This window comes from Phoenix dactylifera, chromosome 5 (assembly GCF_051530095.1).
Source record: "Phoenix dactylifera cultivar Ajwa chromosome 5, Ajwa_hap1_PhDact_Kaust_v1.1, whole genome shotgun sequence".
NCBI lineage: Eukaryota > Viridiplantae > Streptophyta > Magnoliopsida > Arecales > Arecaceae > Phoenix > Phoenix dactylifera.
In genome coordinates this window covers 21,334,413-21,405,410 of record NC_143194.1, presented here as the reverse complement: position 1 = coordinate 21,405,410, position 70,998 = coordinate 21,334,413, and the positions used below count along the sequence as shown (strand labels likewise).

Sequence of the window (70,998 nt, the reverse complement as noted above, 5' to 3'; positions counted from 1 at the left end):
ACAAAAAGCCTTGTCAGCATCCCCGACGTAAAAAAAAAAGTAGGAAAAGTCAAATTGCTCTTACCCTCGGGCCGGGCCGGACTCAGGCCAAGATTCACCAAAGCCTCCTTGTTGAGCAAGTCGGTAAGCCAAGGAGTCTCTTTCAATCCAAGTAAACTATCTAGGATTTTCTGCTCCGACTGCGACAACTGCGGGAGCCTATTATTCACCGAGGCTAACTGAAGGCTCCAGGCCGGATTAAATCCCCACGACCGCTCGGAGGAGATATAGAAAAAGTTATCCTTCCATCCATGGATGGAAGTGGGCAGGCCTCCAAATAGCTTACGACCTCCTCGAGGGAAGAAGTACCGCCACTCTTTATCTATAAGGTTGCTTTTTAATATAAAGCAGCTCCTGAAGACGTTCACTAAAGGGAGGAGGCCGTGCACCAGGCAAAGGGCAAGGAAGCCGATGATGCGAGCTGCGCGGGCACCAGGCCATACGCCGTTAGAAGCTTGCCCAACGAACCAATGAAGAGAAAACCTCAGCCCTGCTTGGAGTGTATCTACATACACTCCGACCCAACCGTTTGGGGGATTAGTAACTCGGGCCCCGAGGTCCAAGAGTTCAAGAACGAACTCCAGAAGAATGAAAAATCGGGCTCGAACCGAGCCCAGATCCTCATCGATCATGAGTGAGCCGGTTCCATACGGGCTCAGGCCCACCTCAATTCCGACCTCTTCCCCCTTAGAAGAGGCCGGAATTTGCGATGGACCTGCATCGAACATCGATGCCCTCGTCAGTGACTCCATTGCCCAGGCTCTGAAACTAAAAATGAGGAAATCGAAAAACTCTCCGAGCGACCGAAAGAAAGGACAAAATGCCTACCCAAAAACTCGCCGGAAAAGATGGATGAGCAAAGATGAGGAATGACCCTTGGAAGGGAAAAACGACGGATGACACAAAGGCTAGCCGAGAACTCCCAAGAACACTCGGAAGAGAATTCCAACACTCCGGCAACCACGGCTTGACTAGGCCACAAAGAAGGTCAAGTAACGATCCTACGACCCCTTCTTCAGGCCTTATATAGGCCACCACGGTGGCTTCGATCGAGCAACCTAAATTGATCATACGATCCAAAATCCGCCATGTGGCGAGCCCTAAGACAACCTCAACAAATCTCTCCGAATCGCCTCACTAAATAAGGATCATTATGAAGAGCGCTTCGGAGATCAAAATATTGATGATTGACCTCCCGCCTCCCGCCGGATGAGACGCATCGGAGAAGGGAGCATTAATAGCCGACTCTTCATGCTCCGCCAAAAGGGATGCTTCGGGGGATGGGAAATTAATGGTCGAAATCCTCCTCGTCCCAATTTAACCACTTCCCAGAAAGTGACACCTACGTAAAACCCCGGAAAATTTCCGCGGTGAATTCTATTCCCACAGACGGCGCCAAAGAGCTCGGACATGGCACCGAGATCTCAACCAAGAAGTGTGCCGAAGCCTATCCAGTCCAATACGCGCCTTTTCTTATGAAATTTAAGTACTGGACGATCGGAAGTCCGACTACTTCCATCGTTCGAGCGGCAAGGCAGCTCGACCTCGGAAGTGGAGGGCAAATGATAGAGGGAAAAACAGAACGTCTAGCCCACAACTAAAAGGCCACCCAGTTTTGGCTCATTAAATACCAACTCCGAACATTTGCCGACTCCCCCGACCGAGCTCGGGATACCTTCAACCTGTCTCGACCAAGTTCAAGATGCCGACCCCAGCAATGCACAGCATATGCTCCGACCCTCGAGCTTGGAGCACTCCCTCGAGTACACCTCGGAATCCGGAAAATCGAGCCCTCTAGCCTACACCAAGTCGGCCTCACTAACCGCCTGACGTGACTGCTTAACGAGCTCGGCCTCGCCAACAACTACATCCACGTGCAGACCCACGCCCGCCTACGCTGTCGTACTCCACTACACTGCCGCGTCATGCCTCCATAACCGGCCAACAACAATCAGACGACACCTTGATTACTTCGGCCGTGCCCTTCTATGACTGTCAACGCCCTACCGTTCTTAAGAACATACTGTACCCCATGTCACCTACCTACCTGGGCTGCACGCCATCCGGCTCAAAGTAGGGGTGGCAATCGGGTCGGGTCGGATCATAAACGGGTCGGATCACATGCAGGTCGGGTTAGAAAATCATAAACCTGAATCCGACCTATTTATTAAACAGGTCAGAAATTACAACCTGAACCTGACCTGTTTATTAAACAGGTAATCCGACCCGACCCGTTTAACCTGTTTAATAAATAGGTAACATGTTTATCCAACTTGACCCAACCTGTTTAACCTGTTTGTCCAACCTGACCCGTTTAACCTGTTTAACCTGCCCAACCCAACCTGTTTAACCTGCCCAACTCGACCTGTTTAGACTTGTTTAGATCCATTTAACCTGTTTAGACCTGTTTAACCTATTTAACCCGTTTAACCTGTTTAGACCTGTTTAACCTGCCAATAGTTAAACGGGTTAAACGGTTTAAACGGGTCAGATATCTAAAACCCGTATCCGACCCAATTAATAAACAGGTTAAACGGGTCGACTTGTTTACGACCCGAATCTGTTTAGGCCAAACCCAAACCTGTTTATGGCGGGTCGAATACGGGTCGGGTCATATTTTGCCACCCCTAGCTCAAAGCCATACCCCCTCATGATGGGGACTAACAGTACCTCCGTTACTCGGGCCACTCCACCGAGGCTATAAATAGCTCAGTCAGGTAATTCCTAAGGGACCTCTCTTGGCTAGTCCAAAATTTGCCTACTTTAACTTGATCGTCGGAGGGCCCTCACCGGAAAAATCGGTGAAGCTTTGTGCAAGTCCGCAGCCATCGCGTAGGAGGTGGTTCCTGTCTTCCCCTCTCCACACCGATGCCTCCCTCGGCTCAACCGGTGTGGTCACCCTCGAGCCAGATTTGAACCACATACACACACACACACATATATATATATATACATACATATATATACACACATATACATACACATACATATATACATACATACATACATATACATACATACATACATACATACATACATACATATATATATATATGGATAGATATACACACACACATACACATATACATACATATATATATGCACACACACACACACATATACATACACATACATACATATACATACGTATATATGTATACATATACATATATGTATACATACATATATGTATAATATCATAGGCCGGGTTGGACTATTTTTTTAAATTTCTCAGGCCCGGCTTGATTCTTTTTTGATCGGGCCTGTTTTTTTCTAGAACAGTCCCACGAGTCTATTCTTAATGCCCAAGCCCATTAAATTTGAGACCAGGCCGGGCGATTGCAAAGGGGCCAATTTTGGGTCACCAATTTACATGTTAGCCATCTGGGCTGCTTATCTTGTCTGTCGTTAAAAGGTAGGCCCCATGCCGCCTACTACGATTTGTCTCCATTTTGAACCAACTCGAAAATAACTAGGTCTACTTTTGAAGTAAAATACTCCGATCATGCTAGTATTGGAGAAGTATGGCCCATTTCATACATGGATTAGATGCTATATAAGAGATCCGATCCAAAATAAAATAAGCAAAAATTAATACAATATGCAGTTTAGAGCCGAGGGATATAATACAAGTAATAATTTATAAATTTATCGGTCAAAATAATAAAGAAATAAAATAGTTAACCGGGAACTATAACAAAATTGAGAATAAAAAGTACTTATCAATTTATGTAAAAGAGCTCTATATTTAAAGAGTAGAACACTTTGTATAATATTCTACTTGCACAGCAATATGTTGAAGGCTTTAAGGGACAAAAGGAGAAAATTGTTAATTTATCATAGCCTCCTCTTCCTCTTCTTATAAGATCATCAAAAATATTTTCTCTTCTTTTGAAAGAAAGATTGGGATAATTTTCTGGAATATGATGTCGAAAATATGTTTCTCTCCAACTAAAATGAAAAGAAAGAGGAATTGAGGAAAAATATAGGATATGTTTATGCAAAACCAAACCGAGCCCTTAGTTATCCATGTAGCAAAGACAAAATGAGCAAGTTGAACTTGGAGTAGCAACATATAACGCGTTGCAATGACAAAATCTTTAGGATGAATCGGTGCATAAAAACAATAAATTCTTTCTAATGAAAATCTTTAATAGGATTTTTTTGGTTGTAGTCATTGATAGGAGTTCAGTCCTTGAGAGTGGTTCATTTTTGTATTTTTTTTAAAAAATAATTTGCTCTATATACTTATACGAAGTCACACACAGCCCTTCCGACTCTAAAAAGTCTCGAATCACCTACACAGTTACATTTCTCTACTGAAGCGACCCTTTTGTCTATTATCCACAAGCAGCATTGACAACTACAATTCACATCTTTGCAAACATGTCTATTTCACCGAGCCTCTATCCAAGACAGTGCCTAGATTGTTACGCCTTTCGTGTGGATTGGAACTTACTCGACAAGGAATTTCGCTGCCTTAGGACCGTTATACTTTATGGCCACCGTTCACCGGGGCTTCAATCGCTGGCTTTTTTATTATCAAGTCACCAACTTTCTTAACTTTCCAGCATTGGGCAGGCGTCAACCCCCATACATAGTCTTACGACTTTACGAAGACCTATATTTTTGGTAAGCAGTCATCCGGGCCTAGTCACTGCGACCTCCTATGTGAGGGGGCACCCCTTCTCCCGAAGTTATGGGGCTATTTTGCTAAGTTCTTTAGGGAGAGTTGTCTTGTGTGCCTAGGTATTTTCTACCTACCCACCTATATCGATATCGGGTATAAGTATCCGTTTGTTGAAGGTCGTTCAAGCTTTTTCTGAGAGTATGACATGGGTTACTTCAACGACGTAGCGCCTGGTACTCGGGCATTGACTCGAGGCATTTCCTCTATCCCTTCTTATCCTAAAAAGGTAGGGTCTCTTTGTGTCCTTGAATCAATAACTATCTTTCGGCTAACTTAGCCTCTTCCATCCCTTGGGACCAACAAGGTGTAGTACAAGAATATGCACTTGTCATCTATCGACTATGCCTTTTGGCCTGATCTTAAGCTCTGACTCAACCTCCGTGGACCAACCTTACGGAGGAACCCTTAGGCTTTCAGGGCATTAGATTTTCACCAATGTTTGCATTACTCAAGTCAACATTCTCGCTTCCCCATCATCCACACCTGCTTGCGCGAGTGATTCCCTCTAAGGCGGAATGCTCCTTTACCGATGCATTTTTACATCCCATAACTTCGGCAAATCGCTTAGCCCTATTCATCTTCAGCACAAGGCGCTCATTAGTGAGCTTTTATACAGCCTTTTAAGGATGACTGCTTCTAGGTATATCTCCTAGCTATCTCTACACCCCTACCTCTTTTATCACTAAGTGGTCATTTAGGGGCTTTAGCTGATGATCCAGGTTGTTTCTCTCTCAATGATGAAGCTTATCCCCCATCGTCTCGCCAGCCGACTTTGGGGTCATATCTAGTGTTGTGGTTCAAATTTGGCCCGAGGGTGACTGCGCCGGAGAAGTCGAGGGAGCCGCCGGTCGTTGGAGGAAAAAGACGGGGGTCACCTCCTGCGCAGCGGCAGCAGTGGACCTGCACAAAGTTTCACCGATGTTTCTGGTGAGGACCCTCCGACAATCAAGTTAGAGTGGGATAAATTTGGTCCACCCAAAAGTTCCTTAGAAGTTACTTGACCGGGCTATTTGTAGTCCCGTGGAGAAGCCCCCGTGGCAGAGGCATTGTCCGCCCTCATCATGAGAGGGGGGCGGCTCTGAGTCGAATGGTGCACAGCTAAGGCGTGTGGTGTTATCCGTTCTCAAGAACGGTAAGGTATTGACAGTCATAGCAGGGTACGGCCGGAGTAGTCATGGTGTTGTCCTTTGACTATCGAAGGCCAGCTATCGAAGCGTAGCACTGTGGCGTTGCAATGTACGGCCACGTAGGAGGGCATGGGGCACGCATGGGTGTGGCTGCTGGCGAGGCTGAATCCATTGAGAGGTTGCATCATGCATTCGGTGAGGTCGGCTCAGCAGGTGCTGAGGATAGCTCAGTTTTTCGGATCCCGAGGTGTGCTCGGTGGAGTGCCCTGAGCTTAAAGGTTGGGGCGTACTACTGAAGTGGGCGCCCCAAGCTTGGTCGGAGAGAGTCAGCGAATGTTAGAGATGCTTCGAACTTGGTCATGCGAGTCGGCGAATATCCGAGGTTGATGGTCAAACTGAGGCCGGGCAGATTCTAGGCCAAACTAACGATTCAGCTGGTCGACGTTGGCATTTATCGAGCCAAAATTGGGCGGCCTTTTTGTTGTGGGCTGGATAATCCATTTCGCCCCCATCATCTAGTATTCAGAGTTTGCCTTGATTTGGTACCGCTCCGTGACTTGCACCGAAACAGTGCTTTACCCCTAGATGTCCAATCAATTGCTGTGCCTCAACGCATCTCGAGGAGAACCAGCTAGCTCTAGGCTTGAGTGGCATTTCACTCCTAATCACAACTCGCCTGCTGCTTCAAATGATCAAAATACCCCTACTATTCTTAAGAAAGACTTGAACTCTACATTTTATTCTCTCTTCTGTTCTCTTTCCAAATTTTTGAAGAGGTTTAACCTAAAATTCTCCACCTTCTCTTCTCCATCTGCTACCCTCCATATCCATCACCGACCATTCACCACCGCCAACCTCTCTTCATCTTCTCGGCCAAAGAGATTGCTTGTAAGTGCAGATGTTTGCCTCCTCATCCAGCCTTTGTTTCATACTCTCCGATACAAATTCTCGATAGAACCCACATCATAACAATCACTACCATTGCTGCAACCACCATAACCACTATCATCACTCCCAACATCACGACCACCATTCACGATCACCGCCATCACCATCTACCATTACTATAGAAACTAGCACCACAATCCCGCCACCGCCACCACCACCACAAATATCAACTCAGTCACCATCGCCGCATCAACTACCACCATATATTCAAAAATCACCAAAGTTAACAAAAAAAAAGTGTAGAAAAAGTAAGAGCATCAGCAAAAGCATAAGAAATAAGAAACAAGAAAAGGAAAAACAGACTTCAACTTTAGAGAAGTAGAGAGGATTGCAGAAAAAGGTTTTAAAAGGCCAATAATCTTGGGAGGGAGCAGCTGTGGAGAAAGGCACTACCACCGGTGGCCTTGATCTTCTTTTCGGTGATCCTGGACACATGCTTGGTTGTCACAGTTGATGGGGGTAGAAACATCGCTTTGTCGGGCATCTTGAAGTACTTGGAACTTAGTGATGTTGATCATGGGGGTAGAGCTTATTATGCCTGCAGGCAAGGTGTCTTCCTCGACATTATCGGGGATACAGGATCATAGGCAGTCAATGTTGGCAATCGATGGGGCCATAGAACTTATTATGGAGGCAGTAGAAGTAGCACATTATGACCTTGTCAAAGAACCTAGACGATACTTGCCGAGGAGGATACAATTGTGACAGCCAAGGTGCTTCCGTTGCTTATTAATCTGTTGTATACTCATCTCAGACTACCATTGATCACTAACAACAAGTGCTCAATCCCCCGGACCATCGCTAGGAGGAGGATTAGCATCCCAAAAAAGGCCTTGTTAGGGATGCGGTTGAGGAGGAGAGGGTGGGGTAGCGATGGCAATGACGAGGAGGGCGATAGTAGTGGAGGCTTTTTCTTAGGATTTGGGCGAGAGGAGTTGCCCTTTGAGCTCCACAATGGAGTTGGACTAAATCCTAGTGGTGGAGCTGCCTGATATCCGAGATCTTAACCATAAGTTCACAGATCCTCTTCCTCATTTCAGGTTGCTTATATATATCGGAAGGTGAACAGGGCTGCAGACTAAGTTGCCTCCTTCGCTGCTCAACACTTGGAAGAAGTCCTTTGGATATGTTTTGTAGCCGCCTCTCCACCCTTATGCCATCTCATTTCTTTTGACTCTATTGAGCTGTGTAAGCAGCTGTAGTACCAAAAAAAAAAAAAAAACTAAGGACTTTGGGAGAGTCCCCTTTTTAGACCTTGCCAAAACCACCAAAAGTGGTAGGAGCCCGTGATTCAGAAACCGCTTGGTGGCTAGTTTTAGTTCCTCGTAAGAGAAGTGGTAGGGCCAACTTCTAGCTCTAAAGACTTGATCACACTAACGTTCTTGAATCTTATAGAAGACAATGATAAAGTTGGTGTTTTGTCCACATCAGATAGGAAAATAGGACACAAGGATTGGACCAAGAAAAAATTTGGGAATTCTAGAGATGTTTAGGATTTTAAAGGAGAATTTTGTGGAATTCTGGAGATTTTAGACACTATGTGATGGTCGCTCGAGTTTTTCTACTGAAGCCTGGTTGATGCCCGATTCATAGGGATGGTCAGAAGGCTAGTTCACGACACAACTTTAATTGGATGGGCTCCTCCTCTTAACATGAGTCGGGTTGGGAATGGGTTGGTTCAGATTGGGCCACGCAAAGTCTAGAAAGCCATGGGCCAGCTCCCTGCGACGCAACAAATTATAAGTCGATATTGTGTCAGATTGGGGACGGTTGCCATGCCATACTCCCAACTACATTGACAGCTTAATATCATTTTAAAAAAATAACAATTGATTAAGATTTTGGATGGTTTTATCCCAATAACCTTATTCACTAATCATCAGCATAGTTTTCTTTCCTATTTTGTAAGCTCCAACTCCAAATTTGAAACCTTATTCTAACAATGTTTTATTACAACCTTATTTACCAATAATGCTGAAGTAACAAGGTTACTCGCAAAAATAAAAAGGAAAAGGAAAAAGGATTATAACAGGATTAAACACAACCTGAATTCTGAAAACTCACCCTGATGGGACCAGCTTGGCTTCTTGGGAAAAAACCACAGCAAGGCTTATTTATCGTGCATTGCTCATAACACATAAATTAGTAGATCAAGTACCAAAAAAAAATAACATTTCTAGATGTTTCCATGTCATTTTTAAGTTGGTGTATCACTTTCATAAAAAAAAAAAAGAAAGATTTTTTAGCAAATTGTGGTCTCTTTATTCCAATGACATAGCTATACATCGATAAAAGATGCATACATATATATATATGAGAACTATTTGAAATTTTGGAAAACAAATCCATGCACAGGTTGGCAATGGTCTTTCTCGTGATCAACGATGGTATCGCTTGGATGGAGCCTTCGGACCTCCTCGAGCTCTTCTGGCTGGAGGCATGGGGAGTTTTCAGCTTCGTAAAGGGAAGAATGGATGTCTTCCTCCTCGCAGAGTAGGACTCCATGGATTGGCTCAAAACTGTCAAGAAGCTTGAGGATTCCACTCAGTCGTGGGACCAAGAGATCAAGATGATCCTCTTCTTGAAGAAGAAAAGATACATGTAAATGTCCAAGGGAATTTAAGAATTTCCAATATCATGTAGCATGTTAGTTAAACTAAAACTTATTGGCAGTTTCTGAAACACGGAGACAAGAGGAAGACCTATTTATATTTAAAACATAATGAATGTATTTATATGTCATAGATTGTTTACTACGCTATATGTTGCAAATATCTTGACAATGATTATTTGTCAGTAAGTTGAAGAAGCTACAACATATTTGCATCTCTGTAACGAGAGGTCCATCACTTCGTTTACCCAAGGAAAGAAGGGGAAAGAAATGGTGACATTTAGAGGTGGATCCCGCCAAGTAGTGACGGCCATGCGGTCATGAAGCACGCTGCTCTCGTAGGAATGGCGAGGACAGTATGGTTTGTGAGGTCATGAAGGCTGCTCTTGGAAGCCCCACGGATGAAAGCTCCAAAGCCATTGAACCTGAAACTTTTTATTTGAATGCTCAACAACTGCGGTTCCTGGACTTTAAATAGAACTTTAGGCTGGGAATATTGCCTTTCGAAAAAAAAAACATTGTATCTTGTTATGTTCATGACCACCAAAGATCTGGAGAAGATTTTACCGAAGTACACAGAGCTGAATTTTGTGCCACAAGATGAGTCATGATGCGTGGCTAGCCTGATACAAGAACAGGATATCCAAGAAGCATGATGGAAGGAAGGTCGATATTAACCAAATTTCAGTCCCTTTATGTTGATTCAAGCGTCGCAGATCCAATGATGAACAGTACAAGGAAATTGAGAGAGGAAGAGGGAGAGGAAATCAAATATAGGAATTTTATGCGGTTCAGCAATGTGCCTACATCCACGTGAGCGAAACAGCTGGAATTTCACTATCTCCAATTTATAGTTAAACTCTAGCCCCAGATTCTCAACCCCTATCAGCATCTCTAATAAAATATAACACTACATAATTGCCCCAAAGATAAACATATGCCGTCGCTTTACTCCGTTCCGTTAGAATACCAGTGTACCACTTAAATAAGAATATCAGTATACTACTCAATATAAACCACTTACTCGAACACTTTACTTGCCAACACCCCAAGATTTTCGCCAAACAATATTACGTGCTTGGGCCTGGTGGACTCTCCAATGTTACATACACCAAACTCGATGCTTCTAAGCGAATGCTGCAGAATTTGTGACCATAATAAAACTATTATGATATCTGTTTATTTAGTTGTCAGAGTCAGTCTGTATAAGAAGTGTTTTCAGGGCATGGAGCGCTGTAGTTCCAATTCAGAGGCCAGCAGCTGATGTGAAGCTGGTCTGGGACCTTAGTTTATGACATCCCACAGGCATAAGTTCATCATACAGTTCTACCAACCATGACAACCCTTCCATGTAGAATATAAATTAACAACGACGTAGCTCTAATCATATTCTAGAAATTCAGATATATTTTTCAAAATACAAGAAATAGGAATTAAACAATTACCAGAGCAACAATAAAAAAAAAGAAAGAAAGGGATTTGTTACCCAAAGATTCCGAAAAACAATCAGGTATCTATCATTCGATGGTTCATGCAAATAATCTACGGCAGACGCTTGCATTGTAATGCATGATAACTATTTTATAAAAAGAAAAGTATAACATTGGTTTAGCTATCAAGATATCCCCACATTTCCAACGATTCCTGCAAGCTAGTTTCAAACCAACAAGTGCATTGTGCTCGAGCTTGATGACAACAACATGCATTTGTTTTCTTTGGATTAACAGGGTTATCCTTGGCAGAGTACTAAACAACCTAGCTATAGCTTTACATCAACATACGGTATGTCACTTGTAGCCAGAAAAGCAAAATGAAAGCTAAATATATATTTATCATGCATCTATACTGGTGCCAATATGATTCAGTAACGTTGGCACAAATTGGTGCAAAAGAGTTGGCAGACAATGCTATCTTTGTTGTAGATCAGAATTGCCTCATCAGACAAAAAATCTTGGAAAATCCCACCTATTAAAGATGGCATCATGAACAGGGGACCCAGTGAATAGCTTCTAAGTTTTGACAACCATTCCCCATGCTGAAACAAACCAGAGATCATGACATTATGGGTGACAGCCTTCTGCTCAGGCATCTTATCAAAATGTCCTAAAGGACCAACATGTTTCCCGCAAGGCCTTGTTCAAATATAACCAAATATGAAAGCCATATATCATGATATCTTCTTGAGCCATCATATTAATTTTCTCTTTTTCTCAAAATAAATGAGTAAGCTTCATCTAGAGGTCCTTTTCTATGAAACTTGGCATTACAGCTGCAATTCTGTGAAAATTGCATTATCCTTTTTTTGTTATTATTTTTCTTTTTCTTTCAGATAAACCATCAATCATCGAGTTCCATGAGATCTTGTTGCCTTTCCTCCATATTATCGAACAATTTCTCAGACATGGGACTGCTCACCTTTTTATGATCGATATAACCACATAAAAAAAAGGAGTTCCATGATCAAATTAACAGACCCTGCAAATTGTGGAATTCAATCTTGGCTTGTTTTTCATGTAGACATTCACAATTACATCAAAATGGAAAAGGCCTTTGTGGTAATTTTAGGACGACATCTAGCCTTCGTAACACGACAATGAATCATCCTACCTTGTTTGATATTTTTCAACTGTGGTAAGTTATACTCCATCACCCCCAGGGAATTCATTCTAATTTCTTCTTCATATTTTATGTTATTAGCAAACCCTTGTAACTTCTTGCCGGGCATTATTTAAATTGAACGACTAGAATGCAGTGCATGGTGGTCCAAGAAACAGCATTATTTTTTTGATATTTTTTTGGAGTATTTTCATTAAGAGACTGCAAATACTGTAGTCCAGACTTCCTACTGGAGTTGGCAACTTTGTGCAGTCTAGACTGGTTCTGATAATTGTATTTCAGTCTGGATTTTCTGCTGAAGTCTGCAAGTGTATGAAGTCTGCATATCGAACATGTGAAATAAAAATTGTAATGCAGATCCCCTGTTAATGTTATTATTATATTTAGATACATCACTCAATTTCTAAACACAAAGTACAAAGATCTCTCGATATTAGAAAGAATTGGGAACTCACATCTTGATTTTTATCTTTTTTCTAATTTTTGTTTTAAAATTCATAAATTTGGATATTGAATCTTAAAACATGTGAAGCTCATCATTTGATCGAGTCGGCTTCCATTACATTGATAAAACTATGAGCAAACTTTATGGTTAATAAATTTTTTTTGGCATTATTAAAAATTTTGTTCATCTTTAGGCCTTACATAATTTCTAGGGCACCGTTCTAGAATTCATTCAGCCATATCACATGACTGACCTAGATATTGGGTTTGGGGTGTTTAAAAAAGAGAATGATTCAGCTGGACTTTTCATCAAGCCTCATCTGAGGGGAGGGGAGAGATGGTCCTAAGGACTGGTAAAAGCATCCATGACAAGAGAAAGGGTCCTAACAGTCTCCCTGCAAGCAACTGTATTCCAATCCAGAGAAAGAACTATAGGCTTCAAAATAACCTCCTCCTTGTTGCCAACCTTTTTAACAAAAGCTCTTTTGTTTCTTTCCTTCTATAAGCACCAGATTCCAGGAGAGAGAGGGAGCGAGCATCCCTGCAACGTTGGAGTTCATTTCTGAGTCTTCTTTTCCTCCAGCTTCACAGACACACATCATGCATACATACATATATAGTATTTTTTTAAGAAAATTTTATAGTGGTAAACTCAAACTAGAAAGATAATCCTACTTCTAGGACTTCATTGTTGCATCCTCTGTTAGTTAATCTATGATTCCAAATTAAAATTCGAGGCTAATTTCAGCTCATCAAATGTCTCATAGATGTCCATAATGATCTCTATGTACCCTTGTCTGATATTTTAGTTTCTCACCACCCATTAATTCACTTCTCATAGTACCCTACAATATTTCTCCAAGTCAATAACAATCACGTGAAGATTATTTTACCTTCATTAGGTGCCAAGTCAAAGGGAAACCTTTATGATTGACCTTCCAAATAAAACTAAAAAAAAATCAACTTGTCCATGTACAATTCAAAAGAATATGTAAGAAAAATTATGTGATGCGACTTCTTCTTGTAAATTATCATCACAGTGCTCCTCCGATCAATTGCCCTCTCTTACTTCAAAATTGCATTTTTTTAAGAAAATAATTAACCTGCTCCCTCATAAGATTCTCTATAACCATTCTAGTATTCCATTTATTATACTTAAATCCTATCACTTATGCAAACTCATCGTTATCTTTATTTTTTTTAAATGTCTATTTCTTGAGTTCCATAAGATCTACGGATCCTTTCATCATTTTCTAAACAGACCAAATTCAGCAAAAAGAGAAATATCCTTACCCTTAATGGACCCTATTCAGTATGCAACTCTTTTTCCTCCTCAGCTTAGCTAGGTTGGATGTTTCATTGTTGCTTCATTTTTAGAATCTTCTATGTAGGTAGTTAGTTATCATTTCTTTAATATGAAGTACTTAAATTTTTCAGTCACCTCTGCATAGGCACATTGCTTGCTGCCCATTTGACAGAACTTGTTATTTAAGCAAGCATAATCTTCAATTTGCAAGTTCAAAATTGCATCTCTTACAATAAAATTTTAAGATGTTGTGTATGCCGTTGTTATATTCAACATAGGTGAAAAATAACAAAAACAAATTCATTTCATTGTAGTCCAGTTGATACAATGCCCATCTTTTTGCAAACTTCTATTTTCTCTAAATAAGTCATAATTTTTCGATACTCAGGTGTTAGATTCTCAAAGGTTTGCCGATAATATGGCCTTTTGTAATCTCAGTTATAACTTCTATTTTGGCCATCTAAGTCAATGTTTATAGATATCCTTTCTTGCCATTGAGTTCTTTGTACCAGAATACTGTAGTGTTGACCTTTCATGCTATCAAACTTTCACATAAATAATATCACATATGTTTTCCTCTAAGACCAAGTTATTAGCTAGTGGGACATAGTCTTCTCCCTCTGCCAATAATGTATCTCTTATATCGTGCTCATTGACATTCTCACCCTGTTCACGGTTTTTATCCTTTCCTATGCATAGAAGATTGTTGTCACAACCAATACATACAGACTTTTCCATTTGATCTGTTGTTGGCATGCAACTTTGTCTCTCCAATAATAATGCTGCATGCTTATTGTTCTATCTTATCCAAGCACCATAGATTCTGAGCAGAATGTCAACTCTTATCGTAGATTAGGTTATGACTACTTTAACATATCCATGTGCCACCATAATTTTTCATATTTGTGCACGCATTTGAGTGCCTGCTGCACCAAGTTGACTTAGCAAGGATTGGTTAATAGGCCTCAAAAAAAAGGAGTCCCTTCCCTTGTGTGCATGCACTGACCCTCAAGAGGAGGAGGAAAGCAACAAACAGAACTAATGATGAAATTTCACAGACGGATATAAAAGCATACCCACTTCATCAAACAACGTTAACCGGCTCAGAAATAACTTTATTTCCACTGTTTAAGGAATGCCACATCCAAGCATCATTGAGCTTCTCAAGGATGCACACCACTAATTTCCTGCAAGAATATGATTGGATGCTTTCGCAAAACACCTAATACATATTTGTTTTTCTTTTTTGAACCCCTTCTCCTGATGCCTCATGGCCCAGGCAAGTCATGAAACGCAATAAGCATTCTAAAGTAGTCTTGACGAAGAAAGACTAAGAATAAAGAGATAGGATGGGGTTGGGTGGTTGGTAGTTTTAGATTGGGCACCAAACCATAGCTCCCTTATCCTTGGTGACTGGGATAAAAATAAAAAACATTGCCAAGTGGGTATGACATAAGGGTCTAACTTCTTTCAGATGACAATGAGATCCTTGTCCCAGCATAAGAAAAGAGGGGATTCAGATGCTTTTTTTTTTCCTTGTGTCAAATACTGTTATGTAAAATGTAGCATTTTGCTTCATTATCGTCTAGTGTTAAGAGCAGACATAAAGCTTATACTCCACTTTCAGTTGTTGCAGGTTGCCTCCACTGGCTGGTCAGCTTCTGCCCACTAACAAACAGCTATCACCACATTGATTAGGTACCTTGACAGAGTTGAGAATTCTTTATCAAGTACTTGTTTCTGGTAGGCATCACATGGAGGTTTTGAGACCTTGTTTGTTGGTGTTCAGCAGTGACCAAGCCTGGAAAAGCACCACAGGCTTGCACAAAAGATATCCAGCATCCAGCAGCAGGATTCAGGTCTTCTTGCATATGTCTGCAGCAAAAATCTTTTATTACAAACTTTTAATCTAGATCACAACATTAAGAGAGACCTAGAGATATTGCTCTCCACTCTCTTTTCTGATTCTTGTTCTGTCATTTACCCAAGCCCTCCTCTCTTAACATGAACCATGATGGTTTTTCCACTCTCTTCATGTAATTATACAGCTCTTGACACCTCTACAATTTGAATACGAAAGAGACAACCTCGTCGCCCCATGTCCATTTCTTGATTCTTATGCAAGCAACTCTAAATAATAAAATTAACATTACATCTACTGGTCCTTTCCTAGCAAAGTCTAAATTTCTACTTTAACTTTCCCCAAGAAAACTATGGGACTTGCATATTTGATTGCTTTTTTAAACTATATTCCTGTCTTTGTTTTCAAATTATTAAGCCTCAAAATTCTGGTAAACTTAATCTTTCGAGTTGGTGCTAAGCTCCCTATCAGGTTTGAATATATAGATGATCAAGTCTACTCAATATCTTCTGTTTAAATATACAATAGACAATAATTACATTGCTTGAACCATAATTCTAACAAAAAAATGCTTATCATGACAGTTTAAAAGTCTGTTGTAAAATTCCTTTCGAATCAAGTCCTTCTAAAGGAATACATAAAGATGACTTAAAAGGAACTATTTCCTCCATTTTTGGTCTGCTTTCTCCCAACTTCAGTCCTGGTTTATCACTAGTCGTCTTTTATAATTTGCTGACATCTGACAACTTCATTCAGATTATATTATTAGCTAAATTACCTCCTCTTTCTTGACAGAACAATAGTTTCATGACTATGAACCTCTTATCTTGAATTGCATCATCCTTGCCCTTCTTCTAAAATCATCAAATTGGCCAAACAAAGAACCGTTAGGTATAGATACAGGGCAAACACAATATGTGTATGCCCCCACAAGATCTTAGGACTAAAATTTTCCATTATAAGTTGTCAGAAGAAAATAAAACATAATCAACAAAAACTGTGAGCTAAACAGTTTGTCCCTCTGAGATAAATCATTAGATCGAATACACATAAATAAATAAATAGATCAACTGAAGCTCTGCAAAAAGTCTTGACCTTCAAGATTCATCACCTCCACACCAAAATTCGAGAACATATTAATAATCACAAAGCTTCAATAGTTACAAAGCTACCATAACGTTCACAATTCCAATCACAAAGACGACAACTTTGTTCCTGGTAATGCCTAGAAAAAACCAGCAAACCAGGAGATTCGGACTAAGTAAATACACATCCACTGACTCAATCCTTAAACCTAAGAAACCTTACTAACTTAACCCAATAATCTCCAAAATACCAGAAGTCTCAACTGGAGCGTTGCAAATGTCTAAAATCCCATTTGCAGCAGCCCCAGAAGAGACCAATTACCAAACCAGAAACTAAGAATTAAAGACTACTGATCGGAGGAGAGAATCGATTCCCAATCGATGTCCCAAGATGGATACTTTGTCAGCATGAAGCTCTCTGATTCATCCCATGGCGCCTCCGTGAAGTCCAGGTACTGCATCTCGGAGACTGCCAAGGATCCTGAAGATGACTCATCCGACGATGAGCTCTCCGACTTGTTGTCGTCCGTTCCAGAGCAACCCAATTCGCTCTTTGGGCCAATCTCCTCTGGGATCACTGAACCGGATAAGCCATTCCCCTGTTTCTTGGAACTGGCCAAGCTCTGGCAGATAGATTGGAGCTTGGCATCAACAGAGGAGTGGAGAGGAACACTTAAATGAGCTCCGCTGCACCGGAGTTCGGGGAAGTTGAGCCTCGCGGCATCGCCTCGGAGCTTGTAGGCAGCACGGTCGTAAGCCAGCGCAGCCTCCTTGGCGGTGTCGAAGGTGCCAAGCCAGAGGCGGGTGCGGTTCCTGGGCAGCCGGATCTCGGCCACCCATTTGCCCCAGTGGCGCTGCCGGACCCCACGGTAGAGCTTGGCGGGCTTCGACGGAGGGAGCGGCGAGCCGGTGCGCTTCATCAGCTGGGGCCTCGTGCCAAGGAGGCTCCTTTGCTGCTGCAACTGCCTCGGATTCTGGTGCTGGAATCCAACTTGCATCTGATGGATTTGAGGAGAGCTGAGATAGTTGAGCCCGATCGGGCCCGGCCGGCTGAAGCTCTGGGACTCCTGGATCAGGAAGCCTTGGGGGATCATGTCGGAGCTTGATGTCGAAGCCAGGGAGAAATCCAAGGTGGGATTTTGATAGGAATAAGAGAATGAGAATGGAGAGGAGTAGTAGGAAGAAAGGAAAGGAGGAGGGGAGGGAGAAGAAGAAGGGGAGGGGGACACTGGGGTGGTGGTATGCGAGGAGGAACTATAAGAAGAGGAGGCGGCGGAAACACCTCTGATAAAAGGCTCGAGTGCTTGCATGAGCTCCTCCCTTAGAGGGTCTGATAAGCAATTAAATATATCTATAGCTGCAGTCATGGCTTCTCTTCAAAGCAAAACCAAAGCTTTAGCTAAAGCAGAACAAAAAGATGAGGGAAAACCCGTCTGGCTTTTGAACAAAACCAAGGAACAGGCAAAAGGGACTTCAAAGGAGGACCTAAAGAAAGAGGCTGAGCTAAAAAGGTGGATCTTTTGATCAAACAAAGGCTTAAAATAAAAGAGAGAGAGAAAGAGAACAGAAGACCAATCTGAGGGTATAGAAAAACAAACCCTCTTGGTCTTGGCAAATCTAAGAACAGAAAAAACTAAAGGGAAAAAAAAAAACGGGTCCCGGATCTCTGTTTCTCTACGAAAAAGAACTTTTTTGGGGGGGGGGGGGGGGGGAGGGGGGGCTCAGAAATCAATCTTTACTTCCAAAGAACGCAGAAGATCGCAAGAAAAGGATTCGGAGAAGGAATTTTGCAAAGAAGAAGAAGAAATTGGATCAGGAATCACTGTCTCTTAGCTCCGACGGGGTCGCTCGGCCTCACCGAAGGGGGGTGGGTTCTTGCTTTGGGGTGGGGGTAAGAAGCTTCCTCTCTGATCAAAATGGGATTATGTGGAGGGTTTATATAAGCCCGCACCTCTCCCACGTCGGCCAATTACGAACTGCCACGTACCCTGCCTCTTCTTGCTCACCGGCACCTGTCCAAGGAAGGGACTGGCGGGTGTCGGTTTCAATACGTGTCTCGTAGTGATTGGGTTGTATTACGCTGGACTCTTGGGAATTACCGCCCTTTGGATTTTAATAAGGTTTTCATTCTTTTCTTTACCCCGGCTGTGGCTGTGGAGCTAGGAGTTCTGGTGTCTCTCTGAACAATGAATAAGCTAAGATGAGTGGACTACGTGGCAGGTTTTGGTTGGGACGTCACTTTTAATGATATATTTTTTAGGAAAAGGACAAGGAGAGTAAGTGGACTCTGGTGTCTTGGCTCGATCTAGGTGCTATGGCCCATAGATTGGGATTATGGGATGGTGATGTATGTGGATGGAGTTTGTAGTTGATATTAGGTTCTGATGTTTGTGCAAATGCCAATGGCTATAAGCCAAGAACTTGGATGAGAGAGAAAATAAAAAATTAAGTAGAAGACAAGAATGAAAAAAATTAAATCTTTAAACCTTATCTCCTTGCCGGCTTTGAATGGTATGATGCAATCATCCATAAAAATAAGATGTGTAACAGTCTCAAACTTTACATTTATTGGCCAATCTTCTTGCATATGATGCATATCCAAACAATACTATCATATTATATTATGAATTAGATTGATAATTTATTGCAGAGAGATCGAAACTAAGAAAAAGGCTTCATGAGGTAATATGAAGTACAATTTTATTATTTAATATGCTTTTCGTCGCTTGTGAATAGAGTTTCAGCCAATTTTAGTTTAACTATTTAACCAAGGCAAGTTGCTCATCATGTTGTCATTTGCAGTTGATGGCGTGGAAAAATGTCTAGGATTACCAATGCAATATGCTCAATCAATCTAAAAAAAAGTAATGACGAATATTTTAGATTTTGGATCTTCTTTTGTATTTGTATCACAAAGAATTGTAAAAATGAAGTCTTTTAGTTGAAAAAGGCCGATGCAAGACGCCTAACTCACCATAATTTGATATGTTGGTATTAAATCTTCACACTATATCTAAAAGCTTATATGCTGCATGTTCCAACATATGTACATCTACTGCAGGTTCAACTGTGAGAACAAAATTAAAACCTCAACTAATTAAGTGATTCTCAAAATTACCACTGACCTCTTCGATTTTTTTTTGGGTAAAAACGACATTCATATAGCTCTTACATAATTACAGCTTATCAAGTCAGAAGCAATAAAATGATACAAAAAAATCTCATAAGAATCTCAGTGAGACTAGTCCAAAAAATCTCTCCAGAGTGTCGAGCCACGTAGGAGGCTACCCAGTTTGCAGCTCTGTTTGCCTTCCGATACATATGCACTGTCTGGAAGAAATCTAAACCTCTGGCCAATCTGCGAGCCTCACGAATCAATGGATGACCGTCCCCATATCGATCAGTTCTCAGTATCCAATCGATCACCGTAGTGGAATCTTCCTCGAGGTATAACCTGTTGCCCGAAGCTCCGCCTCAATGACTGTCAATTCGGAGGTGCAACAACCATCTGCCGACCTCTTTGATTCTTAAAAAATCATAACTCCAGCCAGAAAAATGCCGGCATTCTTGAAGCTCTTCCCCATTATTTGCCTTCTTGTCTGAGTCCCTTAATATCATCTTTAACTTGTGCCTTGCCTTCTTCCTGCTTTTCTATTGTTTTGAAAGCTCCACCCTTTGTCTCCTACTTCATTTTCTTAATAAATTTGGTAGAGCTCTGGTGTGTCTGCGCATGCGTCGATCTGACACCTCACTCTTTTCTTGAACCACAAACTTTGAATGCTAGATTATTGCCAAGAAAAATGGTGACCCATTAACAAAAAGTAAGATGAAGAGAATCCAATTTCATATATAATTATGCCAAACCATTCTATCCAAACCTAACCAAACAACTCGACCACAATATCCCATGATTAGCAACAATTTGGAGGTTTTAGATTGTCCATAACATCTACCATGTCAGGTTGAGATCTTAGTAGCTTGAAACAGACTAGGTCTCAAAATTGAGCACTACTTTCCAGCACCACTCTTCTCCCTGCTAAGGGCATCGATCCCGTATGAATTGGGGATAAGAAGAGTACATGTTAGTCGCATGGGTGATGAGTGAGCCCTATGTACGAGCCCACCAATCATTGTCCGACAAGGAATGGATGGCATGAAAGAAACTTTTCTTCTTAAGAATTTCTTGAATCCTATTAATTTCCACCATTGACATCATAAAAGTTATGCCTGGTTTGTTTTATTTAGCTTTGATAATTGATACTGTATCATCGAAATCTTGCTCGGATGCTTTCACCTCTTGCCATTTGGATAAGAGTTCGGAGATAGAGTCAGGATAGAAGATAGGGTTAGTTTCCGATAATCTCAAAAAGAAAAATAATTGATTGCATTTTTATAAGTAATTTTGAACTCATTACTCAGCAGGCTATTATGGGACTACAAATTAAGTTAGGCTAGCTTTATCCTAAAATAAAATTCTTTGCATGAAACTACCGATCCCAGATGGCAGCATGCTATTACGAGACCGTTTGTAGGATTGTGAAAAAATATTTAATTTTTCTAAATGCAGATGAGATTATTCCACCAAAAAATACATATGAAATGATGACATAGACATCCAATGATGGTGCTAAGTTATCTTGGAACAGACAAGGTGGCATTAATCAAATTGAAGACGACTAAGCCTGGGTCTAGGTGCAGAGCTTTTCAGAAAGAGACTGCGACCTAATAATGTTGTCTTTTCCTTGCAAGGAACGAGTTGTTGGTCCAATTGGCCAGGTGCTGACATTTTGGGTCGAGGTGGCATGGCATATTAATATTTTCCTAATCGGTTCTTCCGTCTCTCAGCCAAGGAACGCTTAGTTTGTTCTCTTCATGACTTGATGCTTCTCCATTATATTGATTTGGATGAAAGAAAGTGAAGAGTATAAATAATGTAAGTGCAAATTGGGCTGCAGTTCACCAGTTGCACCCTTTTTTTTTTCCAGGAAGAATGAACACACACACACACACACACACACAGAGAGAGAGAGAGAGGGGAAGTAATTTCATTTTTTACAAAGTTTTGGGTATTCAATTAAGCATCAAGCATTAGTTAATCTAAAATTAAATAAGTAATTGGCGGTACTTTTTTATTATTGTTCAATAAAAAAAGATACCTGATCAACTTGGCAGCATTCTTATGTCTATTTAGAACTTGATATTATTATTTAAGTAGCGGATAGGAAACAGGTTGATGATGCAAATGATGCAGCTAATTTAGTTGTCGATGTGAATGCCAATATAGCTCATTCACTTATCTCAAGATCTTCCCCACTCCCTTCAAGTTTATGTCTAGGCAGGTTTGGTCATCCTGCTTTCAATGATAATTAGAAAAAATTAGGCACAAATTATGACAATTAGATCATATGTTCTTAGCTTATATATTTTTATACTTTAAAATTGGCACTAGTGAATTGGCCAAAATAATTATACCAGATGATTTACTTGTTAAAAATGAGGATGAGCCTTGGTGTAAAGATTAAATTACTCCACTATAATGTAAGTGTTATAGGTATGAAATACAAAAGATCTCTTTACATATTAGGATAAAGACATTCCTTAAACTTTACAGTTGTGGGAGCTTTGAGCTATCCTTTTTCCTCATTTGTTGGAAATGAAAACTTTCCAAACAGAGAAAGTATAAGAGAAGTTGGCTTGCTAATTGGAGGGTGTTGATTAAGGGCTGCAAGAAATTGGCGTGTAAAATAATTTCTACATGTATCTCAGGAATCCAGAATTTTGTGATTTCTATGCATGTGGAGTAGCACCTTGCACGTGCCTTCCATGTGCGCACACAAACGTAAATTTTAGCAAGCCGATAAGACAAAGCTCAAGCCAGCCATTGAAATTTAACCATACGCATATCCATGGTCCTCACAAGACCTCTTAGTTCAACTCCGATAATAGATTTCCATTTCCAAAACAAAATCTGATCCTAACCTTTATCCCAATCTTATCTTAAATTAAGCAGCACTAAAAATATACGCATAATATCTGTCGTCGCTTATAAATCTTCTCCGCCTATTGTTTTTGATGATTCTTACAAATATATTTATATTCGAATGATTTAATTTACCTATTTTACCAAGAAAAAAAAACAAACAATCGACAGTCCAAATTCAACCAAAACTCTCTGCCAACAAAGAAGCTAAATCCAACCCACCCAAAAACTCGAGTCATGATGCAACGCATCCTAGTACTCGATCTCTAAAACCATCAGCTTCTGAAATTTAGTAAATTAATATAGACTGGTGGAATACTTTGTCACCTATATTATCTCACCACTCACACAGCTGCAATATCTAACGTAAGCATTAACGCTGCAGCACTCGAAAAAAAAAACCCATGAAGCACTTCCATACAGATACTGCGAAAAAAAAATAATAATAAGGGTGGAGGAATTCCGCTAGTTTCTAATTGCATTTGGCACGTTACCCAGCCGCCTTCATTACCCATGAAACTTCTCCTCTTCAAGGCATCGTTTCCAGGACCCCGATCCAATGTGGTTATGTACAAAGCATCAAACCAAAGAAACCATCAACGCCCCCCCCTGCATCCAGACCGTCATCAGAGCAAGGAATCCAGGTAATGGAACCGGCGCCGCCTCCTGAACTCTAGTAAGCTCCCATAAGTGCGGTCTGCTATACCTACAAAGAGTGCCTCAGTGTCTGGGCTGAACGTTATACCAGCGATCTCCCCGAACAAATCAATCTCCTGAGCATGGCCATAATCAGCCCTAGTGTCGTATATGTGAACGAAATCCGCTGGCTCCGCCATTGCCATGAACCTTCCGTCTGCTGAGAACTTGATGCCACGTACTGCTCCCATCCTCCCTTTGAGCACAGCGAAGGACTGAGAAAGCTTCCTCACATCCCACAGACGGCATGTCTTGTCTTGATTCCCAGTGGCCAGGATGCGACCATCAGGGTGCCAAGCCGATGCGAACGAGTAGTCTGAATGACCTTTAAGATCTCCAATCACCTATAAAGGATTCAGGAAAAAATGAGGCAGTATATATATATATATCATCATGATTCAGGACTCCAAAACAGAATAAACTGTAACACAGGAAAGTAGCATTACCTTTCCAGATTGAGAATCTGCTAGGAGACAGTCAGTGCTGTCCCCAAGAACTGCAAGAAGTTTGCCATCCGGGCTGACAGAAGTATTCTGTAGAAGAACATAAATTCCTTAGAAGCAAAGATTATGAAACTAGACCGAGATACATGAAACAAGCAGGATGCTCACATTAATGGACCACGAGAAAGGCAGACGATTAAGAAGCATGAATTTCTCGATGTCAAACACCCTCACGCAGCAGTCATTGTTAGCAGTCATCACTCGGGTGGAGCCACTGAGAGGGCACAATTTGACAAGAGTCTGAGATGAGAACCTTAAGGTAATAAAGTACTTGCTTGACGCAGTTCAATCACATCTTACTTAGAAGATTGATAAATATCTACTGTGTTGGTGATGGCATTGGCACCATTAGTTATCTTTGTACAGAAAAACACTCCTGACTGATTCAAGTACTGTGGGGAAAATAAATCAGAAAGCCAAAACTCAGTCATATAGCTAGCTACCTGGAATTAACAAACAAATTGTAGGGCATCTTTGAGACATCATACCTTGCAAATAAGCTCGCCTTGAAAACCACCAGCCGCCATTAAGTTGTCCTTTACAACCAAGGTACTTATCAGTACCCTCGATAGTGAGTGAGCTGAGGAACCACGGTGCTTCTGAGAGTACTAAACAGCCAAGTGAGATGTCCGCAAATCAACAAGCAGAAAGTGATTCAATTTTGGATGTAAGATAATAACCTTAGCAGGTACAATTTGTCCAGCTACGTTTAGGACTTCTTTGCCCCTTCGAAGCAGTGATGACCAGTGCATGACCGAGTAGTTTTGCACCGTGTAGACATCATGTTTTGATGTTGCCCACAGTAGATTCCTCAGCTGTGGAAACCCTAGCTGTCAGACAAGCCTTGGAAAAAAAATGTACAAGAACAATATATTACTTGTATCCAGAAAACAAAGGGTCACTGCAATTTTTTGTGCTTCAAATATTGTGCGATTTTTTCATGGTTCCATGATGTCACGCTAATCATGAAAAGTACTATGTTCTGAACAACAAGCATGAAACAGCTTTTTCATATGGCAATGTTTTCTAAATATCAGTTATCCAAACAGTATTCAACGCATCCCCTGCTCACCATCCATCAATAATGTAGCACTTAAGCTACATGAACATCTTTTTGAGCACCCTCACAAGTCACAACATAGTTCTGACGGACAGACCAATGATGCAGAAACCCACAAATAATCGGACAACAATGACATATCACAGCTGAGTCACTTCTCTTCCATGCGACATAATATAAATGAGATGAAAAGACGTAGCCAAAGAGAAGATGGACAAGAAATTGTTAGGTTTGACCTAGCATTGAAGCCAACATGCAAACAAAAAATTTTAGGAAACCGTGCTTTTGATAAATGAAGGAAACTCTATTGAATGTTGTACTCTTGGTGAGAGAAGGAGAAACTATCTCGGCAGACAAGGTCCATGTTGAACTTGCTTAGGTTCCATGGACAGAGATAATGATGGGAACACAAACTCAACCGTGTAAAGAATCAATAATCAAGATAGTGTAGACTTAGTTTTAGCTTAGCTGTGGAAGATTTTGTTTACCTTCATTTGCAATCTTCCACAGCTAATTAACCCAACAGAAGCACAAATGTTTATCAAGAATATGATTTCTTCAATTAGAAACAGAATCAGATCCATAAAAAAAAATACATATTTTTCAATGTCTCTTTCCTAATATGCAATATGCAGGTTAAATATCCAATATGCAGATTCATCTCACAGTCCTCAATAAGTACGGGCATGATTATACGGATACCCACTACCAAATTTTGCCCATTTCAAGTAATAAATAAATAAATAACCAAGCATCCTATTTATGAAGCCTCCCACCCCTTACATGTCAAGCTCTTTCTCAGATTACAAGACCTGAGGCGCAAGCATGCAGCTAATGTACGGCAGAGCCACCCACCTTGTACCTTGTCAACTGCCTACTGGTAATGCACTCTATAATATTATTCGCAACCACCAAAAGATATTCTGTAGTTTTGCAGTCATGAGTAGATTAAGGTTCCAAAAGATTCTTGTACATGGACCATTGAGCTTGGTGCACACCTAAAGCATGCAGTTTACAATCTATAACAGATCCACTAAACAATAAAACATGCTACTCAATCTATTTGTGACCATTTTCACAATTTCTGTCCTTATTTTTTTCATATCTTCCAAAGGAAGACACAAGGCATACAACCGCTACTTTTGTTTATGCCCCACCTTATGCATCTTCAAAACACTGGTCCATCGGTGTGATATAACCTAGTATTGTCAAAGCAGCAGGAACTGGAGGCACCAGAAGGATATTGAATTGCTGAAGTTAAGGAACTCCCACTAATTGCCCTATATCTTTAAAGAAAAGCCAACATATGATGCAAGGTAGGATATATATATATATATATATATATATATATAGATATATAACATTTGATTCATAAATCTGGTTCCATTATTCCAAAGGGAACATATTTGTTGCTTGGTAACTCCCCTTCCCTTCATATATTGAGATTATTAGAACCGCCCACCCCCAAAACTCCATGTTTATCACAATACGACTCACACAAATAACACCATGTTTTCATTACATTACTCGTTGCACAATCGTTAGGCAAACAACAGAACATTCTACAAGAGTTTCTGATTATCCCTAGATGTCTTTCACGTGTTACTACTCCATCCACAAAAGCAAACAGGCTACAAATGCAAAAAAAAACCCATAAGTTAAAAAGATGTTGTCCAGTAGTTTTGGCCACACTTTTTTTATTTCAGATCAAGACAAATATTACAAGACATTACGTGCAATGTGAATATGTCCAAGCTGAAACTTCATGAGCAAAATCCAGCACCAACTTGTTGGTTTAGTATCAAACATTCTTGATCTGAAGTATCATTCAAGAAGTGAATATACAATCAACCTATATATTCATCAACCTATCCATTCTCGGATACACCAATTGCACAAAAGATATTTCCTATCTACTTAATGCAGTACCATGTCATGTCAAATACATCCATGCTTCCTATTTGTATACAGCAGTGCTATGTTATGTGCACTTGGCCCAAGATGAAACAGACAGAAAAATGAAGCTTGCCACATGTTCAACCGATCTGAATTGTCACACAAATGATTTTTTTTTTTCTAAATAGCAACTATCAAAACAACAGATACAAATAAGTAGAAGTATGGGTTTGGCACACTTAGTTTAAACCATGTTTTTTCCAGAGCATCAATTATGTTCCAAGGCAAAACACAATGATAATGTATACGATAAGTATGCCTTAAATATCCCGCTCAACCCCATTCATGCAACATAATGTACCAAAGAAAGACATACAGTCAACCAAGGCCAAGTGATACAAGCACAGAACCGAAGTCCCCTTTATTAAGAATGGCTAACTTGTCATGAATTACTCAAGTTTCTAACAAGACTGATGTCATAACTTTATAGTGCGAATTCTTTGTTACTAACCACAGCACCAACAGGAAGAAACAGAATCATTTGTTATTAACTGTAGCACCAACAGATGTAAACAAAATTTGTTACCCTTAGTCATATGCCCAGAATAACTTTACTTTCCTCCCATTTCTGTATGTAATTTCTAGCCATTTAACAAGCATTCCATATATGACAAGTGACAAAGTTAATTTCTACTGTCTGAAATGAGCAAGGACAACAATAAATTCACCATCCTACCACAAAAGAATGGTTACAATATCTAACACACAAGCACTTATAAACAATGCACGGGCTCATGTTACACAAGCGCAGGAGAGTAAAACGATACAACTGGACAGCATAAAGTTCAGGGTGCAAATGTAAGCCAAACATTAACTACACCCTATGAGACAGCCATTAAAAAATTTTGACACCAAGGAATATCATTCAGTGAAATCAAGTTAAGAAGAATGAAAGGCAGACTGCCAGAGATCACAGCTCAGCATGAATATGCTGCATGAAAATGTTAGTTTGCCCCTTTCATGTCCCAAACACGACAACATACATTGGGCACATGACTCTAAGAGGGAGGCTTGTTAAACATAAAACATCCCATCATACCATATGAAAAAGTTCCCCTTATAGCGCTGGCTGCTCAGAAAGCACTTCCTCCCTGCTTTTATTTCCTGACAAAAAATATTATATGGCAGTCCAATCCTAATTATCAGAGGGGTTAATCACAGCATCATATAACTAAAAGTTCATGAAAAAAGATGCGATCTCCCTAACATTGTGCAAGGCATAACAATAAATTACTGCAGGAAGGATTACACATCCATCAAGGCAAAAGCCTGCAACCGGTGAATAAGTTAGCCAAGCATACAGTCCACAAGCAGTAACAACTAGAAATCCGGCAAATCTCGGACTCTTAAGCTCACATTATCTACAAATAGTAAAGTGTAAGAAACTGGGAAATATCAATGTTAAAAATGACTGCTGCAGCAAAGCAATTAATAGATTAGTAAGAATTAGATGGGACTGAGTTTAACCAGCCTGGTATGTGACAGCAGCTGCTAGAGAATGCATTAATTTGTTGCCGCTCAACAATTATGAGGGAAAAAATGCTATAAAAGAGAAAACAAATACAAATTACAGCATACTGACAATTCAACCTATTGAACTTGTGGACTGAACTGTATGATGCGACAAACTCGGTACAAAAATCATGAGATTAGAAAAAACACAATCTTCAACTCTTAGTCAAATGCATCACAAACAACTTGCTAAAACCTTGACTTTTCTTCTTTTTTTTTTAAGTGTCTGAATAGCGCAATTCCTATATCAAACAAGTAGAGAATGCGAGGAAATTGTAGAAAAGACCCAAGCATGATATGCAAGGCAATTTTACTTCAAATAGTGCTATAGTGCTATGGAGATCTTTGTAAGAAATTTGTCACCCATATTATGCAAGCACATCTGTTTCATAAATGATGTTATAGCATTCCTCTCCAGATTCCAACTGCTAAAAATTAAAAAGTTAGTAGAGCAGGCAATTTCAAATACAATAAAGCAAAATTAGCAAATCGACTAAGGGTGAATGAACCTATCTTCAGCAAATAGAGCATAAGTAAAAAGAACATGACTATCTGCTAAATACTGAAGTACTCAATGCCAACTTTTTCACATTAAAGAAATACCTTACCTTCCTAGAAAAAATGATGCCTGATGATGTAAATGCTTCATTAGGGTCACAGAGCTAGTTAGTCGAACTATAATTCCACATACTAATTAACAAGTATTGACAACCTGCAAAACTATTAAGACTCAACAAATAATAAAATATTGATGCTGGCATATCAACAATAGTACACATTTAAGGCTATAAATCAAGCCTTCCAAGCCCAATTTTACTAAGTTTACGAACTGCAAGGTATGCAGGTATCTCCAGTGGGGCCATAAATATGAACATCGTTTATGCAAGGAAAGAGCTTCAATTTTAATTCAATTGCAACAATTCCACTTTGGTGAGTTGGCATGGCATTGCACTATATATGCAATATTTAATTGATATTCTAAAGGTGCACTAGAATTGTTAAAACTCGCCCATCAAAAGGAAAAATAAAGTTCAGCTAAAAATAGAAACAGCTGAACAAATTAAAAAGCACAAAATTTACTAAACGTTATATTATATAGTGCATTATAGAAAGTCCCAATTGATTATCACTGAGCTATGAGACACCAAAGATGGCTGGCCAACTAGTGAAATTTTGTGCACCTAATCAAGACCCAAATGATGGACTATGATTGACACTTCAATATTACTTGACAAACTATCAAATGAGAATCTTGGAAAGGAACTGCAGGAGAAGATTGGTACCTGAAAATGCACGATAGTCGACTTGACAAGCCTCGTGTTGAACTGAAAATCATAAAAAGTGCATGACCTCTCCACTTGCTTGCATTCCTAGACATGAAGAAAGATAGTATATTAAACAGCCACCAGATATAAGTACATTCTGATAGTTTGAAACATTACCAAGAAAACACAGTGAATCAACAGAAACAAATTTAGAATCAACAGAAGAGATACTACTATAAGAAGAAACAATGCAACTGAAATATACCATTTTATTACAAACAAAAAAACAAGAGAATGTGCAGCGTAAAATGAATCATGCACATTCTAGCTGCTACCAACTCTTGATCATAAGTCAAACCATTCAAGCCTCAAATAGATAAAGTGAAAGAAAAAAAAAGGAGGAAAAGTTTCCTAGCCATAGGGAACAATGACCAGTAGTTGGCAAAACAATGGGTAGAAAGCAACTCACAGAACCTTTTCAAGTTATCAGAGTTCAGTAGGAGGAAAGAACAATTAGGAATGAAATTCTTCACCTATAAGATCAGTCACAAATCAAAATAATCTACAATCTGCTTCTTCCGGCAGCTCTAGAGATGGGTTATAGCAAGGTGACTGTTAGAAAAATTAATCAACAGAACATGCAAAAATGCATCTGGTCCTCTGCTTTAGTCTTAGCAGCACAATAAGGAAATACCACAGAACTAGTAGACAAAGCAAACCTTTTCTAATTCATCTCGGGTTCTTGGAAGGTTCCGATAGTTTTTGTACAGCTTCAACCTTATTTCACGGTACTTCTCCCTGGAATGATTCAATCTTTCCCATGCTATTCCTTGAATATCCTTCCCCTTTCTGTACTCGGAGGCTGAAGTGTCATTCTTTTGCTTTGTCTGAAAGACAAGGTATAAAAATCATGAAAAGAATGCAATTTCACATGCACAACACAAGCAGATTTAATCCAGAAGGGTCATACCGGGTCCTCATCTTCCACAAGGTCAGCATCTCGGCCTTCCCTTTTCTGGCCATTCATCTCAAGCTCATCATGGAATTCACCCATGTCGTGATAGTCCTCAACAATGTACTCTAAATCATTGTTCATGTACCGTGCCATTACACTACACCTCATAATCAAGCATTATCAGCAATAGAAGCTTGCCAAACTTTTACTTAATTTAACACAGAAAATAGACAAAAATCCATAACCGAAGTTGAATAGGCCAAAAGATTCAAAAATTAACCAAAAAATAATAACTTTCTAGTACTGTGCTATCAGAGCTTGATCGGCAAGAGAAGATTGTCAAGCTTTTACTTTATTTAACACTTATCAGAGCTTGATCAGCAAGAGAAGATTGTCAAGCTTTTACTTTATTTAACTCAATAGCAACAGTCAGCAGATTCTTAAACTTTTGAAAAACAACGTGCTCAACACTAGAAATGTCCAGAAAGTTAAAAATTTCACTTAACAATGACATCCCAACCACCGTGCCTTCACACTAATCAAGCTTGAGCAGCAGCAAGATATGATAACCAAATCTTCACTGAATTAAACACAAAAATAGCCAACAAATCCACACCTGACAATAGAAAGGACCCAAAAAAACCAAAAAACTCCTCAAAAAAAGGACTAAACATATAAAATATCCCAGTCACAAGAGAAAGTTAACGGAAATCGCCATAAAAGCCAAAAGAAAAGAAAAAACCAAGGAATTCACATGGAACGTGATTGAAACAACCAAGAACGGTTCAGATCAACACCTGAAGAGGAAATATCACATAAATCCCAACCAGGAACTGGACTTCTCAACCAAAACTCCCCGATCTGCGAGAACCCACAGCAAAACCTCTACAAAAATAGAAATATCGACACAGTCCACCAAAAACCCAACCAAAACCTCAAATCCGAGTGGCATCCATAAGAACGACTACAAATTACATGACGTTGCGGGCTAAATTACCTCAAACAAGCAAGAAACCGGTCGCCGAAACGGCCTGGCAGCTGATTCAAGCGAGAAGGGAATTCTCAGATAGGATTCCAAACGACGGATCAAAGATGTCCGAATCTTCTTCTAAGAGAATCGAAAAAAAGAAACACACACTCGAAGGAGAGAAGGAAGAATCGGGAACCGATTCCACAAGGAGACTCCCAAGGAGCCACGGAAGCCGAGCACCAAATCGGGTATAAATAAAGATCCAGGAGTGGGACCCGCGGATGGCGGGGGAGGGGTGGGTGGGACCCACCCCTGAGGAGCAGTGCCCCACCCCCACCCCACTGTGACCCTATGATGCCACTTGCCGGTAACTTAACCGGACGCCGGGTGTGAGCTCACCTCAAAGGGGCGCCTTTTTTTTACGGATACCGCCCGGTCCTGTCTTTACGAGCGGACGCATAAAAAATCCATATACGTACTGCTTTATCCGCCATTTGGTGTTTCCTGAGTGGCTAATCCAACGGCAAGTTATCAGTGATTCAGTATGCGGTCGTCCTCACTTACGCGCTTCATGAACCAAAGCAACCGCGCGCTCGGCCCCTGTTATATGCACGTGTTTGATGCTTGTTTGCAGAAAGAGGCTGTTTGCTGTTTGACTGAGAGCTCAGAAGCTGCTTCCGGCGAGGCTGGCTACGTACTAACCGGTGATTGGATCTCGTTACCTCCTCCGTGGATCCGGTTAGGTAACCGGCCTCGGGACTTTTCCCTCTTGGATTTCTTCATCGCTTTCGTCCGGCCAATCATAATGTGCCATGAGGCGTGCACGGAATCTTAGATCCACCATGCACGTGCCAGACCCGAGCTCCGGCCAATTTTCTTACGAGATTTGTCTGGTTACAGCCAAGAGGGCGGTTGCTTCCGCCGTAGCTCACTGGCGGGAATCGCACCGCGTCCCAATAAAGTAGTGGAACAATAATTCTAGCAAGAAGGAATCCACATCGTCCGAGTCCACCACAAGAATCGAAGTTTATGCAGCAATTTAGACAGGGATGATCAGGCTAATCAGAACCACAAAATCAATGAACCATTCATTGTTCAAGAGTCGGAAATTGTGGCGACTCACACTGGATTTCAGATTAGACGGGGAGAGTGCGACTCCGAAGACCCACGCCTTTGGAAGGGAACTGCCAGCTGTCAGGGTAGTAGAGAAAGTGGGCGCCACCGGCTAAACCGACCGCTACCGAACAATCTTAAATATCCATATTTATATCTATATTTTATAAATATTTTTAATAAATATAAATACAAATATTATATTATAAAATATTTAAATTTATTCTAATAGATATAGATATGAACCGAATATTAAATATTCCCATATAAATAAATATTCAAATCGAATATTAAATATATTCATATTTTTTTATTTGAATACATGTATAAATCTGATATTTTTTAGATTTTAATCAAATTTGAGCATGATAAAAGCTAGCAATAAATTATAATCATAAAAAAATCAATTAAAAAATATAAGTTTTATGAGTGTTCATCAATAATAAAAAATAATAATTTTATAAAAATATATCGCTCAAGGTTGCTCATACTCAAAATACACAAGATTCGTTGCACCTCCAAGACATCTCATAGTCCTTATTGGTTGCAATTATTGGATAGAAACTCAGAAGTAAATGAGACCTTCAAAATAGCAATTATTTAAAGACGGCAAAGTGGAACAAAAGACGAAGCAGACAAATAAGATGTTCAAAACTTAAATAGTGATTCAAAAAATTTTATTTAAATCGAATATTTCGTATTTATATTATTATCTTGAGTGATGGTCATCCATATTTGAATTATTTTGAGTTTAAATTTAGTTAGTTACTTAATTAATTTCTTAATTTAATTTAATTTATTTTTTATATTATATAAATATTTGAATCCGAATTAGAAAAACCAGATGCATTGTATCCGCATTGAAATTTTTTTGAATCGATTATGAATTTATGATTCAATCGGAATAAAAATATAGTATTTATATCCGGTCCGAATCAAATCGGATACGGAAATAAATAAGTGGGATATAAATGTATAATCCGACCTTTCCTTGCACCATGCGACGTAAAAGGTGAGGTGGGGCCCACGAGCAACATTATTTTAGCTGTGGAGCCACGTGATTTGTTAAAATAGAATAATTGGTTCCCTTCGATGGGCTGACGCTGGGTCCCACAGATATTTACCTGTGAATGGCTCCTCTGGACCCACATCTTGGCCTATGTCCTCGCGCCGTTAAGATACCGTCGTGGTGGTTGGCTCTCGCTGCCACGAGAATCACCCCTTTGGGGCTAGCGTTTGACGCGTGTCTAACGGCGCCGTCGAGATCGCTGTCCCCAGGGTGCCAGTCTGACGCCGCGGAAGGATAAGTTTGATCCAGCGCCCCTCGGATTGGGATGGGATGGGCCGATCCGTGGGGCCCGGTTCGAGTACGCGGGCCAGCTCGGTTGTCCGACTCTAGCGACCCGGTGGTTGATGCGTCGGCAGCAGCCATGTTGATGATGGAATTTGACGGCCGTGATTGCAGCTGCACAGTGATGCATGCATGGAGCTTTGCCTGTACGGAAGCAGAGTCACAAGGGTTTTTTTTTTTTTTTAATAACAACAGTAGCTCACATCAACCTGGCATGAGTTCTAGAGTCAAAAGAGATAAGATTACATAAAGATATGGGAGCAAAATCAGTCTCTATCTACAAACATCTCTCAAATGGTGAGCAGCGAAGGAGGCGACACAGTTTGCTGCCGTGTTCGCCTTCTAAAACACATGGGCTACCTAAAACGATCTAAAGCCAGCCACCAAGCTTTGAATGTTCTTGAGTAGAGGGTGATCATCGCTCTGTCGCCCGACATCACGTATTCACTTAGTGATGCCCCTAAGATCCTTCTTGCATAGGTGACTCTCTCCCACACTGCTTTGAGCTTCATTTCAATAGCGGTTATATCCCAAGTGCGTCTGCTGCCTAGAGTCACAAGTGTTCGATGCAAGTATAAAGATGACATCTGGCTTCTCATGTCCCATTGATGAGGATTTGCTCTTGGATTTGAACTCTTACTTGAGCCAATGTAGAGAGTAGCCAGCTGGCCCAATGTTTCACTCCATCAGCTCAACACTGTGTGCAACTAATAATAATATTAGAGCACAGCACGTGTAATGCATGCGCACATCAGGGGCTCTCCAGAGTTCCCAAATTCTCCCAATGTTTCATCTCCATAAACCCCTTTATTTCTTTATTTATGTTATAAGGGAAAGAAAGATAGTTGGAGATAGAGTTTAGGGGAAAAGAGATACTTATGGATACAGTTTAGCACATAGGGCTTATTTGTGAGCTAACGACGATTGGAGATGAAAAGGATGTTGCTGGAAAGGTACCTTTCTCTGGAATCTGGACATGGAGTAGATTGCGGGCCTGGCAAAAGTCGTTTCATAAGGAGATAAGTCTGCCAAAGAAAGGTGACGAGATCGGAGGGATTAGGGTTCCACTTTCTTGAAGCATCTCCTGCGGAGTTTTCCACTCAGTTGAGTTAGGCATAAATTTGTGCCTTCCTTTCCTTCTTTTTTTTTTAATCTTATATTTTTAATTTATTATCAATTTGCTCTACCTATTCAGAAGTATTAAGAGGTTGTACAGAGCTCTGTAGGTGGAGCCATATGTAGCTCAAGTTGCATGTGTAGACTAACATGCTTGTTTGAATACTTGAACTCAAAATTGCACGGCAAGTGAGATGTACATTGGGCTATAATTAAAACATATCTTATGGTACATCGACTTATGGTCAAAATGACTGTGGAATGAGTTACAACCATTTGAGTAGGTATCTTAATTATTTTTTTTAAAAAAAAATTCCTTCCCATCTCCTCCACTCCACCTTCTCTTTCTCCGCCACCACCGCCCACCCACTCTACCTCCACTCCACCTCTGGCCCCCTACCTCACCTCTCTCCTCCATGTTCTCCAGCCTCCTCATGACATGCACCACCACTTGCTCCCTCCTCATGTATGTCCAAGTCAATGCCCAAGCCCTTGCTACTAATGGCTTCGAAGCCGACCTCTTCATCTAGAATGTTATCTTCATGCATGTCAAATGCTCCAACCTAATATTCGCTTATAAGGTTTTGACATAATGTCTATCAGAGACATTCTTTCTTTTTCTCTAAAGTCTCCTCTAAACATAAAAAAGCGGGCTTTCTTGCCAGGCAACCACTCAACCACTGCAACTCAAGTTGAATGCAACTAAAACTACAGTGTAACTTTGACTACAAAGCTCCAAATAGCCTCTAAAAGCTTCATATTAGTATTAGTAATCAAAAAGCTTATTTTAAACATGAAATTAAATTAGATTTAGCTCAAGCATATAAAAAATGACCTCCTAAGAGAAAAGAACACTAACGCATCCTGCTTCCACTTCAAGTTTGAACCACTTGATAGTATAATTACAGCCAAGATTGAAGATGTGGAACAACTTATTAATAAATTTTCCTAATAGCTACAATGATTTGGAATCAAACCCCATGTTTGTCAAGATGGACGAAGTAACATCTTGTTAATGGGGAACATGACTTGATTATTATTTATATATTACTGAAAAAACCTTAGATATATCTAATTCTGCTTTTTTATGGTAGGATATTTACTTGCACTTAAATATCAACAAGCCAATCTAATCAATAACACTTTATCCATGAAACCAATCTCTCATAGATAAAACTTCATATTGGGCACTTAGAACAGCTTAAGGAGTGCTCACGGTTTGCCCCTGAATCTACCGAAGTTTCAGTTCTTAATGAACCAGGGATGACTACAGGACAGCTCAAAACTAACAAAATGGAGGCAGCTAAACGGGGTTCTGCAAAAGAACCAGCACAAATCATAATTCCCTGTAATACCTGCATCAGAAAAACCATCTGTAGCAATATGTCAAACGCCCATTTTGGATTTAACAGTCTCTTGAATGATCCAGTACCCAAAAAAAAGATATTGATTGATAAAAGTTATCATATGAAACTAGTGTGACCCAAACAAAACAAAAATAAATATGGATTCTTGGAGGTTTTGAGTATCATAAAACGTAAAGTGAATTCATCTGATAAAAGGGCCTGAACCTTATTCAAAGTTCAGTGATGTCAAGATAACAAAACCATCACATGGCATAAGCACCTTTCAAGTTGTGCCTCAATAACTGAAGGTGCAAGTGTCATAAATTGAACACAGATAAAGTGCAAAGATAAAGTATGCTTTCCCTTTAATATCTCCTTGTGCTCCTTCCTTTGTAAGAATATTGTCAACCGAGCATTTAAAATATGATAAGATGTCATCCAGCAATCACAAGTAAAATTGATAGAAGATTGGACTATTAAGAAAAGAATATACCCGAAAGTTATCCTTTCACTATAGGCTTTTGCGATCCCTCATTACTAATATCAATGTGTGCAAGTTTCATCCTGATGGCCTCAAATTCGTCGCCCTCCTTTTCGTCATTTGTCAGCCACGAAGATAGGCACTGATCGATAACATCCTTACCACAGCTAGGAGTTGAATAACCTTTCAGATTGTTCAGTTTTCGAAACCTCGTAATTTTTTCTAGGTTCGCAGCAGAGGGCTCATCTGCATAACTTAATAGGATGTCTTTCACAGCATTGCACCAAATAGGACGAGCCATCTTCAAAAACCCGTAAACAGATATGAGTGGCAAATCAACACTTCCCAGGCCGGATTCATCATGCCCACCTCTTCCATGATAATCCGATCCTCCAAGCTTCAAAAGTGTGTATGTCTCGGCTAATTCACTGAATCCTGTTAAAAGAAGTAATCATCTTTCATGGGGATGAATAAGACATGTCTAAAGGGGGGAAAAGAAAACCATAGATATGACCAGTGTTACTTGGGCATGTGGCACAGGTGCCAAATGTCCCCTGGCCCAAACTGTCCCAACACTTCAACTTCTAAAAACCTTTACAAAAACACTTCGATATAATATAAATATCTAAAGACTGAATATACGAAAATATCGAAGTACATTAATAATTTAACTAAGTTGACTAGTTAATGTATTTTTATTTCAATAAGATTTACATTATGAGAAAAGAAGAAAAGGGTATGGAACTTTGCAAAGCATTTTTTTTTTTTTTTGAGGATAAAGGTCTAAGCACACTACTTAGCAAAGAGCGTTTTACCTTTTATGCAATATTTTACTTCAACTTAGTTAAGAAGTATTATAACTTTCTATAAAATATATTTTGACAAGGTATTCAAATAATTTGTACAAGGCCCTAACATCCAATTGACAAGGTAGGATGCTCCAGTTTTGGGGTGCCCAGGAGTATCATGGCGTGTAGAAATATCCATCCAAAAGTATCAACATTCCAGGAATTCTAAAAACAGAAATGTCATAGTAAGTCCATGCTCTCTATGATTATCTATCAGTATGATGCAACAAACACCCATTGATCCCATTATTTTAGGGAAAAAATCCTTTAAAATATTTCAAGTTCAAAATGATACCAGCCACCTTCCCATCACTTCTGTAGATCTCAATAGCATGAAGGCCAGCAGATTTCAAGCCCCTGATAACAGGAATTGGATTCTTCAATGCCCATGGGTGAGCCAAAGCTGCTACACCCCCAGTGCGACAAATCAGCTGCACTACTGTCTCTGCAAATGGCTCACTGCCCCTGTGCAAAACAAGTGCCAGCTTTATAGAGTAACACAGAACTCAACAGGTTAAAATTCTTTTGTTACAGGGCTAGTGTTCTTACATGGCATAAGCAGGTCCACCATCATACAGATATCTATTAAAAGCCTGCCTGAGATTCTCTACATAGCCGGCTTCAACCATAGCCCGAGCCACATGCAACCGCCCAGGAGCCACTCCATTCCCTGCTATCTTGGCAACATGGTCCCACTTTAGAGGAATTTTTAATTTGTTCAACTTCAATAACATATTCTTAGCACGGACATAACGGCCATTTCTGATGCTGGATAGCAATTCATCCAGTTCTTCATACTTTGCAGGCCCACAGCTTCCATAATATGCAAGGATGTGAACAGGTTCACCAGTTCCAGGTTCTTCCCTTCCACATTTTCAAATTCCAAATAAGAAAAAGCAAAAAAATACATAGTTGGAAAACTTTAACTAACATAACCTCCAAAGTGAAAAAGGGGCGAGAGAGAGTCTCTTACTAGCTTAAACATCTCTAAGATTAGAAAACTTGAGAGCTGGCATTAAAACCAAATTGCTAAATTTATCATAACAGAAATGTATTTCCTATGAAAAACCTGGTTTTCCTGAACTCCATTTATTTGTAACGAGCAAATGAGTGAGAAAAGCCAAAAGAACCCTCAGAACACTTACAACTAACCTGCTGCAAATGTGATGGAATAATAAATAATTCTAGGGAAACCATTACAACCAATTTCTTGATAGCTTTCACAATGGTCTCAAGTGAATTTCCCATGCATATTCTCATGATTATATTTATGTTTTCCATGTCCATCTTAGAAACTTTTTGCAATGCCCATTTCTCATTTGTCATTTGCATGTCACTATCGTGCTCCTTTCTGAAAGTGGCAACTATGGTTATAACAGAAAACAACCAAGCAATATAAACTTTGTACTGCACAACATAGAGGGGAAAAATACCTTGGAGAAAATACTGAACTTATTTCAACACCAGGTATTATCCTCATGCCAAATTTGTGGGCTGTTTCCATGGCCTCTGGTATGCCAGCCATGGTATCATGGTCTGTTAGAGCAAGAACTTTCACCTGTTCTGAACACATGATTATCAAATCATGTTCCATGTTTCCTCTATTATATGTTGATTCAAGAAACATTTTATTAAAAAATTATATGTAACAAATTCTAATAAAAAGAGGAACATAAATACTCAGCAGAAATTTGTGAACTCATAATAATGATGAAATCTAATTTTTTTTATATCCCTTAACATATGGTCCATGAAAGTAATAAACAAATCAAAAAAAGATTATTTTTATAATGCATAATTTGGAAAGTGGAATAGAAGCCAACTTCGAATAGCAAATACAATATTGGACAATGAAATAAAACAATCATTGAAGTGTTAATCAGTACTAACAAAGACTTCCTAACACCAAGACATCTGGCAAGAGGAATCCATCAGCCCAACCAGGAGGGCCGGAAACGCCCAAACCCAAAAATTCAAGGATGCCAGAAATCAACTTTTAAAAGAAATCTGGCATCCTAGAATTTGGAATCACAGGATCCCAGACTTTCCAAATGGTGCCATTTATTGATGTTGCCAGGTCTGACCCAAATATGACTGGTTGCCACAACTTGATAGATCTGACATTCTTGAAGCTTCACTACAAAGCCTCTTAAACCAATCGATGATAATCAATATTGATTATCAACTCTCAAAAAGGTGTAGATATGATTCTATTGTCAGATAAAAGAAAATTAATGTAGGGATTTTGGTCAACCCCACAATCCACATTTAAAGGTAAACAACTCCTCAAGGGTCAAATATTTATTTTTACAGCAAAGCATAAAGATCCACCATGCTAGACAGCAAATGTGAAGATAACTAGAAATTTTGAGTTCATTCTTCCAACACTTGGGATTGTCTTACTCTTACATAGATAGACCCTGCAAATCTAGAATCAATATAATCATCACTCCAATTAAACCAATATCAACCCATAAGTCAAAACATATAACCAAAAAAAGAAAATAAAATGGCACCTAATCCCACCCTAACACTTTCAAACCATGATTACTTAGGGGATTTAACATCTTTAAAGATGTGCCTCATGAAGGTAACCCTGTATCATAGAACCTACAGCAGAAAAGGTATCCAGCTGGCCAGTTATATGAGATAAAAAAATAATGGTTATAACTAACCAAAATTAAAAAAGTTCATTAAGGCAGCCAACACCTATTCATGGCTCCATGAAATTACCATGCTCAAGCTCAAGCCTCCTGAATTTCAGATTTACTCCATCTATCCTGACAGTCTTCATTCCATGAGTGCACACTCAAATGCATCTCTTTCATCACACTCCCATAACCACAGCCATCAAGCATTGTTTCAACTATCATTGCCCACTTTAGGGATCCTTAATCACCAATAATTCCTCTTAAGGGCTACATCTAATGTTATTGTCAGCTTTTCTAAATCATGTATCCATGTCGCCATGTTCTTATCCTTTTCTTCCTAAATAAGAATCAACAACCTTTACTTACCAGAGCTCTTGCTGGATCCTTGCTTTATATGCCCATAACATCTCAATCTCTCTCACTTCATCCTCAACGGGCGCAACTCCTTTCCCCCCTAATATACTCACTTTATCCACCCTAGTGTTACTGTGCATTATCTTAGCATTCTCATTTCTATTGCATCAAGCTTGGTTTTTCAAACATTGTGAGACATACAGCATTAAAAGCCTTATTGCACTTTGATAAAATTTTCCCTCGAGGGCAAATTTAGCCGGCATAAGCCAATAACTTGCTGAGATAAAATGTGCTTCATTCAGCTCCATCTTCCCCATCCTTTTCTCTGTCCATAACTCCACCACTTGGCTAACAAGAGGACGCCCTACTTATAGGTACTAGAAGTAAGCCTCATCCAAATCTACAAATAAGTAAACACTGACATTTCACAATCAACTAAACTATGAGAGATAACAACCTCTAGAACATATAACCAAGGAGCAAGTTATATGTGAGCCTCAAGAGAAAATGACATGCTCTTCCAACCACTTCTGCCAGAACCGTTTCAAAATAAAACAAATAAGACAGGATAAACGTAAGACTCTCTCCTCAAAAATATGAAATACAGACAGAATTATCAGCCTCCAGCACAATAAACATGAAAAAAGAAACAAAACAAATAGCATTAGCTTCACAAACGAAACATATAAAGCAACAAACATCGAACATAATGCAAGCCGTCCAAGATATCATGTCTAAAACCCTCGAGACAACAATTAATCTCAAAGAATCATCCTCGACATTCACAAAAAAGAAAACAAAGCAAAAAAAAATCACATTTTTAATAATAAAAAAAAAAGTTCTAAAATCGATAAAAGAATAACAGAATTTATCCCCAGAAACCAAGAAATCCAATCATAAAAACCGCGGCCAACATCAAATCGAACAGTAGAGGAAGAGCTTTTGGGACCCACCCCGTTCCTGTGGGCTCTCTCCACCAGAGCCGAAGGCGAGAGGAACCCGTCGCTATACTTGGAGTGGGAGTGTAATTCGAAGACCACGCGGTCGGCGGCCCTGTGGGCGGCGACCGGTGGCGGCGCGAAGTCATCGGTGGCGGTAGGGGGAGGGTCGCGGAATACCCAGTCGCGGATGTATCTCGACAAAAGGCTCTGCTCGCCGGCCGCCTTCTTCTTGCTCTTTGCCCGCCGTTTCTTCTTCTTGGGGTCTCCCATCGCCGCCTCTCTCTCTCCCTCCCTCCCTCTACGGTGCGTTTACAGCGGTAGGGGTAGAAAAGGGATGGCCTTGAGATAGGGCCGCTGTATTGGCACGTGCGGTGCACGTGAGAGAATCTATAGGGGATCTCGTGACGAGCTTTAAACAGGACCTTTTAATAGGGCGGCGACATCTGACCCAATTCGTTCCGTCGTCTTCTCGATCCAACTCAATCAATCTAACCCAATCTGTCGCGTTCGCAGGTCGGGCATGGATCAGCGAATCTCGACCACCTAGCAACTTTAGATTATGTAATGTTTTTTTTTATAAAAACACTATGTATATGGATATTCATATATGAAATATATATATATATATATATATATATATTCCAAAATCTTAAAAAAATAGCCTTCCTATTTAATACAAAATTCAAGACTCAATAGACTTTGGCCTTAAATGGATTGGTGGCTCATGGGTTGAATACGGGTCAGGCTTTGGTTATACATTTCTGACCCGCTATATATATATATATATATATATATTTGCTGTACTTCTGTTGATTATGCCATATAGAGTAACAAGAATTGCTTATATTTTGTATTTTCTTAAAATAAAATTGGTCATATGAATCTGGCATAACCTCTGCATTTCATTATTTTAGATAATTTTGACAATAGTAGATTTTTTTGAAAATTCAGGTGATATTTTCTTTGACCAAGATAACCATTCCCAAACTTACTTTCACAATTTGATCAGCTGAATTCTTGTTACAATTATCAATTTTCCGATTGGAGCATGTAGTTTTTCTTAGCTTCTACCACTTTGACGTATGTCTGATTTCGTCAATTACCTGTCCCAGCTTTAGACCTATGCCCGCATTTGTTATCGAAACAGATTTATAAGTATTTTCGTCTCCCAAATATTCTTCTCCAAATCCGTAGAATTTGAACCTAGCAGAATAATGTAGTTGTAACTTTGTAACTTACCAAAACGTTAATTATGTGCGGTAACCAAATGATATAGAGTAACCCATAACCATCCGATGTTAACAAACGACCAAGATCTATCAGATCATACCCATACCACGGGCCCACGAGTCTATTCCCATATCTTATTATTTTACGGAAAACAATGATACTAAAGGCTTACGGCTTTATTTGAAAAGTTAGTCGAAAGATATTATTTGAATTTTTTTGACTTTATCCAAAACGGCGATAATTAGTGTAGGACTAAACATATGCTTGTACGGTTATTACATACTCTCTAACGTCCTTGTCAGACTAAGAATTCAAATCTATTTAAATCTAATTATAAACACCACGTCCAACTTGTGATCTGTATTATAGTGTCTTCTAGTTCATATAGATTATCGGTCAGATGACTCATATCCGTACTATACCATTTATAACAACTCAGAATTTCATCCGGACAAATAACCAATATGGACCAAACATACGCCCGCATGTTCATCACATGAGCGTCCGCCGATCCGGAGCCTCTAAAAGAATTTCATTCGGAAAAAATATAATCCAGCGAATAACCAGTATGTACCAAACATACCCCCGCATGATCGTCACATTAGCGTCCGCCGATCGGGAGCCTCTAAAAATGGCGATTTAAATGACGAAACTGCCCTCCCAGTGCACCGAAATCTATGGGCGTTTTGGTAATCCGCACCACGATAAACCGCGGCAGACGCCCGCAGGCGTTTCTCGCCTCGCACCCGTACTCTTTAAGAGCTCTCGAGTAGGGAGGCGGCCGCCGATCCGATCCCCCCTCTCGGTTAGATCACCTTTCTTGCAGCATCCCTTTTGTTTCGATCAAATCGTTGAATTCTCTATTTTGTTTTGATTTTTTTCTGGTTGATTGCTGTTTGAAATACTCGTTTTCTTGGTTCGTTTTTTTTCATTTGATGGTAGGTATAATTGTGCATTAGATTTAAGATCGACGAGCCCCAGGAATTTGCGTGGGTATCAGGATTTTTGATTTTCTGGGTCTGTAATGGTAAATCTTGGATCTAATGTTTAAGAATTGTTTTGGAGGCTGTTTTTTACCCCCAGGTTTGTGATCGTAAATCTTGGATCTAATGTTTATGAGTTAACGGTTAGGGGAAAAAGGAGCTGTTAGAGAAAAGGGGAATAACAGCTTAGATCTAATCTTTCAGGATCTAATGTTTATGAAATTAACAGCTGGAATTTGAGCGCGAATGTGGTATCAACCCAAAAGATCCTTCCATATCCACGTTTTGGCTAGGCGAGCTTGAGTGATTCCCTATCTTGTGACATCGGCGATGATCTTATCCTTCCCATTTTGTTGTCATTCGTATGAGAGCCAAGCTTACATGGATACCGAGGAGGAGAAAGCTGCTTTGTTGCTGGACTCCTTTCACTGTTTTATTTTGGAACTTTCCTAGATCATCTTATACCAAGCCTATAGAGGAGAGTGTGGAAGTTGTTGTCAAGGGGGTGGCTGTTTATGAGTTACACTGCAGTTGTTGACAGAGAAGATAGCATGGTTTGTTCTCTTTCTTCCTTGTTTCATCGTGGCTTCTTGAGTTTGAGAAGTCGTAGATCAAAAAGAAAATAACTTTTGTTCCTCTACTCCTAAGAATCAACATGTGTTAACCAATGCCTCACAACACTCCTAGCCATCCTAACTTCGAAGAACAAATATTTTACTGATTTGTCTCCGTTTTGTGTGCCATTTGCACCTGCACCCTAAGGACAATTAGGAGCATCTAGAGATAGTAAACTTCTCCGGTCAACAGCTACACACTGATCACAACAATCAGCTAAATCCAGCTACTTCATTGGGTATTCTTAGCATTATCTGGTCAATTTTTTCTTATTGTAAATTGAATTCTTGAGGCAAAAATCAGTTGGCTAATCATCATGTCTAATAGGTTTGTCTTGAATGAGTTATTTAAAATTGAGAAGTTGAATGGATTTAACTCTGCTATGTGGAAACATAAGGTGGAATATGTTGATTCAAGATAAACTTTATACATTCTAAAAATTTACAATCAGAAACTTAGTGGTAAACCAACTGAAGATGAGAAGAAGAAATTAGAAAAAAATTGAAAAAAGATGATTTGATTATTAAGTTGTCTTTGTTAACTTTCATGCAAGAGGATTTAATTAGAGTGTCTGAAGAATATGAAATGAGAAGAACAATGATAGAGGTAATAGCTAAAAAGTATGACACATATTCAAAGATACATGTTCAACTTCTTCTTGATAGATATAAGTCTTATGAGATGTAAGAAGGAAATATTATTGTAAAACATGTTAATAAAATGTTGGTGATGGCTAAAGATCCTGCAATAGCTGGAAATAAAATTTATGAGAAAATGCAGGTCTCGACCATCTTGAATAGCTTGCCTCCTTTATGGAAAACAATTATGGTAGCTTTAAGATTGAATGCCAAATTTTTGAATTTAATGGTCTTACCTATGCAGCTGGAACTTGAACAAGAACACATGAATATAGTTAAAAAAATGAATACTTGATTGTTCAAGAAGCCCCAAAACAAAATGATAAAAAAATCTTTAATAGTAATAGATTCAAGGGTAAATTTAATAAAAATGGAGGATAGTTCAAAATTAAGGGTAAAAACCCTTTTTTCTAAGAAACTCGAGTGGATCAATCAAAGAAATATTGTTTCACCTGTGGAAGTCTAGACCATTTGAAAGCAAATTGCTCACAGAATCAAAATAGAAATGGACAAGTATAAAACAAATGGTGGAAGGAATTTTGTTTGTGTTTGTTCTAAATACCTCTTTGTTGATCGAGATATCAATGGCTGGTGGATTTATTCAGGGGCAAATCGTCACATCACTTGCTCCAAAGATTTTTTTGAAAATTTTGAGGAGTTCAGATCAAGTGAAAAGAAGATCTACATGGGAAGTTGCACCTGTTCAAATGTTTTAGATGCAGGAACCTGCAGTCTAAATGCTGGGCAAGAAGATTTTGTTTTAATCTGTGTATTTTATGCTCAATGTGAGGCATAATATTATTTCTATCTCTGTCTTATTCCAAAAAGACATTGATGTACTCTTCTTATTGGTTAAAATAATCACTGGAAAGATGGTTGCATTGATGCTTGGGACCGACTTGTTGATGGTCATAATTTGTTTATGCTTAATGGTGCTGGTAACAATAGTAATGCATCTTCTTTTGCTTATATTGGTGATGCTTTGTTTGTTGATTCTTATACTTGACATTCTTAGACTTGGTCATTAAGGTAAGGATAAAACAAAGAGATTAATTAGTAAAGTTTAATAACTAATTTAGAGAATGTTGAATTTAAACATGTGAATATAGCTTATCTAGTAAAATGTCTATTTCCTTTTCCAAAAAGAATTAGGGCAATCATTGCTTGATGTTATTTACTATTATATGGTAGAACTTTGAATATAAAAATACATAGAAATAAAGAAAACTTTCTCATTTTATTGACGATTTTTCTGGATATGGTTATGTCTATTTGATCAATAGAAAATTAGAAACCTTAATTTTTTTTAAAAAAATACAAAACAGAGGTAGAAAACCAGTTGGGTAGACAAATTAAAGTCCTTAGGACTGATATAGGTGGTGAGGTTGATTCCGTTGAGTTTACTCAATTTTGTAAAGAAAATGGAATTATTCATTAAACTACCATCCTTACTCTACACATCAAAATGGTGTTGTTGGAAGGTATAATAGAACTCTTTTAAATATGACTGGATTTGTGGTTGCATATGTTTCTCTGCCTAAAGTTTTCTGGCGTGAAGCATTAAATATTGCAATGTACATATTAAATAGGGTTCCCAATAAAGTTATAGAGTCTACCTTATATAAATTATGGATGAGTAGAAAACCCCGCCTAAGCAACTTAAGAAAATGGAGTTTATTAGCTTATATATTAGTACCACAACCTCTTAGAAGTAAGGTGGATACTTATTTTGAAAAATATTACTTATCTAGAAGCTTCAAAAGGATATAGATTTTGTAATGAAGACAAGGGTTTAGTCAAAAGTAGAGATGCAATATTCCTAGAAGAACCTAATCAGAACCACCGATCAATAACTAATGACCCTCTAGAAGTAACTGAACAAAGAAGTCCACTAGAATTTATCAGTGAGAACATCAATGAAAGTGGCGAATCTTTTTTAGATCAACTTTGTGGTAGGAAAAGATCTCGAGAACCTCCATTATAATTAGATGATTATTATGCTTATTTAAGTGAAGAAATAGAAAACTTTATAAACTTAGATGAGATTGATGAATCTGTTAACTTTAAAGATGCAATAACCTCACATGCCATAAGCATTTGAATTTGGATGTTGATAATTTAAGAATGCAACGAAAGACACCTAAGAAGGAAAGGAAAGGAAATATGGATAGGACTTCAATACCATATTGCCAAGTGGATTAGTTTAGTTCTTTGCATATGGATTTTACGAGCACTTCCCACCTTATTTGTCTAACGTTAGAATATTGTTTATCATCTGGGAATTTATGCTATCTGATATACTTGCAACTATTTATATGCAATTTCATTTGCTTCTGAAAATTGTGTGATTTTCTTTGGATTTGTTTTCTACTTTCATATCCTTCTTTCAGTATGGTTGAAGAATCCCAGCATATCATACATACGACAAAGTTGTAGTGTCTGAAATTAAAAATGAAAACTCTATTGGAGATCTTACAATTTCTTAGCCTTTAACATTTAATACAATTATTTTCCAGTCTTGTACAGTAGTAGAGGCCTGATCATCTCTGCTGCCAGCTTTATCAGAATGTTGTTCCTATTGACTTACAATGGAGCTTAAGCTTCAGATACATAAAACTTTATTGTGTTTTGTTACAGATGTCCTGAAATATATGTGGAATTAAGATACAAAGTCCAGTAGTCCATCAAGTGACTAATGGCTGAACTCCGGACTCAATTATTTGAAATTTGATGTTTTAAGATTATTTTGAGCATTTCCTTTGACTATCACTGTCAAATTTAATCTAAGATAATCTGACTCATTGCCATGGTCATGCACCTATGGATATTGTAGCTCACACCATTGTTAATGGGAATGGTGTCTGACCTTTTTAATATATGAGTTCTGTTACATTGTCTGTCCTGCTAGGTTGAACTGTTGCTTTTTCCCCTTTTGTCTGTGAACTTTGCAGTTTGCACAACTCATCTATGCACTAAAGGAAATTTGCAGATTTTGTCAACCTCATCTACATCGTTTAGTAATCAAGGTCTAATCATTTTGCAGATCTTAGCCCTTCGTGAACTTGTAAATGGGAAAGGAGACGGTTCACATTAACATTGTGGTCATTGGCCATGTCGATTCTGGGAAGTCCACTGGACATCTCATATACAAGCTTGGAGGCATTGACAAGCGTGTGATTGAGAGGTTTGAGAAGGAAGCTGCTGAGATGAACAAGAGGTCATTCAAGCATGCCTGGGTTCTTGACAAGCTTAAGGCTGAATGGGAGTGTGGCATCACCATTGATATTGCACTGTGGAAGTTCGAGCCCACCAAGTACTACTGTACTGTCATTGATGCTCCTGGGCATTGTGACTTCATCAAGAATATGATTACAGGAACATCTCAGGCTGACTGTGCTGTCCTCATTATTGACTCCACTACTCGTGGGTTTGAAGCTGGTCAATTCCCCGTGACTTCATCAAGAATATGATTACAGGAACACCTCAGACTCGTGGGCATGCCCTTCTTGCTTTCACCCTTGGAGTGAAGCAAATGATCTGCTGCTGCAACAAGGTAAGGATGCAATCCACAAATAAGACTGATAGGAAGTATTTCTTACTTCATGTCGTGCATTCATAATGAAGCTTATATATCATTTGTTGACAGATGGATGCAACCACACCCAAATATTCCAAGGCAAGGTATGATGAGAATGTGAAGGAGGTTTCTTCATACCTCAAGAAGGTCGGCTACAACCCTGAAGAGATTCCCTTTGTCCCAATTTCTGGTTTTGAAGGTGATAACATGATCGAGAGATCCACCAACCTTGGCTGGTACAAGGGCCCAACCCTACTGGAAGCTCTTGACATGATCCAAGAGCCCAAGCGTCCATCAGACAAGCCCCTGCGCCTTCCCCTTCAGGATGTCTACAAGATTGGAGGCATTGGAACTGTCCCTCTGGGGCGTGTTGAGACTGGAATCCTGAAGCCTGGAATGGCTGTCACCTTCGGGCCCTCTGGCCTCACGACTGAAGTCAAGTCTGTGGAGATGCACCATGAGGCTCTCCAGGAAGCCCTTCCCGGTGACAACGTGGGCTTTAATGTTAAGAATGTTGCAGTTAAGGATCTGAAGCGAGGGGATGTTGCCTCCAACTCTAAGGATGGCCTGGCCAAAGAGGCTGCTAGCTTCACCTCACAAGTTATTATAATGAACCACCCAGGGCAGATTGGGAATGTCTATGCCCCAGTCCTTGACTGCCACACCCCTCACATTGCTGTCAAATTTGCTGAGATTTTAACCAAGATTGACAGGCGGTCTGGTAAGGAGCTGGAGAAGGAGCCAAAGTTCTTAAAAAATGGTGATGCTGGGTTTGTAAAAATGATTCCCACTAAGCCTATGGTGGTTGACACTTTCTCTGAGTATCCTCCTCTGGGGAGGTTTGCTGTCAGGGACATGAGGAAGACGGTTGCAGTTGGTGTCATCAAGAGTGTGGAGAAGAAGGATCCAACTGGAGCCAAGGTTACCAAACCGGCGGCAAAGAAAAAGTGAACCAAGAAGAGCTCTGCATTGGTGGGGCTTGGAGTCGCCAGTCGCCTTGGTATCGTCAGTTATGGTCATTGTGTGTGCGAGCGGCGATGCTAGGTGTTGGCTTATCATTTATTTATATTACATATGGTTGTGTTGTCGAAGACAACGGCTTGATTTTTGTTCTGTGCTAGTAGGTAATTTGAGATAATGTCTCTTTTAGGTTTTCTTATCCGTGGACTTGGAATATTATTAAATGAGAAAGAGCTTTGGTTTTGAAAGGGTGATTCTAATTATAACTTCTATGTTATTCGGTTTACAATACTTCCAAGGTTGTTTAGCAGCAATATGATGTGGTTTCTTAATCATTGTTGCTATGGTGCTGCTATTAAGTTCATTGTTTTGACAATGGATCATCAAGTATCTCGTGATGATTGCATGTTGGCACCTGTTTTGGTGGCTTCTTGTTGCCTGTTATCATGCTTATCTGTTGCGACCAGAGGGGCTGTTAGTCTGTTATAAGATATCAGCGTGTTTTTTTGGTTGTGATCATATTCTAGATTTGGTGTATGAATCTGGGCTTCATAGTTCATTGGAATTGTTCTGTGGGGTGCATTTGATCTTAACCGGATATTGGAGTGGGTAGATGATATCTTTAATTTTTTTCATGACGTAAAATGTTTCAGTATTGCCTCGTAATTTTGTCATTCTCCACGAGCACTTATTTTCATACAGGTTCTCAACTCCTTGACAGGGAGGCAAGGTGAGAGTTGTAAATCATCTCCAGGTTTTTAAATTTGATTATAACAATTGAAAGATTGCACATGAGATGTGTGACTTCGTTGTGGAGTGTCATGAATGTTCTCTGCATATCTTTGAATAATGTTAGGTTGAAAAGTATGGATTATTTTCGAATTCCAAATGTTGATGCATATAAATCATGCCCCATACGTCGAACTCTATGTTGTCACTAGCTACCTGATTCATTTGAAAGACAATTTCCAATCGTCGATTAAGCTTTTATGTGTTCTAATTTTTTTTGTCACCATGGTCTGCGTTATTAGTTCAGCATCGTCGATATTCAAATACCAAATCCATAATCACGCTTCATAAATTTTGTTGACTCCATCAAACAGCACTGCATTGTTGGATAGTGATTGAAGCGTATCCTCGCCAGCTGCGTCAACTTGGGTTGTGTTTTTCACAGAAGAAGTTAATGCGTTGCGATTTGTATCACTGATGTCAGTAATTCTGACGGTCACAGAGAATGATAGCTAGCACGTGCCATGGTCCTTTGTGTCTTTGTTTGTACCATCCACTGTTTTAAGACAGTAACTTTGCTTGCCATTTCTTCTATTATGCTGTTTGATGGAGGAATCTCCGTACAGAGGGCCCCTGAACCACTTAATCCTAAACAAAAAATTCTCATTCCAACATGCTGCTCATAAGACTTTTGGTGGCCCTAACTTAAAGCTAAAATTTAATTATTTAATTTGTATTTATATTTATTTAATAGATATAGATATAAATAGAGATATTAATCGGATATAAAAAATATATAGCTATATACATTTTAAACGAATATAAATATAAATGAGACAATTGAAAACTAAATATAAATTAAATAATTAAATTTTATAACCACATCGAAAATATTATTAATTAAATGATAAATTAAATTAATAATATATTAATGTGATTATATGTTGTTTAAAAAAATTTATAAGTACTATATAAATTAAAATAAAATTATATATAAAATCAGATAGAATAATTCTTCCTAGATATAAATATTAGATAAATACTAAAAGTTTTATTCGTATTCGGATTTCAACCGAACCATCGCTTATGGCATCGGATAGAGTAGGCGAAATGCCCCACATGCAATCCTCATCTGCTGACGTCGGCAAGCGCGCCCAAAAAACATAAATTGCCCACATTAACCAATACTATCTCGCCACGTGCACCGGACCGCTCCTGCCACGTCGCCTCCCGTGCCGTAATAACCGACCCGTCCCCTCCTCCGAACCCTCCTCGCTTCCTTCTGTCTTTCCCGACCACGATGGACGACCCGACGCCCGACGGCGACTCCTCCCCGGCGGTCCGCCGCATCCGGCAGCTCTTACTCCACATCCGCCACCCCTCTGCTCCCTCCCCTTCATCCGTCGCTGGCGAGGGACAGCTGGCGGCGCTCCCCTGCGGCAGCCGGGAGAACAAGGTGGCGGCGGTGAGCGTGGCGGAGCTGGCGCAGTACATGAGGGGGAGGCACCGGGAGATCCAGGAAAGGGTATTCGAGTTCTTCCGGTCCCGGCCGGACCTCCAGACGCCGGTGGAGATCTCCACTGCCGACCACCGCGAGCTCTGCATGCGCCAGCTCACCGCCCTCGTCCGGGACGCCGGAATCCGCCCCTTCCGCTACGTCCTTGAGGATCCCTCCCTCTATTTCGCCATCTCCGAGGCCGCCGGCGGGATCGACATCTCTCTCGGGATCAAGATGGGCGTCCAGTACAGGTGAATCTCCCCTTCCATTTCGTCGGGTTTGCAATCTCTCTTTCGATTTGTTTGTTGAGAATTGGTGGACTTGGTTTTTGATGATGGCTTTCTCTGTCGATGCGTTTTGTCGGTGGGGATTTACCTTTTCCTTTGATGGGGTTTGGGTATCTCAAGTGTTTCTGACCAGGGGTTTGGTTTAGAGGTTGTTTTTAACTCTCAAGTTGAGGTATTGGAAGACGGGTTTGATTTGGAGGCTGCTATATTTTCTTAGAGGTTTGAATCTTAGGAATCGGAAAGCAGCAGAATTTCGTAGTTGGTATATTAAAGTATTGCTCTGTTTGGGTTCTCCGGATAAAATTCCTTTTGGGAATATTTTAGGGTGATGGATAGGCCTGAAATAATACATAGGTTTTGATTGATCCGATTCAATTAGAGAATGATATGCAACCTCACGGGCTTAGCAGTTGATTCTAGCTAAGATGAGCTTTAAATGCTTAGAGTTTTGTTCTTTTTAAGTTTTTTAACCAAGGGAATGATAATTATACCTATTATTTGCTCATAATTATTTTGATTATTTGGTATTAACGTATCATTCTTAGAGAAACTATAAGCAAATTCAAGCAGTTGAAGGGCTATTGTGAAGATATCATTTCGCAGAAGCTTTGTATACCATACCTTCTATTGGAGGTCAAAACTCTGAAATAGAAGCAGCAAATTACAGCCTTTTCCCTGCTTAATGGCTTTTTTAACTATGAAAATATGCACTACAGAGACAGCACAAGGCTCATAGTATGGTGAATTATTAATGTGGGTTAAGCACTATGTTTTGGTGTCAGGTATATTGAGCTTCCTATAGGTGACTCTTTCAGAGAATCAAGTTCTAAGCCTTTTTTCTTTCAATTGTTGATCCCTTGCTTGAAATGAACTATATGGATCAGCAAATCAATTATGAATCTATGGTAGCATATGCATGCAATTGGGTTGAAAATTTAGTACTATTAGCCTGTTTACAAATGGATAATTGCACATAGCATGTGACCCATATGGTAAGGAGAATCCAACTCTAATGCTAATATTTGAATCCTTAATTGTCCAAATTTAGAAAGAACGAATGCTCACTTCTAATGCCGGATCAGCGGGTCAAATTCATTGTTAGAAGAATACAAGTCCACCAATCCCTATGAGCTGCAGTTGAAGGATTTGATAAGTATCTGGCACGGATTTTTGGAGTGGAACACGAGTATTCAGGTAACACAGCTGGCAGGTAATGGATGATGATTGGTAGAAGTTAACTTATGGTCAAACCATCACTAATTTCAACTAGCAAGCAAGCTGCAAGAGGTTGATGTTATACATGTGTGGTGGAAATGTTGGTTACGTATTGCTGAAGAAATTTAGTTTCCAAGAGGAGATCCACGGTGGCCTTGTGGCAAGATTAAAAAGAGAGGGTGAAAGATGTCTACATCGTTAAAAGCACTTTGACTTTCCCTTTTCACCTTTCGTGACATAAACAGCACCTCTTAGGTGAGAGGTGGAATGCTGCATATGAAGCTTATTTCCTTTTCAACATGGTGTGCACATTATTATAGAGGGAGATTACCTTTACTTTTATTTCAATAATGACTCACATTCTAATGGGATCTAATAATGCAGCCAATTCCCTTGCTCGCAGTGACATGGATGGAGTTGATATATTTGAGGGAGCTATATATCCCGTTTCTTTGTTGACATCTTTGGAACCCTACTCTAAACTTCTTATCCTTATTTTTAATCATTAGAAAAAAAAGTGAAAATATTCTAATTGAATCAACATCCCTTGTGGACAAAAAGTCTGAAGGGATATTTTTATGCTAGTTTCAGCAGTAAGAAAGCATCGCCTGACCATAAGGAGAGAATTTAAGCTTCATTTGGTGCTTCTGGACTGATGGGATATGCTAGAATGTCTTTTTCTCGAATGAATGTTATAATCATTTATCAACAAATAGTTATTTGTATTTTACTGATATTTATTGTGTAGTAACTTTAAGCTACTTATCATGTAGCCTTTGGGGAGGCTCAGTGATCAACCTAGGAACCAAAAAACACAGGGATAAATACTTTGATGGAATTGACAATTTGGACTATCCTGGTTGCTTTGCTATGACAGAACTTCATCATGGTTAGTCCTTCTCTTGACCTGCTGTTGCAATGACATTGTGCACCATTTGCATGTGTCTGTGCCACAAATGAATCATCTGATCTGACTTAAATATCATGCCTATTCCTGTTATTGTACCAAGCATAACACCTTGGGTTGGCCTAACTTTCTTGTTCTTGTAGGCTCCAATGTTCAAGGCCTTCAAACAACTGCCACCTTTGATCCTGTCACTGATGAGTTTGTAATCAACACACCAAATGATGGAGCCATCAAGTGGTGGATTGGAAATGCTGCAGTTCATGGAAAATTTGCAACTGTTTTTGCAAAGTTGATTTTGCCTCTCCAAGGAATGGGAGGAGGTTCTGCTGATATGGGTGTTCATGCTTTCATTATTCCCATAAGAGACCTTGAAACCCATTCTGTTCTTCCTGGGATTGAAATAAATGATTGTGGCCACAAAATTGGCCTAAATGGTGTAGACAATGGTGCATTGCGGTTCCACTCTGTGAGGATTCCTCGAGATAATCTTCTTAACCGATTTGGAGATGTTTCACGTGATGGGAAGTACACTAGCAGCCTCCCATCCATCAATAAAAGGTTTGCGGCTACCCTAGGAGAACTTGTTGGAGGGAGGGTTGGCCTTGCATACTCCTCTGTGGGTGTTCTGAAAATAGCAGTTACTATTGCTGTGAGATATTCTTTGCTTCGCCAGCAATTTGGTCCTCCCAAGAAGCCAGAGGTCAGTATATTGGATTACCAGTCTCAGCAGCACAAACTCATGCCAATGTTGGCATCAACATATGCCTTCCACTTCGCTACTCTGTATTTGGTGGATAAGTACTCTGAGATGAAGAAATCACATGAGGATGAAGCTGTTAGTGATGTTCATACTCTTTCAGCAGGCCTCAAAGCTTATATCACATCATATACTGCTAAGTCACTGAGCACATGTCGAGAAGCCTGTGGTGGTCATGGTTATGCAGCTGTGAACCGTTTTGGTACCTTGCGGAATGACCATGACATATTTCAGACATTTGAAGGGGACAACACAGTTCTTCTGCAGCAGGTAAAGCTGTAACTCACTCTTATTACTTAAATGATAGGTTGTGATTTAATCATTTCCTTTTTCCTGTGTAGGTTGCCATAGACCTCTTGAAGCAGTACAAGGAAAAATTTCAAGGAGGGACTCTCACAGCTACATGGAGTTACTTGAGAGAGTCCATGGCTTCATATTTATCCCAACCAAATCCTCTGACTGCTCGCTGGGAAAGAGAAGACCATTTGCGAGATCCTAAGTTCCAGCTGGATGCATTTAGAGTGAGCTGCAACTTTTTTCACTTTTGTCATTATAACTGAGTTTCTATGTTTCGACGGTGTTCTGTATCGATGGTTTATACAAACTTATTTACACAGTACCGAACATCACGATTACTTCAAACTGTTGCCGTACGGCTGCAAAAACATTCCACGAGACTTGGAGGCTTTGGAGCATGGAACAGATGTTTAAATCACCTGCTGACACTTGCAGAGTCACACATCGAGTCAATCATCCTGGCAAAGTTCATCAACTCTGTACAAAGGTAAACTTTTCTTATTTTTCGATCATTTCCCCTTTTCATGCATATGTTTTACCAGTGGGTACTTTTGCAGCTGTCCTGATAAGAATACACGTCATGTTCTGAAGCTAGTCTGTGACTTATATGCATTGGATCGTATATGGCACTATAATGGAACATATCGTAATGACGACTACGTGGCCCCAAACAAAGCAAAGGTATGTTTTGTGCCATGATATTTGATTGTCATCTGGTTTATGCTAGTTGGTCAAAGGTATGTATGATTGTCTTATACTGGGCTGTTTCATCTCTCAGGCAATTCACAAGCTGACAGAGTACCTGAGTTTCCAGGTGAGAGGGGTTGCTAGAGAACTTGTTGATGCATTTGATCTTCCCGATTATGTCACCCGTGCTCCTATTGGCATGTCATCGGAAGCATATGCTCACTACACACAGTACGCGGGCTTCTAGTTGGGAATGGCAGCACGCCACAAAGCAAGCCATATGTATAAGGGTACTGTCTGAAGAAGCTCCGTTATCTCTTGCTGAATAAAAACCACGCATCAGATCACTAGTTAAACTAATATGGTTTCAGTGGTTTTTATATACTTAAAACACTCGTGGATAAAGTGATTGGCTGACTTTCCAATCAATCATGTATGATATATTTTTGAATACAGTGTAAATCTAAAGGTTCATCAACATAGCGAATGGAAATTCTTTTATCTTTTCCTGACTCACTTTCTGTTCAGACAATATCTAGAAACGAGGATATCTGGAGCTTCCAGACTAGTAACTAATGAAGAGGATTCTACAAGAATAGTAGCTTAGCAAGAAGTTGCTGCTGAGCTGTTGACTTAAGGGCTCTAGTTGAACAGTTACTGTGAGACCTACGTTCCTTGTTCCTAGGCTTTCCCACTAGTGAATCTGATCCTGAGTTCATAGCCTTGTGGAATCCCATCCATAATTACGGGTTGAAAGAATACTACAATGCATAAGCTCATCCATAATTCTCAACTGTAACGCTTCTTAAGCAGGCAAGGTGGTAGCACAGATGGAATGAGATGTTAGCTTCCATCAGGGTGGCCCAGGTTCAAAACGCGCGGACGTTGATTAAACTTGGAGACCGGATGCCCTATGCCTGGACATTGCTGGTGGAAGCGCTACTGGTCTGCTGGTACCCAGATGGCGCTGGGATGCGTACTCACATGTGGGTGTTGATCCTAGTGGGGGGAGCTCACGGGTTGGAGAAGGTACGCAAAAAATTTGTTATGCTGAGGTGTGCTAAAATCATACAAAAACAAAAGAGCTTAAAATGTTCGACTCAGAGGACTTAATAATTCTCTGTTGACCGTACTGAGGTGTTTTAGGATTTTCAAATTATTAGTGGTGGATGCTGTTAAAGCCTGAAAGGGATTCAACACCAAACTTTTGATACGCCTGAGAGAAAAAGGAAGATGGATGAGGGCCGTAAGCAGAGGTTCTGACATTATGGAGGCTGGCCGTAAGTCTTTTGGGGTTTGTTAGGACATTCACCGCTGAAGTCGATGAGGCTTCCTTTCAGTGTAGGCCAGGGGCCTCTCTTCTAACCTTTTTAAGTCTGAACAACAAAACGATATTTTACTCTAGAGACATTGGTTAATTCTTTACACCACAATTTCTTTCCTTTTTTTTTTGGGTGCGCTTATGGTCTTTCTCAAACCTTTGCCACCAGAGCCATTACATGGTTGGACTTCAAGATGCAACCATTAATAAGGGACTTATTTGAGCACATTAGTGAACCCAGGTTGTGCTATAAACATGGCATATAATGACTTCGCCTATCAATTCAGTAGTTTATCCTGATTAGCAAATTTTTGAAGGCCATCACCCTAAACGTTTTCAAAAATCACTTTATGGAAGTGCGAATCCTTGCAAACCTAGTTGTAAGAAGCTCTTATAATCAAGGTAAGTGGAAAATTCTTATTTGTAACCCTGTTTACAAGGCAAAGTTTTAAGGGAACTCAGACATTTTTGCAAAAGGCTTCGACAAGGTTTGCATCCAAGGTAATTTTATCAGTTAATAGAAATAAATAAAATTCTGGATATCAAACAAATTTCAGATGCAGACAACCTATGTCAACATATCAAAATTCTTCTGTTACCTCAGCTAGAGAATATAAACCTTACATGATCTTGATCGCTGAAGGCTTCACCAACCAATGGGCACTGTACTGAACAGCACATGCCATTAAAAGACATGGATCAGAGAGTTTAGAAGTTCATTGGATTCCACTGTCTGCATTTTCCAGCTTGAAATTTGTACTCAAAATTTATTTCAGTCTGGAAAGAGAATTCTGCTGATGATAAATTTACACGAGCAATGCTTAACTATATGTCAACTACCTTAATCCACCGTTTGCATAAGCAATACGAGCTATCTCATTTCCCTGCTTGACATCTTCATAAACTTTAAGTGAGGCCTCTGAGAACTTCGTGAACCAATCAAATAACCTTGTTAAGCTTGCCTGCAAGTTGTCTAAGCTCGAAGCTCTCCTAAATTTCTCATCTTCATTGTTCTCAAATTCTCCATCATTTTCTGGATTTTCAAGGTTTTTTCCTGTTTGCTTCCCTTCCATTTGCTGCTCAAAGGAGTCATGTAGGACGGAAACAATGCCCTTTATGGAATCACATAGCTCCTCAGAGGGAAGCGAAGCGAGCCCAGCCAGCAGGTCATGACAGAGAACAAATATAGGGGGAGAAAGGGCTTGACGAGGGGGGAAGCCTACCTTCCTTCCCTTTCGGCGTTCTTTGGGTTGCAAGATGCACTTCTGAAGCCAGGTGTTTAGAGCTCCTACATAGGATTTATGAGCATTTACCCAATTTGCAAAGCTTGAACAAAAGCACACCAACTCGCTCTGAAGGTGCGTTAATGCCTGCCTGTAGGGCTCACTATGAGGTGATGCTGCTGAGTTTTTCATATGGTAGGCTAAGGAGATTGTAATGAACTGTGAATGATGGCATTCGAGCATAGCTTTCCACATTCTGATCATTCTGCAGAGACCATACATAATGAATTTTTATCAGAAGCAAGATACAGGGTTTTTTTATTTATTTATTTTTAATGCAGTAGAGTAACAAGATCAGTAGAGTAACAAGACTATTAACAATAAATTTCTCAAGTTCTGACAGGATGATGCAACAAATTTGTTTCACATTATGGTATTAGTTCCTTGCTCTGATCTAAATGTAAATTGTAGTAATATTCTTTTGATAATATCTTCCAACCATCTAGTCTAACTAGTAAACTTGCAATCCTTTGTTGTTGTCTACAAAATCCAGAATTCACTCATGAGTAATTTCAGGCTTTTATATTCCCATGGTTAAATCCCACAATGAATATGACCATCTCTAGGAATGTCAACTGATTAAATTCTGGTAGGATCCCAGTCAGAATAAACATCTGATAAGAATTTTAGGTTGAATTAAGTATTATCAAAATTTGGCAATGGATTCAAAATATAGCACGTTATCTGATACAACAACAAGCTTGCAATTATGCTGAAATTCAATGGCACACTCCAGCTATTAAGTTGGAAATAAAAGGAAACCTGTTGACAACCATAACAAAAATCAGAGAGAGTTGACAGTAAAGAAGGTTTAGTTTGAAATTTAAGGATCTGAAAATAGGTCAGGAGAACCTAGAAACACTTCGACAATAGTTATATCCCTCATTAGACTTGGACTTCACTTCATTACGTGCAAGGTTTCCTGTTCCATTTGACACAAAATCATCAGCACTTCTAGCTGGCTTTTTCTGTGCATGTAGGCATAAACTTGAGTCAACCCGTGTTTAAACATTTTGAGAGGTTTGAACAGATATTATACCAAGCCTTTGTTCACATTTATTTTGCCACCAGAATGTAGAACGTAGATTATGGTGGTTTCATCAACCAAGAAAAGAAGGGGAAAAAAAGAGTATGTTGTGGATACCATGCCCATTATATCAGGTTGACAGCATTAAGTAGGAGTTTCACCAAGCAAAGTAGAAGGACAACTAGCTCACTAAGCAACAACATCACTATGTCTATAACAATGTTGTCGCATATAACATGTACATAATATGCCCATATATAGAACATGTATGCGGAAAAGAGGGTCTAGGACAGGTCCTCCATATATGCTGGGACATAAAATGCACTTGGATATAGAGTGGGAGTGACAAACTATAAGATTTAAATATCATGAGTAGAGCTCAATTTGTGGCAATGGAGGTTACAAGAAGATGATAAGAAAGAAGCTTTCCACCAGTTGGCTGGGGTGGAAAATGGAACTGGCCAAATGTTTTCGCTATTTGCAACTTGAACAAAATGTTAGTCCAAAAGGTGGTCCATTTAAAACTAAAAAGATCTCTTACCAAAAAAAGATGGCTCACATTGTATGGGTAACCATACATTCTATAAGACAGGAATCCACCTCCATTGTGCATGATTTCTGGCAAGATTCTGTTTAAAAGATACTACAAGCCTTTCCACGGTTTTATGTACACCCAGCACACCCCTGGAGGCAATCAACAAGCCACCTTCCAGAGACCCTTCATAGCTGGCAGCCAGAATCAAGCAATTGATCCAATTTAACATTGATTTAATATGCAAGTGGTTCAAAACATAGAATAAACAAAAATTAGAATGCTCTCACTAAGTGGGCTAACCCTAAACCTCTAGGACCATGACCAAAAGAGCATCCTCCTCTAGATGGGTGCCATCTCAAGTTTGAGGGCCAGACAAGAGACACTAAGGTCAAAAAAAAAAATGCCTCAGATAACCGTCTGCTTCTTGCTTATTTGAGTTTTGGTTTGTAGGATCGTTTATATTTAAGTTCTAATTACTAGATTCAGTAATGCAAGTTATAACTAAAGAATTCTAACCCAACCCACCTGGCCCAAATTTGGTCTGGATTGGACAGAGATTTCAGGCTTGATGAGTTGGCCCAGGCTTGTGTTTCAGATGCCTGACAACTTCAGGCTAGGCATGACTTTGCTCCAAAATAACCAAACTTGGCCCATTCCAGCCCAAATATAGTAATATGCAAAACATTGAATCTCTAGTTATCCCATTCTCTCCCTTCCTGGGAGAGAAATCATTTCTGCCTCCTCCCTGCTCCTTCACTGGTTCTCTTTCTTGCTCCCCCACCCCCCCACCCCACCCCCTCCCCCCCCCCCCCCCCGCGGGGGGGCCTTGTATTGCCGATGTTATCCCAAGCCCTCCATCTTTGCCCCTGCCACCACCACCACTGTCACCTTCATTGCCTAACAAGTCTCCTTCCCTCTCTCCCCTTCTGTTCCCTTCCTAACCCCTGTTCCCTCTTTCTGGCTTGGCACCAACGCTTCCCTTCTGTTCCCTTCCTAACCCCTGTTCCCTCTTTCTGGCTTGGCACCAAAGCTTTTAGGGGGTCAGGCAGGGATAGATATAGGCTTGAAATTTTATGGTCGGGTAAGAATTGGGTCATGGAAATTATGGAAATTAGGCCAAAGATCAGGCATAGCTGGTTTCAACCCAGCATTTCCTGTCATGATATTAAAAGTTGTGGCTCAGCCGAACCTGACTGATGCTCAGTTCTATTGTAGGTAGGCCAATAGCGAGCCAATTAGTGAGGCCAGAGCTGGAGGTGTTCTAGCAGAGCAATCGAGTGAAGTTCTCAATGTATGGTGGGATTAATCAATGGTGACACTTGAGGAGGTCAGACCACCATCTAACAAGAACGATCATCTAGAAAAAGGGAATCGATCAAGCATAGGACCTTGTCTTCATCGAGGCTAAGTGGGAAGAAGAGGGTCCTGTTGCTTGCTTTAAAATTTTGAAATGACAACCAGCACATGCAAAGGAGAGCAAGAAAAATCAAGCAAGATATCTTTGATGTTGTGCATGGCGTAAGAAGCAGGATTTGGGTTTATATTCTAACCACATGCAAGTTAACACATTAAATATATTAATCCTACGAGTTAATACTTATACCTGAATTTGATCACTCAGAAAGAATTTGAGTCGGGTTATGAGTCATTACTCTGCCCTGGTAATAAGGAACTATGAACAGTAATGTATGAAATCATAATAAAGGGAGAGGGCTGTGAACAGGAACCATATGGCCCTTTGAAAAAGAGGAGAAATGATCAAACAGGAACCATAAGGCCAGTTCATGAATCACAGATTTAATTTTGAAACATTTGGCAGTTTTGGTTTAAAATCCATGTTCACAACATATCAAATGGTAATAAAATCACATTTAGTTTAAGTTCCTATCAGCAACATATGGTAGATCTACTAAACAAAATGATGATGTGAAAGGAGTGTATGGATACATACCCTTGTATCAGCTCTACAAGTTGCGGATGCAATTCCTCATCCCTTAACCTCTCAATTCTTTTTGATATTGAATCAACTGATTGAATGGCTACCCTTATTCGTGAATGCAGATCCTTTACAACTGCTCGAGTTCTGTCGATCAGTTTTGCATTGAGATCCCTTGCAGATTGGTGTCTTAGCTGACTGCATTTCTGATCGTATGCCTTTCGGATACACTCACTACCCTAAAATAATTAAGAAAGAGAACATAATTAAGATTTATGCAAACAAATAGCTATGAGACAGGTTAAGTATATTGGATGAACAATTAGTTTAAGAGGCAGCAGAACACATGCAAGGGAGATCTTTCTCATTTTTCCTCAACAAATTCAGCACAAGCATTGCTCTATATGAAAATAACCTAGTGATGCGAGTATCATGTTTAGATGTAAAAGCTTTCAGCCTACAACCTTACTAGCTGACCGAATGGAATAAAGATAAGATTGTATATGTACAATATGTTCAGGGAAATAGATCTAACTGTGAGTATTCAATAGAGAATCGTAAACTATTGCTCTCTCTCTATCCTCTATCTTGATAGATCCTTCTCTCCCTACTCAATTGATCTCTCGTTGGAAAATCCAAAAAACAAAAAGCATTCCTGTTGATCGGATGAGCACAACATTAGATATATGATACAATAGAATTAGATGTATCTTGATTACTTTACATATTTCTATTGTAGGCTCAGTGTCATATTCTTTTTCTCATGGCATTGATCAGCAATCAAGATAGTGCAAATTTTCTCTAATGACAACCAGACCAAGAGAAAATGTCTCAAGCTTGTACAACACTTCAACCCCATAAGCCACGACATAAAGCCTTATTTCCATGATTGTAGCAAATTCGGTATATTTTTTGGCACTCCATACATATCTTCCCACTCCTAAGGCCTTAGGATCATGCCAAAGTGGCACTCAACAATCAGTAACCCCATCACCAACAGAACATTAGAAGCTCCTATAAATTTCTGTCCTCTACGGTATATCCAACATATGCGAAAGCTCTAGAGATCCAGGAGTTTAAGACTTCCCTAAAATTCTCCTTACCAATCCTCAGAAGTTGTGCTGCTCTTCAATCCTCCAGCACCATCTCACTTATATCCCATTCCAATAATAAAAAATCTCTAGACGGTCTCCTCTTGACATTCATATGAACATCTGAGGTCTTAGCTGCTTCTGTTTTCAGCTCATCGATCCATAATTGACCTTTAGCCTTCCTAGGTGCATGTCACAGTCCCTGGAGAGCATTCCTGGCATGAAATCTAATCTCTACACTATGAGTGGATTCACCCTTGCATTTCCTAGAAAATCCAGCTCCTTGATCTTCTTGATCTTGCAAGTTGCAACTATTCCACATCAGTATGAAATTTGGAGGTATGTCAATGAATCCATAGTACACAAGTCCTGCTCATAACAATTCTAGAAATATCCTTGCAGCTTTGTTTGGTAGTTGCATTGTGACTCCTGTTTTTGAACACGAATTCTTTTTCTCTTTGTTGCTTTGATCTTGCTAGTCGCTTAGGCATGATATTGCAATAAGAAATGAACAAGGATTTTCTATTTCAATTGTCTCTATAGAAATGACATATTTCTTCAACTTAAGCATCCTTTAGACATAAAATGCAGAGGTCTTGGCCTTTTCCATTATGCTAAACCTCCTGCATTGTTTACCCAAGGATGACCAAGAAAATACATTTGATGTTCATCAAAATCAGATCAAGAAAAACCCTCATCTGCCAATTCTATAAGCAACCCATCATCACTTTTACAATAGAAGGGATTATGATATTCTCAAATGCAAACTCAAATAGGAGTAACTGTGTCTTAATAAACTAGTGGAACTCATCCAGCCTGTCTTTATATGCTAGCTTCATGTAAAACATTAACACTTTCTCCCCATATGTTACTTGAGAATAAGAGGTGTACAGTTTTTCTTCTTCTGCCCAACAGAGTAGTAAGTAGTAACATAATGGTCGAAATTACCTAGCTCCTGTGCAACCTGCAAGGGCTCATCAGCTATTTGTAAGCACACAAGATCTTTCTGCTTCACGTGATCATCAAAGAAATAACATAGAAAGGAAGCTGATTATTAACTGTCGCCACACTTTAAATAGGGAAGATAACCAAAAAAAAGTGATAATAACAAAATCCATTAACAAGTTGACTTTAGGGAACTAGCTAATGTGAACCAGAATGCGAGTAAAGACAAGGGTTTGGCATAGATCACACTGTCCTAAAGACCTTGAACAACAACATAAAGGTTTGTCAGGGAGTTTAGAGGATAAAAGCAATAATTTAAATAATTCAAGTCATGTTCATTAAAAAATAATGAACGATAAATCTGTTGATTAGGTAAGGGATCGATTTTCTAACAACTAATCTTGAGTTCCAGGGTAATATGAGAGATTTAATAGTTAATAGTAAAAGAAAATTAAGAGTATTTGCCTAGTGAAGTCATCACTTCAGGAATTAGCGCTTAGCATAAGGTAGATAGAACCATCACCTTCTAGAATTCGGAATTCCAGAAATAAAGGTGGGGACAGAAAACGGATTGGGAAAGTGAAGGGAACTGCTCTTGGGAATGATTGATCTACATTAAACTTCATCGTGCCCATTTCATCAGTATATGCAGATCATGGAAGCAATTCAGCAGATATTTCTAATTGAACCAACATGAAAGATCATCAACATGCCATAAGCATATATTTAATTTAACACAAATTGGCTACGTTAGATGTTCACAACCTGGAGGACCACCATGTGACTCACCTAAAATTAACATGACAACTTAAGCCACGAAATAAACTTATGAGTCAAACTAGGTAACCTTAAAACTAGATGACAAATAAATAAACCGATCTCCTATTTCCCCTGTTCTCTTTCAAATAATTACAGAATCCCATCTTGTCTCCTTCCTAAACAGTATATCCATGATAATTTTGATATGATTCTGTCATGTATTAAATCATCAACACCATCAGCCTCAGTCTATTATGCCTCCAATCTTATAGGATGAACTAGGGTCTCATTGGATGGATCCCTGAAGTACACTCCATTTTTTTTTGTTTGAAGTCTTTGCACTGGGACTGCGACACTTGGATCTGCAGGTCACGAAAAATATCCCACTATTACTTGGCTGAAGAACCAAAACATCACCTCATCACGTCATGAGAAATGTACCAGAGATAAGTCCACAAGTGAGGAAGTTTCTGTTCTCTAGCTTGGTAGATCTTGATGCAAGGACAATCACAGAGTTCACAAAAGCAAAATACATCTGGTTCGAATATAACTTGCTCTGTCTGACATCATCTCAGTGGAATACTGCATTTGAGAAACCTCGGAGAAATGAATCCCCAAATTCCCTTGTAGAACATTGTTTGACAGGGATATAATAAACTCTTAATAATGAGACCTGTTATATAGATTACTTTTAAAAAGCATCTGTATTCAAAATGCAATAAATGAAGGATGGGAGCTATAATACATTTCTGACTCAAGCTCGCTCTGGGCCCTATAGGTAAAAAGGGATAGAGCCTACATAGTCCATAAGGTGAGGAGACAGAACAAAACAGCCTCTGCAAGAATTCAATCAGAATGCCTTTTCAAGATATAATTACAAGGTCATAAAAATTAAGCGACATTGTAAAGGTAGATTTTTCTTTCCTATTGAGCCATATATACTATCTTCCACTCCCTGTTGGCTGTAAATAAATAAGCTTACATAGTAAGAATTAGATTGCATCTAAAAGATGATCCTCCCTTTGAACTCAAAATTGAACTTAAGCACATACAAAATGATTTCAAAGCATGATTGAGTTCAATAAATGGTCAAGCCTTCTATTATCAAATGAATCAAGGATAAATGCAGACAACATTTTATGACAACTTGAACAAAACAGGTATAGCAACCTGAACATCATTAAAGAATGATAAATTAAAATACCTTTACTTCATCATAAAGTTTTCTCTCCCATGCATAGAGCCTGTCCAGCGTGGATGAATGACTTCCTGAAATCATGGAGAACTCTTCAATAAAATCACTACTGCTGTCACCACCATCTTTTGCTGCTGATGCAAGAGGAGTCCTAGATGATGATGACAGAGAAGAGATTGAGCGATTCCAAGTGATGACCTTTGCCACATGCTGGGTGGATTCTACATAGAATTGTAAAGTATTAGTTTTATGTAGCAAAAATATCACATTAGTAACCAAAATAACAAAACAGCATCAGCTGAAATTTGTCATTCTTTAACTGCTTTTTCTTCTGAGTTTTGAATAATCATCTTTAGTTACTGAAACAAACTTACCAAGCTTGGGTATTGTCTCCCCCTTGCAACAGACATGATGAAAGGCTGAAAGCAATTGAGAAGCAGGTGGCTGGCCTGTAGAACCAAGAGTTTGATCAAGAAACTCTGTTAAAAGATTTAATCCTGAGGCAGTAAAAATTTAAACAAAGCAAAGTATTGTTACATTGCAGATTACCCGTTGTCTCCAAGAAGATGCCAAGCCGAATCTTGTTTGTCTCGAGCATTCTAGATACCTCATTGCCAGCTTCTGCTGCCCTAAGGAAACGGTGCTCAATGTCCCTCATACTGGGCAGGAAATCTTTGGCCCTGTGAGTGATGAACTCTGAAGCATCCTCCCTCTCCGCATGAAGTTCTTTTTCCATCTTCGACACATCCAGCTCAGATGAGGCAATTTTAGTTAAAGCTTCAACTGACCTATTAACACTATTGCATCCGATCTTCACTTCTCTTCCTTCATCTCTTTTTGCCTGAATCAAATCAACAGACCTAGCATTCTCATTTATTCCCTCCAAATCAGCCTTACCCCATTTCAATTGCTCTTTCTTCCTATAGGAATTTCGTGCTTCCTCTTCCAATAAAGGAACCACTTCTGCTTCTTTTAACTGTCTCAAACCCATCAACCTACTAAAGTTTAAGCTGGGAGTGTTTTCACCATTCTGTACCCCAGCACTGTCCACTGCATCAGCAGGATCGAAGAAGTCCCATGAGGAACTTATTTCTGGAGGGGCAGCTGGAGGCAGGGAAAAGGTAAGAGACTCTTCTTCGACAAAATCTGCTGCTGAGGAATTGATTGTAACTGTCACAGCAGCACTGTCAGTTGTCCTCATGTAACTCATATTGGAGAGTCGAGGTGACAATGGACTTTCACTGAGTGATGGGGAGCCAACATGCTCAGGAAAGCGAGAAGGCGATGGTGAGGCATACGAGGAATGAGTTGGAGATTTGTCCACTTCTGAAGTGGATAGAGATGACTCTGCCACAATTTCAGCCTCCACAAATCGCCTTAGAGCAGTAGCGACAGTACGAAGGGATTGGCTATAGGAAAGATGAGCTGCTGATAGAGCATACCATGAATCGATAACCTCTTTAATGTATCGTGTGCGCTCCTTGCAGAGGATCAAAGCTTCATTTTTACGAGGTTTGGAACCTGAAGAACCCATTTAGCTCATAGACTCTACCGCTTCTCTACAGTATAGAGGAAAATAACTTCACTAAACATTCCTTCCTCTTTGAAATTCAAAAGGCCTACTTGGAATTGGATTTTCCTTTGCTGATCAACTCTCAATCCATGCAAGTCAGCATACAAAATTCTCTCAATGGAAGATTCTTGAAGCACCTCCAAAATTTTTTTAAAAAAAAGCTCATTTTTTCTATATTTCAAAGCCACGCTTCCATTTAAAGCTCAATTCTTAAATTCTAAACCCTCAGTCCAAATATCAAAGAGAAGCACTTTTCTACCAAAAAAGAAAAAAAAAAAAAGAGCAGCACTTTGTCCTCTTTCTCTCCAAGGAGTCAAAGATCCCAAAGGAGCTATTTTTGCCCTTCTCTCAGTCTATTTCTCAAATGGCCTGCTTTCTTTCTGAGCCCAAGAGAACTTTGGCTTGGGGAAAACGAAAGGTCTATTGAGGGAAGTACCAAAATACCTACTTTCATAACCTAAGTCATAGATAAAGAACAAAGTTTACCTTTTTTCCACCCGAGAGCTCTTCAAAATCTCCAAAGACCTCGAAAGGGATTAATCCTTCAGAATTTCAAAATCCTGCAGTCTAAGCGCCTCCGAAAGCACACCTATTCCGGATTTTCTCTCAAGCTCTGACCTTTAGGCAGCGCAAGGCCAGAAGACAGCACAAATCTGCTACAAACCCAACAACTACGTCCAAGAAGGCATCGACGGATCAATTCGTTCCCCCAAACTCCACTTCCCCATAGCCATGTTCCGATCTTTCTTCTCGAAACCCCAACTCTACCAACGAATTCCAGCGGCCCACTTGACAAAACCACCTTCCACTTTATGACGAAGTCGCGCAAAAAGCTAGCTTCACTAAGAAAATCCCTTCCCCCTTCTCTTTCTCAGGCGATTTGGGACCAGAAGATTCCGGGAGGCGAAGAGAACGAGAGTGAAATGGAAAAATTAGCCGTTGGAAGGCATCCAGGAGAGAGCAACGCAACGGTGAAAGAGAGTACCCACCAAGAAACAGAGAGGAAATCTCTCTTTGTTTTCACCCTCTGTTCCTTCGACTTTTTAGACTTCACATGACTCGATGCTCTCTTTCTCTCTCCTCCTCCCTCTCTGCCCTACTCTGCGGCATTTTCTTGCTTTCTTTAATGGCCTTTTTCGTTTTGGAGGTTTCTTGTTTCCTCTTTTGCGCTTCGAGCGATTATTATTTTTCTGGGAGATTTTTTTTTTCTTTTTACAACGATAGCTCATGCTGCTTTACAGCCAGATAAATCTAGAAAAAAAAAAATGTAGAAAGAGGAATAGTAGCACCACCGATGACTGTTCTGGAGTGAGAAGCAACAAACGAGATAATTCAGTCCGTAATTTTTTTTACCTTCTGAAACACATAAACAGCCTAAAAGAGTCCAAATCTCTTGTCAATCCCTGAATATCACATGACGAGTGCCCACTCCTATGACTGTCCTCATTTCCTATTCAGTTGATTCTTCAAGGCACACGCTACAAGCAGCAAGGATATGCTTTGCGAATGTGATGCTTTTTCAGAATGTGATGCTTTTTCAAACGGATCCAAGCTCTACCCCAATAACGATCATATCGAGAGTATACCATTTTTCGAGATTAAAATCCCGGCTTAATAAACTTGAAGGCTTTTATGACTAAATTGCCCTCCAGGAATGGGCAGTCCGCAAAGTTTCAGGCATGCATTAGCGGTGCAAATTTCCATAGGTTTTTGGGGAATTGGGCCTCCCCAATCTCGTGACAGGGGGAAGAGGGTTGGTCTTGGTCCACTCGAGGCAGGGGCGGATTGGTCATTTTCATTTTCGGAATCTTTGTTTGTTTTTATGCGTCAAAGGGGACAGAGGATTCTCCGTACTCCAAGCTGCAAACCCGTGGGAGTCACTTCAGCTGCGCAGTGACACGTCTCACGTCTCCCATGGCCCGGCCAGCCCCGTATGGGCTAATCACATCATGAGCACCACCGAGTCACCATAAAAGGCCATGGCAGCAAAAGAATAGGCATTGACAAAAAAAAAAAAAAAAATCTGTAATAATTCTTTATAATCTGTATCATAAATTTAATCGTCATGTTGCATTGTTGTACTAATCTAACATTGATATGATACATATGATGTCGAGGCATATCACTGCATGGAGAAACAAATCACATCCCGTCCTTCCTCATACCTATCCTACGTGTGGAGCATGCGGCGCCATGATAATAAGATGCATGTCATGGTAATAACATGTATGCCTCGTCGGACTTGTGTTGAAGTTTTAATATATATATATATATATATATATATATATATATATATATATATATATTAAAGTTTAGTTATTTTAAATATTTAAAAAATATTTTTTTTGATTTTTTTCCCCAAAGAATTGTGACTTTTCGGAAAAAAAACAAAAGATAGAGACCCTTTAACAGGTTGGGTCTTAAAGATCTTTTCCAATCTAGTTGGAGCCGGCTCGTGACCCTTTAGTCTTCTTCTTCTCTTCTCTCTCTCCTTCTTCCATGCCTTCTCACGGATCCTGCCGAACTGTGGATGTTGCCAAACAAGTCCTTAATTACTTGCACACCATCTCCGGACAATCTCCTTCCTCAAAAACCTTGTAAGAAGAACGCTGTCATTGTTTGGAAGACCTCTGAAGAGGCTGTGGGGACAGAACTATATTCTCCTTTACCTTCTGATGCATCGAGTTCTTTTAAACTGATAGCCTTTTGAAGCTAAAATAAACAAATAAAAAAATATCTGGAAAAACGGAAGAAAGCATAACTGCAGTACCCTAATTTCATTTTGAGTTACTCTATATCCAGGAATACCTATAGTCGATATCTGTTTCCAAACAATGTGATAGAAGGTTACAGCAAAATTTGCAATGAGCATGATGATAACTAATATCTAAAGTTCCATTGTTTACATAAACCTACCTATCAGGGTTAACTCTAACAGCAGTTTGATCAACTTCAGATAATAAGTTCCACTAATTTTGTCTCATTAAACAAGTCGAGGGCTTCTGCCAAAGCCAGGCAATACCATCACCTCTCCTTGGTAAGAGTAACAAATTCAGAGCCCTTGGAAGGGCGCGTGCCACCAGCCTTAGTGGTTTGTCGAAAATGTGAATGTGCTTCATTCATCATGA

General features: G+C 39.7%; 5 protein-coding genes and 1 pseudogene across 14 annotated transcripts; 2 read left to right on the top strand and 4 right to left on the bottom strand.

Moving 5' to 3' along the window:
* Positions 1-16,754: 16,754 nt before the first annotated feature.
* LOC103717228 (ethylene-responsive transcription factor ERF060 pseudogene) lies at positions 16,755-18,634 on the bottom strand (annotated as a pseudogene). Its single transcript, XR_015987105.2, has one exon. The product of XR_015987105.2 is annotated as an ethylene-responsive transcription factor ERF060 pseudogene (transcript).
* Positions 18,635-22,987: 4,353 nt separating this feature from the next.
* On the bottom strand, positions 22,988-31,969 carry LOC103717227 (putative WD repeat-containing protein C2A9.03). 6 transcript variants are annotated; one of them, XM_088721818.2, is made up of 11 exons: positions 31,652-31,969; positions 30,670-30,811; positions 30,419-30,586; positions 29,718-29,804; positions 27,962-28,026; positions 24,587-24,721; positions 24,395-24,505; positions 24,207-24,298; positions 24,015-24,120; positions 23,850-23,936; positions 22,988-23,747 (listed from the first exon to the last, which is right to left on the bottom strand). In XM_088721818.2, the coding sequence occupies exons 5-11, from the start codon at positions 27,962-27,964 to the stop codon at positions 23,334-23,336; spliced, it is 948 nt and encodes a 315-aa protein (XP_088577944.2). In that variant the 5' UTR covers positions 27,965-28,026; positions 29,718-29,804; positions 30,419-30,586; positions 30,670-30,811; positions 31,652-31,969; the 3' UTR covers positions 22,988-23,333. The 6 variants fall into 6 exon arrangements, with proteins under 6 accessions (XP_088577944.2, XP_088577943.2, XP_017700706.4 ...); XM_088721817.2 differs by lacking the exon at positions 27,962-28,026 and adding an exon at positions 31,452-31,539 and having other exon boundaries at positions 31,652-31,851; XM_017845217.5 differs by lacking the exon at positions 27,962-28,026 and adding an exon at positions 31,452-31,539 and having other exon boundaries at positions 24,395-24,514; positions 31,652-31,849.
* Positions 31,970-36,723: 4,754 nt separating this feature from the next.
* On the bottom strand, positions 36,724-42,144 carry LOC103717243 (uncharacterized). 2 transcript variants are annotated; one of them, XM_026808496.4, is made up of 5 exons: positions 41,838-42,144; positions 39,313-39,437; positions 38,429-38,743; positions 38,175-38,344; positions 36,724-37,466 (listed from the first exon to the last, which is right to left on the bottom strand). In XM_026808496.4, the coding sequence occupies exons 1-5, from the start codon at positions 42,093-42,095 to the stop codon at positions 37,051-37,053; spliced, it is 1,284 nt and encodes a 427-aa protein (XP_026664297.4). In that variant the 5' UTR covers positions 42,096-42,144; the 3' UTR covers positions 36,724-37,050. The 2 variants fall into 2 exon arrangements, with proteins under 2 accessions (XP_026664297.4, XP_038984813.3); XM_039128885.3 differs by having other exon boundaries at positions 38,182-38,344; positions 41,838-42,138.
* A 1,581-nt stretch (positions 42,145-43,725) lies between these two features.
* On the top strand, positions 43,726-50,076 carry LOC103717226 (elongation factor 1-alpha-like). 3 transcript variants are annotated; one of them, XM_039128881.3, is made up of 3 exons: positions 43,726-43,860; positions 48,335-48,844; positions 48,938-50,076. In XM_039128881.3, exons 2-3 carry the CDS (start codon positions 48,758-48,760, stop codon positions 49,817-49,819), a joined length of 969 nt encoding a protein of 322 aa, XP_038984809.3. In that variant the 5' UTR covers positions 43,726-43,860; positions 48,335-48,757; the 3' UTR covers positions 49,820-50,076. The 3 variants fall into 3 exon arrangements, with proteins under 3 accessions (XP_038984809.3, XP_088577942.2, XP_038984810.3); XM_088721816.2 differs by having other exon boundaries at positions 43,798-44,891; XM_039128882.3 differs by lacking the exon at positions 43,726-43,860 and having other exon boundaries at positions 44,603-48,729; positions 48,768-48,844.
* Positions 50,077-51,759: 1,683 nt separating this feature from the next.
* ACX2 (acyl-CoA oxidase 2) lies at positions 51,760-56,721 on the top strand. Its single transcript, XM_008805531.6, has 7 exons — positions 51,760-52,306; positions 54,331-54,446; positions 54,608-55,491; positions 55,563-55,742; positions 55,839-56,005; positions 56,076-56,199; positions 56,297-56,721. The coding sequence occupies exons 1-7, from the start codon at positions 51,858-51,860 to the stop codon at positions 56,450-56,452; spliced, it is 2,076 nt and encodes a 691-aa protein (XP_008803753.2). The 5' UTR covers positions 51,760-51,857; the 3' UTR covers positions 56,453-56,721.
* A 1,294-nt stretch (positions 56,722-58,015) lies between these two features.
* LOC103717224 (uncharacterized) lies at positions 58,016-69,679 on the bottom strand. The gene is made up of 5 exons (XM_008805530.6): positions 66,847-69,679; positions 66,672-66,746; positions 66,307-66,518; positions 62,323-62,546; positions 58,016-59,014 (listed from the first exon to the last, which is right to left on the bottom strand). Exons 1-5 carry the CDS (start codon positions 67,829-67,831, stop codon positions 58,363-58,365), a joined length of 2,148 nt encoding a protein of 715 aa, XP_008803752.4. The 5' UTR covers positions 67,832-69,679; the 3' UTR covers positions 58,016-58,362.
* Between the last annotated feature and the right edge of the window lie 1,319 nt (positions 69,680-70,998).

Coding starts and splice junctions, on each gene's coding strand:
- LOC103717227 (XM_017845216.5), bottom strand. CDS start 30,807: ATGGCACGGTACATGAACAATGATTTAGAGTACATTGTTGAGGACTAT. Junction 30,587..30,669: donor TTGTGGAAGATGAGGACCCG/GTATGACCCTTC, acceptor CTTGTCTTTCAG/ACAAAGCAAAAGAATGACAC. Junction 23,748..23,849: donor CAGATTCTCAATCTGGAAAG/GTAATGCTACTT, acceptor AATCCTTTATAG/GTGATTGGAGATCTTAAAGG.
- LOC103717243 (XM_026808496.4), bottom strand. CDS start 42,095: ATGGGAGACCCCAAGAAGAAGAAACGGCGGGCAAAGAGCAAGAAGAAG. Junction 39,438..41,837: donor AGAGAGCCCACAGGAACGGG/GTGGGTCCCAAA, acceptor TGTTCAGAACAG/GTGAAAGTTCTTGCTCTAAC. Junction 38,345..38,428: donor GGTGGACCTGCTTATGCCAT/GTAAGAACACTA, acceptor TGTTTTGCACAG/GGGCAGTGAGCCATTTGCAG.
- LOC103717226 (XM_039128882.3), top strand. CDS start 48,360: ATGGGAAAGGAGACGGTTCACATTAACATTGTGGTCATTGGCCATGTC. Junction 48,730..48,767: donor TACTCGTGGGTTTGAAGCTG/GTCAATTCCCCG, acceptor ATATGATTACAG/GAACACCTCAGACTCGTGGG. Junction 48,845..48,937: donor TGATCTGCTGCTGCAACAAG/GTAAGGATGCAA, acceptor ATTTGTTGACAG/ATGGATGCAACCACACCCAA.
- ACX2 (XM_008805531.6), top strand. CDS start 51,858: ATGGACGACCCGACGCCCGACGGCGACTCCTCCCCGGCGGTCCGCCGC. Junction 55,743..55,838: donor TCCAGCTGGATGCATTTAGA/GTGAGCTGCAAC, acceptor TTATTTACACAG/TACCGAACATCACGATTACT. Junction 56,006..56,075: donor TTCATCAACTCTGTACAAAG/GTAAACTTTTCT, acceptor GTACTTTTGCAG/CTGTCCTGATAAGAATACAC.
- LOC103717224 (XM_008805530.6), bottom strand. CDS start 67,831: ATGGGTTCTTCAGGTTCCAAACCTCGTAAAAATGAAGCTTTGATCCTC. Junction 66,519..66,671: donor GGAGACAATACCCAAGCTTG/GTAAGTTTGTTT, acceptor AATTCTATGTAG/AATCCACCCAGCATGTGGCA. Junction 62,547..66,306: donor AACTTTATGATGAAGTAAAG/GTATTTTAATTT, acceptor TAATTATTTTAG/GGTAGTGAGTGTATCCGAAA.